The sequence below is a fragment of the Megascapheus bottae genome, chromosome 37 (assembly GCF_031878675.1).
Source record: "Megascapheus bottae isolate mThoBot1 chromosome 37, mThoBot2.hap1, whole genome shotgun sequence".
Classification (NCBI taxonomy): Eukaryota; Metazoa; Chordata; class Mammalia; order Rodentia; family Geomyidae; genus Megascapheus; species Megascapheus bottae.
This window is the reverse complement of record NC_143545.1, coordinates 2,117,078-2,181,175: the sequence shown is the minus strand read 5'-3', so window position 1 is coordinate 2,181,175 and position 64,098 is coordinate 2,117,078. Positions and strand designations below refer to the sequence as shown.

General features: G+C 58.4%; 8 protein-coding genes across 9 annotated transcripts in view; 1 reads left to right on the top strand and 7 right to left on the bottom strand.

Moving 5' to 3' along the window:
• The window catches only part of Atn1 (atrophin 1), an 11,813-nt gene extending 9,027 nt beyond the window's left edge, over positions 1-2,786 (bottom strand). Inside the window, exon 1 of the mRNA XM_090325184.1 lies at positions 2,663-2,786. The gene's annotated coding sequence lies outside the window, so the exon portion shown is untranslated. The remainder of the gene's footprint in view (positions 1-2,662) is intronic.
• Positions 2,787-7,197: 4,411 nt separating this feature from the next.
• On the bottom strand, positions 7,198-14,844 carry Eno2 (enolase 2). Its single transcript, XM_090325106.1, has 12 exons — positions 14,800-14,844; positions 13,797-13,896; positions 13,132-13,227; positions 12,915-12,973; positions 12,275-12,344; positions 11,717-11,850; positions 11,226-11,448; positions 10,070-10,267; positions 9,065-9,266; positions 8,864-8,972; positions 8,342-8,400; positions 7,198-7,932 (listed from the first exon to the last, which is right to left on the bottom strand). Exons 2-12 carry the CDS (start codon positions 13,879-13,881, stop codon positions 7,863-7,865), a joined length of 1,305 nt encoding a protein of 434 aa, XP_090181232.1. The 5' UTR covers positions 13,882-13,896; positions 14,800-14,844; the 3' UTR covers positions 7,198-7,862.
• A 555-nt stretch (positions 14,845-15,399) lies between these two features.
• Positions 15,400-19,691, bottom strand: Lrrc23 (leucine rich repeat containing 23). The gene is made up of 8 exons (XM_090325110.1): positions 19,576-19,691; positions 18,760-18,941; positions 18,358-18,467; positions 17,902-18,155; positions 17,469-17,599; positions 16,541-16,677; positions 15,788-16,073; positions 15,400-15,501 (listed from the first exon to the last, which is right to left on the bottom strand). The coding sequence occupies exons 2-7, from the start codon at positions 18,892-18,894 to the stop codon at positions 15,800-15,802; spliced, it is 1,041 nt and encodes a 346-aa protein (XP_090181236.1). The 5' UTR covers positions 18,895-18,941; positions 19,576-19,691; the 3' UTR covers positions 15,400-15,501; positions 15,788-15,799.
• A 3,367-nt stretch (positions 19,692-23,058) lies between these two features.
• Tpi1 (triosephosphate isomerase 1) lies at positions 23,059-26,558 on the bottom strand. Its single transcript, XM_090325089.1, has 7 exons — positions 26,306-26,558; positions 25,322-25,445; positions 25,142-25,226; positions 24,542-24,674; positions 24,266-24,354; positions 23,887-23,974; positions 23,059-23,590 (listed from the first exon to the last, which is right to left on the bottom strand). Exons 1-7 carry the CDS (start codon positions 26,541-26,543, stop codon positions 23,472-23,474), a joined length of 876 nt encoding a protein of 291 aa, XP_090181215.1. The 5' UTR covers positions 26,544-26,558; the 3' UTR covers positions 23,059-23,471.
• An 853-nt stretch (positions 26,559-27,411) lies between these two features.
• Positions 27,412-42,789, bottom strand: Usp5 (ubiquitin specific peptidase 5). 2 transcript variants are annotated; one of them, XM_090325065.1, is made up of 20 exons: positions 42,609-42,789; positions 38,840-38,965; positions 38,019-38,085; positions 37,722-37,855; positions 37,280-37,425; positions 36,502-36,686; positions 35,486-35,580; positions 34,865-35,058; positions 34,173-34,244; positions 33,635-33,722; positions 33,422-33,547; positions 32,748-32,901; positions 32,482-32,656; positions 31,849-31,937; positions 30,200-30,391; positions 29,477-29,620; positions 29,261-29,406; positions 29,024-29,177; positions 28,849-28,933; positions 27,412-27,840 (listed from the first exon to the last, which is right to left on the bottom strand). In XM_090325065.1, the coding sequence occupies exons 1-20, from the start codon at positions 42,717-42,719 to the stop codon at positions 27,747-27,749; spliced, it is 2,577 nt and encodes an 858-aa protein (XP_090181191.1). In that variant the 5' UTR covers positions 42,720-42,789; the 3' UTR covers positions 27,412-27,746. The 2 variants fall into 2 exon arrangements, with proteins under 2 accessions (XP_090181191.1, XP_090181190.1); XM_090325064.1 differs by having other exon boundaries at positions 30,269-30,391; positions 42,609-42,773.
• A 249-nt stretch (positions 42,790-43,038) lies between these two features.
• On the top strand, positions 43,039-46,962 carry Cdca3 (cell division cycle associated 3). The gene is made up of 6 exons (XM_090325094.1): positions 43,039-43,671; positions 43,817-43,990; positions 44,661-44,790; positions 45,252-45,524; positions 46,123-46,229; positions 46,590-46,962. The coding sequence occupies exons 2-6, from the start codon at positions 43,871-43,873 to the stop codon at positions 46,746-46,748; spliced, it is 789 nt and encodes a 262-aa protein (XP_090181220.1). The 5' UTR covers positions 43,039-43,671; positions 43,817-43,870; the 3' UTR covers positions 46,749-46,962.
• Positions 46,963-47,398: 436 nt separating this feature from the next.
• Positions 47,399-52,842, bottom strand: Gnb3 (G protein subunit beta 3). The gene is made up of 9 exons (XM_090325111.1): positions 52,750-52,842; positions 52,508-52,546; positions 50,009-50,115; positions 49,845-49,908; positions 49,601-49,763; positions 49,328-49,394; positions 49,042-49,243; positions 48,254-48,470; positions 47,399-47,801 (listed from the first exon to the last, which is right to left on the bottom strand). The coding sequence occupies exons 1-9, from the start codon at positions 52,804-52,806 to the stop codon at positions 47,695-47,697; spliced, it is 1,023 nt and encodes a 340-aa protein (XP_090181237.1). The 5' UTR covers positions 52,807-52,842; the 3' UTR covers positions 47,399-47,694.
• A 1,377-nt stretch (positions 52,843-54,219) lies between these two features.
• Positions 54,220-63,859, bottom strand: P3h3 (prolyl 3-hydroxylase 3). Its single transcript, XM_090325102.1, has 15 exons — positions 63,310-63,859; positions 61,327-61,479; positions 60,913-61,126; positions 60,481-60,612; positions 59,825-59,961; positions 59,408-59,497; positions 58,951-59,003; positions 58,129-58,196; positions 57,884-58,008; positions 56,850-56,951; positions 56,188-56,338; positions 55,985-56,102; positions 55,473-55,548; positions 54,924-55,064; positions 54,220-54,833 (listed from the first exon to the last, which is right to left on the bottom strand). The coding sequence occupies exons 1-15, from the start codon at positions 63,835-63,837 to the stop codon at positions 54,657-54,659; spliced, it is 2,265 nt and encodes a 754-aa protein (XP_090181228.1). The 5' UTR covers positions 63,838-63,859; the 3' UTR covers positions 54,220-54,656.
• Between the last annotated feature and the right edge of the window lie 239 nt (positions 63,860-64,098).

Below are 64,098 nucleotides of genomic sequence, written 5' to 3'. Positions count from 1 at the left end.
AGAGTGCTTGCCTAGCACGCACGAAGCCCTGGGTTCGATTCTTCAGTACCGCAGACATAGAAAAAAGCCAGAGGTGGTGCTGCGGCTCAGGTGGTAGAGCTCCAGCCTTGAGAAAGTCCAAGGACAGTGCTCAGGCCCTGAGTTCAAGACCCAGAATGGCAAAAGAAAAAAACAGACATCTACAGGACTTTCTACTACCCCAAAGACCTGAGGACCCGAACTGAAAGCTACCCAACTCCACCGCAAACACAGCCGCCAGCGGCTCGCACGGTGGAGCGCCAGCCTCGAGCAGACAAAGCGAAGCCGTCCTCGCATGCAAGCTCCGGGTTCGAATCCCAGCACCGACACACACGCAAACAAGAAACGAAGGAACAAACAGGAGGCCCGGTGAGTAGCAGCAGACCCAAGTCAAAAAACCTCCCAGCATCCTAGACCCAACCCAGCCTAACCCTAAACCCAGAAGACGCGGGGTGGGGGAGAGAGAGGAGAGGGACGTCCTCAAGGTCAAGGCCAGCGAGAGGCCTGAGGCCAGACCTCAACCAGGTTCTGGAAATCCCAATCCTCCATCCGGGGACCCATCACATCATCTCCTCCGCCACCTCAGGGCCAGGCCAGGGAAGAAGGTCAAAGGTTAGAGAGGGAAGCCTGGGGGTGGGGAGGGTGGGCTGTCTAGAAGAGGATAACCTGGAGGGGGGAGGGGGGAGAAGACGCCATGCAAAGCTGCTGGCCCAGGGCAGGGGCTCCCGCCTGCAATCCTGGCTGAGATCTGGGGATCTGGGATCTGGCTCCAGGGGTGGGGAGGATGGAGGAGAGGATGGAGGGGAGGATGGAGGGGGGGATGGAGGGGAGGATGGAGGAGGGTAGTGGGGGGATGGAGGGGGGATAGAGGGGAGGATGGAGGGGGGATGGAGGGGGATAGTGGAGGGATGGAGGGGGGATAGAGGGGAGGATGGAGGGGGGATGGAGGGGGATAGTGGAGGGATGGAGGGGGGATAGAGGGGAGGATGGAGGGGGGATGGAGGGGGATAGTGGAGGGATGGAGGGGGGATAGAGGGGAGGATGGTGGGGGGATGGAGGGGAGGATGGTGGGGGGATGGAGGGGAGGATGGTGGGGGGTAGTGGGGGGATGGAGGGGGGATAGAGGGGAGGATGGAGGGGAGGATGGTGGGGGGATGGAGGGGAGGATGGTGGGGGGATGGAGGGGAGGATGGTGGGGGATGGAGGGGGGATGGAGGGGAGGGTGGAGGGGGGATGGAGGGGAGGTTGGAGGGGAGAGTGGTGGGGGGATGGAGGGGGGATGGAGGGGGGATAGTGAGGGGGATGGAGGAGGGATGGAGGGGAGGATGGTAGGGGGTTGGAGGGAGGATGGAGGGGGGATAGAGGGGAGGGTGGTGGGGGGATGGAGGGGAGGATGGAGGGGCGATGGAGGGGGGATAGAGGGGAGGATGGTGGGGTGGAGGGGAGGATGGGCTGGAGGATGGTGGGGAGGATGGAGGGGGGATGGAGGGGAGGATGGACTGGAGGATGGTGGGGAGGATGGAGGGGGGATGGAGGGGAGGATGGAGAGGAGGATGGACTGGAGGATGGTGGGGAGGATGGAGGGGTGATGGAGGGGAGGATGGACTGGAGGATGGTGGGGAGGATGGAGGGGGGTGGAGGGGGGATGGAAGGGGGATAGAGGGGAGGATGGTGGGGAGGATGGAGGGGGGATGGAGGGGAGGATGGAGGGGGGTGGAGGGGGGATGGAGGGGAGGATGGAGGGGGATAGAGGGGAGGATGGTGGGGAGGATGGAGGGGGGATGGAGGGGAGGATGGACTGGAGGATGGTGGGGAGGATGGAGGGGGGTGGAGGGGGGATGGAAGGGGGATAGAGGGGAGGATGGAGGGGGATGGAGGGGAGGATGGAGGGGGGATAGAGGGGGGATGGAGGGGAGGATGGACTGGAGGATGGAGGGGGGCTGGAGGGGAGGATGGACTGGAGGATGGTGGGGAGGATGGAGGGGGGATCGAGGGGAGGATGGAGGGGGGATCGAGGGGAGGATGGAGGGGAGGATGGACTGGAGGAAGGTGGGGAGGATGGAGGGAGGCTGGAGGGGAGGATGGAGGGGAGGAGGAGGCCCTGAGGTCAGGCCTGGCCTGGCCACGCGTGTCAGTGCCTGGGGCCCGGGCAGGGAGGGGGCGAGGCCGCCCGGCGAACACCCGGCCGGGGCCGCGGTTCAAGTGGTGGAGCGCCGGCCCCGGGCGAGGGGACAGAGGAGGAGGCGGGGAGGAGCGGCGGGAGGAGGAGGGAGGAGGGGGATCCGCGCCCGGCCGCCCCCGCCCCGGCCGCGGGCACAAAGGGAGGCCGGGGCTCAGGGCCGTCCGGGAGGCCGCGCGGCGCGGCGGGGCGGAGCCGGGGAGGATCGGGAGGGGAAACCGAGGCACAAAGACGCGGCGGCTCCGGGCCGGGACCCCGGGCCTCGCCCGGCCCCGGCGCGCGCTCCGCCCCCCGCGCTCCGCCCCGCGCCGCCCCCGCCCGGGCCTCCGCCGCCGCCGCCGCCGCCCGCAGGCCCGGGCGCCGCGATCGCGGGCGGGAGGGGGCGGGGAGGATCGGGGGGGGATCGGGAGGATCGGGGAGGATCGGGGGGATCGGGGCCCCGCCCGCGCCCCGCGCCGTCCTCACCTGCGGCCCGGCGGGTTCAGGCGCCGCCGCGGCGCCCGCGGGCTCGGCGGCCCCGGAGGCCCCGGAGGGCGATCGCCATGCCCGGCCCGGCTCCGCGCCCGCCGCCGCGCTCCGCCCCGCTCCGCCCCGCTCCGCTCCGCGCCCGCCGCCGCCGCCGCTGCCGCCGCCCGCGCGCCCGGCCGCCCGGCAGCCAACCCGGATCGGACCGGCGCTCCGCGTCCCCGCCCGGGCCTGCGCCCGCCCCGCCGCGCGCCCCTCCTCCTCCCCCTCCGCCCCACTCCTCCCCCCGCCTCCCTCCCTCCGGAGCTCCGCCCCGCGCTCCGCCCCGGCCCAGCGGAGGGAGGGAGGGAGGGAGACGGGCGCGGGGCCCCGAGGGGAGGGAGGGGGAGGAGGAGGAGGAGAGAGGGGGAGGGAAGGGAGGGGGGACCTGTGGAGGAGGGAGGGGGAGGGGGGAGGGGAGGAGGAGAAGTGGGGGAGGGAGGGGAGGAGGGGGAGGGGAGGGGGAGGAGGAGGGAGGGGGAGGGAAGGGAGGAGGGGGAGGGGAGGGGAGGGGGAGGAGGGGGAGGGGGAGGGAGGGGAGACCCAGCACCCAGGCCCCACCGGCTCTGGAGGTGGAGCAGCGCCCCAGGGCGCAGGGGAGCCGGGTACAGGGAGGCAGGAGGGCGCAGGGGGCTCCCAGGGCCAGCACCCTTTCCCCCTGCACCCACACCCCCATTTCCACTGCCAGCCCCACCTGGGTCCAAGCTGACCCCAAATGACCTTCAGACACCACCACAGCCTTGTGGGGTCCCCGCCACCCCCCCACACACACCAGGGCCTTGTGGGGTCCCCTGACACCCCCCACACACACCAGGGCCTTGTGGGGTCCCCTGACACCCCACACACACACCAGGGCCTTGGGGGGTCCCCTGACACCCCACACACACACCAGGGCCTTGGGGGGTCCCCGCCACCCCACACACACACCAGGGCCTGTGGGGTCCCCTGACACCCCACACACACACCAGGGCCTGTGGGGTCCCTGACACCCCACACACACACCAGGGCCTTGGGGGTCCCCGCCACCCCCCACACACACCAGGGCCTTGTGGGGTCCCCGCCACCCCCCCCACACACACACCAGGGCCTTGTGGGGTCCCCGCCACCCCACACACACACCAGGGCCTTGTGGGGTCCCCTGACACCCCACACACAACACCAGGGCCTTGTGGGGTCCCTGCCACCCCACACACACACCAGAGCCTTGTGGGGTCCCCTGACGCCCCCCCCACACACAGGGACCCCCCATTCCGCCTGGGGGGGGGCGCAGGGACCCCTGGCAGCCCCCCCAGCCCCTCGTGGAAGAACCTGGGGTTCGTGTAGCGATGCAAGACATTGTCATCTCACAATGGGACGCCATTCCAGCTAAAGTCTGGGAATGGTCCAGCAGACTCCAGAAGCTTCTGGGAAACTGAGGCAAAGAGTTTCCAGGGCCCAGGAGAGATGGTGGGGGGGGGGAATCTTGAACTCTTTCTCCCAAGTCTGCCCCCCCATCACCATTTGAACCCCAGCTCCACTGCTGTCTTTTTATGTCATTTCTGGTGGCCCCATAGACTCTTCTGCCCAGCCTGGCTTTGAACTGCTGTCCTCCAGCTCCTCAGAGGCTGCGATTCCGGGCAGGAGCTACAGATTGCTTGGGTTGGCTTTTGTTGGGTGTTGATTCCAGAGCCTGGGGAGTTTTCTACGCCCCCCAAAAATAAGACAAAGAGCAACATTTTAAAATATATGGCTAGATATCTTCAATCTAAGTACAAGCCAGCACGGTGGGAGCGTCTCTGGGGCAGGTTCTGCCTTATGTGGGGCTCACACCCCACCGTCACCCCTGGTCCCAGCTCCCTCTTCTGGCCCCAGCGCCACCCCCCCTCCAATCTCTTGGTCTCTAAGCAACGGCACAGAAAGGAAAGAGGAGAGGAGGTTCAGCTAGCTGTAACCCAATCCACACACGAGTACCTGCAGGAAGGGGGGGCTGGGGGAGGGAGGGGAGAGAGGAGGGGGTTCAAGGGAGCTCCAGGCTGGGGGGGGGGGAAGTGGGGTATCAAGGAGCCCAGAATAAACAAGAGCTACAGGGAGAAGTGGGGAGCCCTTAAGGAGACAGGGGTGCCGGAGAGAAGGGAAATAGTGATTTCCACATAGAAAGGAAGGTGTCCAGGGGAGAAATGGTCCAAGAAGGGATTGTTGGGGGGCTTTGGTTTGGGGGTTTTTTGGTTGTTATTTTGTGCCAGTCCTTGGGCTTGAGCCTGGGGCCTGAGCGCCGTCCCTGAGTTTTGTTCACTCAAAGCTGGCGCTCTACCACTCGAGCCACGCCTCCACGTCTGGTTTTTCGCTGCTTGGTTGGAGGTATGAGTCTCCTGGACTTTTCCTGTCTGGAGCTGGCTTCGAACCACGATCCTCAGAGACCTCACCGTCCTGAGTCGCCGGGAGGACAGCTAGGAGCCACCAACGCCCGGACCCTGAAGACTCAGGGGCGGCCGAGGAACTGAAGCAGCGTACGGAGGAGAGCGAGGAGACGGGTGGGCTCCAGAATCTTCTGAGAGACGCAGAGGAAGAGTTGCTCAAGAACCCAACCCTGGTGGTGGTGTCCTGTGTCGCCCTCTAGTGCCTGTCTGTGCCTCCAGCCTGTCTGTCAGCCTGTCTGTCTGTGTGTCTGTCTGCCTGCCTGCCTATCTGCTTGCCTGCCTGCTCATCTGTCTGTCTGTCTGCCTGCCTGCTAGTCTGTCTGTCTGTCTGTCTGCCTGCCTCTCTGTCTGCCTGCCTGTTGCCTGCCTGCTTGTCTGTCTGTCTGCCAGCCTGCCTGTCTATCTGCTTGCCTGCCTGCTCATCTGTCTGCCTGCCTGCTAGTCTGTCTGTCTGCCTGTCTGTTGCCTGCCTGCCTGTCTGTCTGTCTGTCTCTGTCTGTCTGCCTGCCTGCTAGTCTGTCTGTTTGTCTGCCTGCCTGCCTGCCTGTCTGCCTGCCTGTCTGTCTGTCTGTCTGCCTGCCTGCCTGCCTTCCTGCTTGTCTGTCTGCCTGCCTGCCTGTCTATCTGCTTGCCTGCCTGCCTGTCTATCTGCTTGCCTGCCTGTCTGTCTATCTGTCTGCCTGCCTGCCTGCCTGCCTGTCTGCATGCCTGTGTGTCTGCCTGTCTGTGTGTCTGCCTGCCTGTCTGTCTGTGTGTCTGCCTGTCTGCTTGCCTGCCTGCCTGCCTGCCAGTCTGTCTGCCTGCCTGCCTGGCTGCTTGTCTGTCTGTGTGTCTGTCTGTCTGTGTGCCTCCCTGCTAGTCTGTCTGTCTGCCTGCCTGCCTCCCTGCCTGCCTGCCTGTCTGTCTGTCTGCCTGCTTGTATGTCTGTCTGTCTGCCTGCCTACTTGTCTGTCTGTCTGTCTGCCTGCCTGCCTGCCTGTCTATCTGCTTGCCTGCCTGTCTGTCTATCTGCCTGCCTGCCTGCCTGCCTGTCTGCCTGCCTGTCTGTCTGCCTGCCTGCCTGCCTGGCTGTATGTGTGTGTCTGTCTGCCTGCGTGTCTGTCTGTCTGCCGGCCTGCCTGCTTGTCTGTCTGTCTGCCTGCCTGTCTGCCTGCCTGCCTGCCTGCCTGCCTGTGTGTCTGTCTGCCTGTCTGTCTGACCCAGAGTGTCCCCTGGGTTGAGCCACCTCAAACCTCAGTCCCCATAAGCGTTGATGAGTTCTAGAATCTTCTCGAACCTGCTGGCGCCCTCCCACAGTCTAGCTACGCAGGGTCCCCTGAGCTCAGGTCTTGAATCCTGCCTTCGCGGCAGGACTCTGTTTCCCCAGAATCCCCTCCTCCTCGTTCTTCACCCCTCCACACCCCGCTCCATAACCCAGCCAGTTTTGTGGGCGAGGCCTTGCTTCGGGCCCCCTCTAAACACATCCCCCGCCAATACACACACAGTTCCCACACAAGGACTCCTCAACCCGAAGAGTTTTTCTAGCTGGGCATCAGGAGGCTGAAGATTGCGGTTCAAAGCCAACCTGGGACGTAAAGTCCACGAATGAGACTCTTTAATCTCCAATAAAGCCCAACGTGGAGCTGTGGCTCAAGTGGTAGAGCACCCAGTCTTGAGCAATAAAATAAAACGACACAGGCCTTGAGTTCAAGCCCCGAGCCTGGCACAATCGAAAAAGAAGTCTCTACTCACGGGAGCGCTGGAAGGGATCCCCACCACAGCGCCCCACTCGGCCACCTCTTTTTCTTTCTTTTCTTTTCTGCCAGGCCTGGGACTTGAACTCAGGGCCTGGTTTCTGTCCCAACTGGCGCTCTACCACTTGAGCCTTGGCTGTACTTCTGTCATTTTTTGTTTTTTTTTGTTGTTGTTGTTTTGCTGCTTCATGGGAGATCATGAGCTTCATAGATTCTCCTTCCCTGAACTCACTTTGAACCACGATCCTCCTATTTCCACCTCCTGAGTAGCTGGGATTACAGGCAGGCTCAACCACCCTCGATTTGGCCACGCCCCTCCCCAATGCCGTCCACTTTCACCAGGCCCAAGAAACGCCTCAGACCCACGTTGCAGTGATTCAGACTTTAATGGCGGCACTGATCGATTGCCACAGCTGGAGAAAGCAAGGGGGGAGGGTGGGATTTGGGGGGGGTGTCCCCCCCAGACACAGCCCCAACTCTGGACCCACCCAGGTTTCCATCTGGGCCTACCACAGAAGGAATGCTTAAGGCTCTTTCTTTTTTTTTTTTTTTTTCATTACCCTGAACCCCAACTCATGTGAACTGCACCCCTACCTAAATGCATAGTCTCAAAGTCAGGCCCGGGTGTGAGGCCTGAAGGATCATGGGAGGAAAAAAAAATGACAGGCAGGGTGGAGGCATGAGAAATAAATAAATAAATAAATAATAATAATAATAATAATAACAGCTTGCCACCGGCAACTCCAACCCAAGCCCATTTGTGGTTCAGCTACAACATGGTGGAAGACGAGGAGAGGAAGGACTTAAAAAAAAACCACAAAAATGGGGGGCTCAGGCCCACACAGCTCGCTCTGCTGGGGTGGGGGCACCCTCAAACCCACATTCTCATTTCTGGTGTCTCCAGGGAGGGAGGAGAGGAAGGAGCGGGTGGAGGAAAGCCGAGCAGGAGGGATGCGGGTGTGTCAGGGGTTTTGTGGGTGTCCCGGGGCTCGAGGGGTGAGCGAGGAGGAGGCTCCGGGAAGATGGAGGGGTTCACAGCACACTGGGGTTACGGAAATTGTGCCCCGCGAAGCGTGCTTCCCCTCCAAGCTCCTCTTCAATTCTGAGATGAGACGGAAAAGACACGCGTTAAGAGAAAGCCAAGGCTCGGGACTTGAACTCAGGGCCCAGGAAGCTGCCCCTGGGCTTTTCCTCTCAAGGCTGGCGTTCTACCACCTGAGCCACAGCTCCACGTCAGGCTTTCGGGGGCTTCCTTGGAGATCAGAGTCTCCAGCGCTGTTCCGCCTGGACTGGCTCAGAACCACGACCCTCGTGATCTCAGCCTTCAGGCCGGGATTACAGGCGTGCCCTACGAGCACCAGCTTTCTCCGTGATTTGCAGCCCTGCTCTAAGGACTCTGGCTTCCCGAGAAACCTGCTCCTCTCTCGCCATCAGTCACCCCATCTGACAAACCCAGGGGGTCCCTGATCATGGGAAGGGACTGGAGCCCCCACCCACCGAGACCCCCTCACCTCATCAGCTGATTGTACTTGGCCAGGCGTTCCGAGCGGCAGGGGGCACCAGTCTTAATCTGAAATATTCCCAAACCCACGCAGCTTAAGCCGAGAAGCCTCCACCTCCAGAAAGGAAACTCTTCCATCGGCACTGGGATTTGAACTCAGAACTTCTCAGACCACCTTGTTCTACCCCCTGCAGTCACCCCTCCCTCAAACCTTTCATCGTATACTGTATTTATTCGTGCTGGTATGTCTAAATACTGCCATTTCTTTTGTCAGTGGTGGGGCTTGAACTCAGGGCCTTGGGCGCTGTCCCTGAGCTTCCACTCAAGGCTGGCGCTCTACCACTTGAGCCACAGCTCCGCTCCCAGTTTTCTGGTGGTTCACTGGAGATAAAAGTCTCATGGAATTTCCTACCCAGGCTGGCTTTGAACTGCGATCCTCAGATCTCAGCCTCCTGAGCACTCCCCCACCCCCCAAAACCCGGACGTACCAGAAACTGGAAGCGGGCACCCCACAAGGATCACCCCAACTCACCTGGCCTGTGCAGAGTCCCACCACCAGGTCGGCAATGAAGGTGTCCTCAGTTTCCCCTGAGCGGTGGCTCACCATGACGCCCCAGCCGTTCTCCTGCGCCAGCTTGCACCTGCGTCCACACACCGACAATGGACCCAGCCCCTCCCCCTTTCCCTGCCGACGCCCCTCCACCCTCAGTCCCGGCTCCCCAGTGTCACTCACGCCTGAATGGCCTCGGTGACAGAGCCAATCTGGTTGACCTTAAGCAACAGGCAGTTACACGCCTTCTCCTCCACCGCCCGCTCGATGCGCTTAGGGTTGGTGACGGTCAGGTCGTCCCCGACCACCTGGATCCCCCCGTTAGCCGTGAACTTGGACCAGGCTGGCCAGTCGTCCTGGTCAAATGGATCCTCGATGGAAACCACTGTGGAGAGACCACAGAAGGGAGCGGTTACTTGGTCATCTTAGCTATGCCGGAGGCTGAGGGGTGAGGATCGGAGCTTGAGGCCAGGAAAAGTCTATGAGACTCTTAGCTCCCATTCACTTCCAAAAAGTTGGAAATGGAGGGAAGGCCAGTCTTGAGCTCAAAAGATCCAGGGACTGGCCTCATGGTAGAGTGCTGGCCTAGCATCCACAAAGACCGGGGTTCGATTCCACGGTACCACATACATAGAAAAAAGCTGGAAGTGGTGCTGTGGCTCAAGTGGTAGAGCTCCAGCCTTGAGAAAGCCCAAGGACAGTGCTCAGGCCCTGAGTTCAAGACCCAGGACCAGCACACACACAAAAAAAAAAAATTTTAAAAAAAAAAAAGAAAGAAAAAGGACACAAATAAATCAATTAAAATAAACCAGGTGCCGGTGGTTCACGCCTGTCCTCTCAGCTACACAGGAGGCTGAGAGCTGAGGATCACGGTTCAAAACCAGCCTGGGCGGGAAAAGTTCATGAGACTCTCCTCTTCCGTGAACCACCAGAAAACCAGAAATGGAGGTGTGGCTCAAATGGCAGCACGCCAGCCTTGAGCACAAACGCTCAGGGACAGAGCTTAATCCCAGACCTCACACACACACACACACACGATCAAAGGCATCTCACGCGCATCTCACACACGATACACCTTTGCAGTGGCCCTGCCCCCCCCTCCGTCCTCCAGATCCTCCTGAGTCTCCTCTTACCCCACCCCTGACTCAGTTACCCCCAACCCAGCCCCTCCTCTCCCTGGCCTCTCACCCGGGTAATTCCTGACAAAGTCCTGGTAGAGCGCCCCCAGCTGGTCCCCCGTGATATAGCGGGAAGGGTCAGCTGGAGACTTGAAATCCAAGTCGTATTTGCCATCTCGGTAGAATTCGGAAGCTGCCACATCCATGCCAATGACAATGTTCTCCGTGTAGCCGGCTTTGTCGATGGCCTCCTTCACCAGCTCCAGCGCTGGAGATGAGGAGAGAGCCCTGGGTTCGATTCCTCAGTACCACACACACACACACACACACAAAGCCACGAGTGGTGCTGAGGCTCAAGTGGCAGAGCTCTAGCCTTGAGAAAACCCAAGGACAGTGCTCAGGCCCTGAGTTCAAGACCTAGGATTGGCAGGGGGAAAAAAAAATCTTACACAGACTTTCCTGGCTAGGATGGCCTTGAACTGTGATCCTCAGATCTCAGCCTCCTGAGTAGTGTTCGGGCCATAGGTTGTTTTCCATAGCATACCATGTTCTTGTAAGCACCCCTAGCATTCAATAATTGGCCTCCACCGCCCCCCTTTACCTTGAGATAACACTGCATCCAGGAAGCTACAATTCTGTAAATCTGCCTTCAGATATGAGCAGGTCCAGAATCTCTTATCTACTGCTTAGGCAACTGCTGTAATTCCTAGCCTGCCACGAAGAAGCCCTGAGCCCACAAGTCTACCCCATGTTCCTGCCTCCTAACACGGCCTCCTCCCTGCACCCCACAGATGATAAAGCAGTCACTTGAGACAAAGGCAGGCCCTTTTTCCTCCTCCCTGTGAGACAGTGGCCTTCTCAGTGACTTTGCGGGCAATACAACGTCCCTTTGTTCTGTATGACTGTAAGTGTGTGTGTGTCCCTGTGGTTTTTCTGGGTCAGAGCTGACAGCTAGGATTACAGGTGAGAGCCACCAGCGCTCTGATCTCTGTGTGTGTGTGTGTGTGTGTGACAGCCTTGGGACTTGAACTCAGGACCGGGATGCTTTCCCTTGGCTTTATCTCAGCCTCTCGAGTAGCTGAGATGACAGGCCCAGCCCTGAGTTGTTGGGAGTTTGTAAGAATTCAAGGACCCTCTACCCCCCCTACCCGAGGCCCCAGGCAGTGGGGGAACCCCTCTTTAAGTTAACCCGGGATAAGAGACCAGAGGTCTCCAGTGGGCCTCACCTTCACTGTTTTCCAGGATGTTGGGGGCAAAGCCGCCCTCGTCCCCCACGTTGGTGGCATCTTTGCCATACTTGTCTTTGATGACCCCCTTGAGCGTGTGGTATACCTCTGCCCCGAGGCGCATGGCATCCCGGAAGCTCTCAGCACCCACGGGCAGAATCATAAACTCCTGCATAGCCAGTTTGTTCCCAGCGTGGGATCCACCGTTGATCACATTGAAGGCCTGAGAATCCACAGATGGACAGAAAGGTCCCCCCCACCCCTGCCACCCTCTGGACTCTGTCCTGGAGCTTTTTGTGCTCAAGGCTGGCGCTCTACCACTTGAACCACAGCTCCAGTCCCCCTTTTTGATTGATTGATTGATTTGGAGATCTTCCTGGGACTGGCTTGAAGCAGCCATCCTCACACCTCAGCCTCCTTAGGAGCTGGGGTGACAGGCGTGTGCCCCAGAGCCCAGACTCCCATCCACGGACCCTTCCACTGGGGCTCACCGGTACAGGCAGGATGAGATCGGAGTTTCCGGCCAGCTGGGCGATGTGTCTGTAGAGGGGCAGTTCTCGTTCAGCTGCCCCAGCTTTGCACACAGCCAGGGATACCCCCAGGATTGCATTGGCCCCAAACTTGGCTGAGAGAGAGGAGAAAAAAACAAAAAAGTCTCCTCTCCATTCCAACCCTCCTCCATCCATCATCAGTTTTCCCCTGGAAGATCTGGCCAAAGAGAAGAACTGGGGACTTGAACTCAGAGCCTTATGCTGTGACTTGGCTTACGTGCTCCAGGCTAATGCTCTTACCACTTGAACCACAGCTCCATCTCAGGCTTTTGGCTGGCTAACTTGGGCAGAGAAGAGTCTCAGGGACTTCTGTCCCCATCTGGCTTTGAACCCGGATCCTCCCATCTCAGCCTGGATTACAGGCGTGTGCTACCACACTCAGCTCAGTTCCTACCCAGGGTCCAGGGAAGTCACTCAAGAGGAGGCCCCGCCCACTGCAAACCACGCCCACATATCAGGCCACGCCCACCACACCCACTTGGCCCCGCCCCTACTTACATTTGTTCTCTGTCCCGTCTAACTCCAACATCAAATTGTCCAGTTTTTCTTGGTCCACCACCGAAATACCCTGTTGACAGGATTTCCATCACCCAGGGCTGGGCCAGAGACTGCGCTCTAAGGAAGGGGACCCCGTACCCCCAAACACACAGCCTCCCACAGGCTCCTGCAGCAGTGCAATGTCAACTTTGTTTTTCTTTTTGCCATCCTTGGGTGTTTAACTCTGTCCCTGAGCTTTTGTTTTTTGCTCAAGGCTGGTGCTCTACCACTTGAGCCACAGCCCCACTTCTGGCTTTTTTCTGTGTATGTGATACTAAAGAATGGAACCCCGGTCTTCATTCATGCTAGTGAAGCAATCTACCCCTAGGCCATGCCCTGGGCCCCCACTTCTGGCTTTTTAAATGGTCTTTTCTTGGTGATTCATTGGAAAAAAGAGTGTCATGCAGCCTGAGTTGTCTTCCCACTGTGATCCTCAAATCTCACACTCCTGAGTGGCTGGGATTCCAGCTGTTGAGCCTCAGGTACTGGACCAGGACTTGAACTCTCAGAGAGCAAGTGTAACTTAACCATGATTCTTGAAAGAGAAAACTTTCTCCCTCTGTCTTCCTTCCCAAGCCAAAAGACCAAAACAGGTTCTTACTGAGCTAATGAGAGCTGGTGCCAGGGTGGTATTAATATGATCCACGGCTTTCAGGACACCTAGGGAGAGGAAAAAGAATCACTAAGACTAGGCCAGGGCCACGCAGGGTGGGTTCAGAGAGAAAAGGGGAGGAGGGAGAAAAACAGGCCAAGGGAGGGCTGGGCGGGGAGAAGAAGGCTGAGGGATGGCACAGGCTGGCAAAGTGAAAGGTGCCCACCTTTGCCTAAGTATCTCTGTTTATCTCCATCTCTTAACTCCAGGGCTTCGTAGATGCCCGTGGAGGCTCCGCTGGGAACAGCAGCTCGGAACAGACCTGAGAGAAGACGAGGCAGGAGGAAGGTAACACAGACTAGGGCAGTGTCTCCTGGTGCTAGTACTGGGATTTGAACTCAGGACCTGAGCACTATCTTTTGCCTTTTGTTGTTGTCGTTGTTCCTTTTCTTTGCCAGGCTAGTGCTCTACCACTTGAACCACAGTTCCATTGTCCTGCTTTTTGCTGGCTCATTGGAGGTGAGAATCTCAAGGACTTCCTTGCCTCAGCTCTCAAGCCTCCTGAGGAGCTGGGATTGCAGGAGTGCCAGCCGTTCCCCCCCTGTACCACACACAGAGCAGCAGCCCCCTCGCCCAGCCATCTGAGGCACCCCAGGCACGAGTGGGAAGCCATAGACACAAAGCTATGCCAGGCAGCGAACCCCACGCACGGGCATGACAGGCAGAGGCAGGTCGTGTCACACGTACCCTGGCACCCAGACCCACCTCGCCTGGCTCTGCCACCCCAGATCCATCCTTGGTAACCCTGGCCCAGCGCGCCACCCCAATACCCCACCCTACCCCCAACAAGCCAGGCCCGACTCATCAACGCAGGTCCCCGGCGTCCCTCACCCTTGGCGGTGTGCAGGTCCACCTCCACCGTGGGGTTGCCACGGGAGTCCAGGATCTCCCGGGCCCAGATTTTCTGTATGGACATGATGGCTGGGCTCTCCTTGGGAGGAGAGGAGAAATGTCAGAGGCCCGCGGGGCGGGGCCTGGGCGCGGGGCGGGGCCTGCGGGGCGGGGCCTGGGCGCGGGGCGGGGCCTGAGGGCGGTGGGCGGGGCCTGCCGCTGCGGGCCCGCGGGCGGGCGGAGGCGGGGAGCGCCGGCCGCGTTCGGTAGAGGGGCTCCCCCCCCCGAAGGTCAAAGCGGTGAGAAGGGGGGGGAAACACTGCAGTGGGGGCGGGGCACCCCAGGCTGAGCCCGAAGAACGCCGCAGTGAGGAAGGCGGGGCCGCAGGGCCCGGGCCCCCCTCCCCCCAATCCCACCCCGCGACCCAGACGCCCCAAACCCACCCCCCCTCCAGAGTGGACCCGGTCCAGGGCGCCGCCCCCCCACCTGGAGTCGGGGTCCCCCCTCCCCCCCTCCGCGGCGAGGAGAAGTCGGGGAGGGGGGCAGTGCAAGGCCGGAGGGGGGCGCGGGGAGCGATCCGGGGAGAAGGGGGGAGGGGGAGGGGGTCTCCGCTGGGAGGGCTGAGCGCGGGGTGGGGGGCCGGGGGACGAGGTACCGGGGATGGGATGCAGGGGATGGGTTCCGGGTGGGGGCTGAGGATGGGGGCCGGGGATGGAGAACCGGGAGTACCGGGGATGGGGGGCCGGGGTGGGATGCATGGGGGGGATCCGGGGATGGAGGTGTGGGGTGGGATACAGGGGATGGGATACCGGGGTGGGATGCATGGGGGGATCCAGGGATGGGGGTGCGGGGTGGGATGCATGGGGGGGATCCGGGGATGGGGTGCGGGGTGGAGGTCCGGGGTGGGATGTAGGGGATGGGGGGATCCGGGGATGGGGATCCGGGGGTGTGGATCCGGGGCGGGATCCGGGCAGGTGCGCAGCGTCGCGGGCCGGGGCTTCACCTCGGGGCTGCAGACTCGGCCAGTGGCGGCGGCGGCGGCGGCGGCGGCGGCGGCGGCGGCGCTGGGATCCGAGGAGGGGGAGGGGGAGGAGGGAGAGGAGGGGGAGGGGAGGGGCGGAGCCTGCGGCCCGGCGCGCACGTGACCCCAACCCGGTGAGTCAGGAGCTGCCGCACGTAGAGGGGGTGGGGCGGGGACGGAAAAGGGGGGAGAGGAGGAAGAGGGAGGGCGCGCCGCGCCCCGCAGACGCCATCGGACTCACAAGTACCAAAAATGTCTCTTTATTTGAAAACCCAGTGGTCCCTGAGCCCCCCGCCCGCCCCCTCCCTCCCGCTGGCCCCGCCCCTCCCTCCTCCCGCTGGCCACGCCCCTCCCCGCTGGCCACGCCCCTCCCTCCCGATGGCCACGCCCATCCCCACCGCTGACCGTGCCACGCCTCCTGATGGCCCCGCCCCTCCCTCCCGCTGGCCCCGCCCCTCCCTCCTCCCGCTGACCACGCCCCTCCCCGCTGGCCCCGCCCCTCCCTCCCGATGGCCACGCCCATCCCCACCGCTGACCGTGCCACGCCTCCTGATGGCCCCGCCCCTCCCCGCTGCCCCGCCCCTCCCTCCCGCTGGCCCCGCCCCCTCAGGGCCTCCAGCCCAGCCCTGGGCAGTGGACGGTGGTGGCGTCCAGCGCGGGGTCCCCAGCCGGTCCACGGGCGTCCTGGAGGAGAAAGCGCGCGGGTGGAGCCTCTGTGCCTCCCAGCGCCCGCCCGGGCCTCCCATCCCCATCCTCCCTCCCCCGGCCTCCCATCCCTATCCTCCCAACCCCCCCGTGGCTCCTCAGCAGGCAGAGGTCCTGAGGATCCACGGTGCAAAGCCAACCCCGGGCGGCAAAGCTCCCGAGACTCTCCCCGCCCCACACCCCTCAGGGTGCCTTGGTTCCAGAGGTCGAGCGCCAGCCCGGAGCGGGGGGAGGGAGGACAGCGCCCCGGGTGCCCAGTGCCCACCTCCCCGGCCGGCTAGGCCGCGGGCAGCTCCGGGTCCTGCTCGTTGTCCGCCTCGGGCTCGGGCTCCTGCTCCTCCCGCAGCCTCTGGCGGATCTCCTCGGCCTCCGAGCGCTCCTCCTCCTCGTAGAAGTCCTTGTCCAGCCGCTCCAGGTGCGCCACCTGCACCAGGGCCTCCTGCCGGTAGTCCGTCTCGTCCGCGCACGGGTTCTCCATCAGCACCAGGGCGCGCAGCGTGGGCAGCTCCCGCAGCTTGGCCAGCTCCGCCAGGTCCGCCACCGCGTTGCCCCTGCGCGCACGCAGGGCGCCGGCTCACCCCGCGGCCCCGGGCCGGGTCGGGGGCTGCGCCACCCTGCCCGGCCTGCGTGGGGCTTGAGCTCGGGGCCTGAGCGCTGTCCTTGGGCTTCCTCAAGGCTGGAGCTCTACCACTTGAGCCTCAGCACCATTTCTGGCTTTCTTCTATGTCCAAGGAATCGAACCCGGGTCTTTGTGCCTGCTGGGCAAGCACTTTAACCACTAGGCCACACTCCCGGCCCTGGGCGTTTCATTCTAATAGCTGCTTTCAACACAGTGCAAGGCCTGCTAGGTCTTGAGCTAGGAAGGTGTGTGAGAGTCTTGATCCCCTCCCCGGCAGAAAGCTAGTGATCGAGTGCCACCCTTGAGTGAGAAAGCCAAGAGAGAGAAGACAAGGCCCTGGGTTCAAGCCCCCGGTTCCTAGCCGTCAAGCACTGGTCGAAGCTAGGAATAAGCACGTACCTCAAGTTGAGGTACTGCAGCGATTTCATCTGTTTGGAGAAGCCACTCAGAGTGCTTATCTGATTGTCTCGAAGATGGAGTGTGGTGAGGCTGCTCAGATTCTCCAGTCCCTCTACCTTCTTCAGCATGTTCTGAGCCTGGAGGGGGAGACACGGACGGGATGAGTGGAGACAGAGGAAGGAGGAATGGAAGAGAACCAGCCGGGCGCTGCTGCTCCTACTTAGAATCCCAGCTCTTCCGAGGCTGAGAGCACAGTTCAAAGCCAGCCTGGGCAAGGAAGAAAGCCCATCCTACTCTTTATCTCCCATAAATGACAGAAACAGCCGGAAATGGGGCTGTGGCTCAAGTGCGCTAAGCCTGGAGCACAGAGAGGCTCACGGACAGTGCTCGGGCCCTGGGTTCAAGTCCTGACCAGGAAAAAGAAAAAAGAAAAGGAAAAACAAGTCCAGTGAGAGTTTAAGGTCCTGAGTTCCAGCCCTAATCCCCGGCGAGTAAGTGTACACACACACACACACACACACACACACACACACACACACACGCTGAAGCCAGGGTCATGAGAAAGAGGAGGGGGAGACATGCATGTGCACTGATCTGGTGATTCTGGGGCTTGAACTCCCGTCCTGGCTCTTTATCCCTGAGCTTTTTCACTCCCACTTGAGCCACAGGCGCCACTTCTGGCTTTTTATTTCTGCTTCTGATCCCAGTCTCCCTGTCTTTCCTGCCCAGGCTGGCTTTGAACTGCCATCCTCAGATCTCATCAGCTTTCTGAGTAGTTGACACAATAGGCTGGGACGGCTGTTTGAATCTCGAATCTCCAATCCTTCGGGTCTTATCTCATTGTCACCGTGGTAATGTCAGCAGCAGAGGTTTCTAGAACCCAGACAGGGTCCAATCCCCACACCACCTGGCCAGACCAACAACCTACCAGGAAAAGATTCTTCAGCTTGGGTAGGTCAATTCCAATCGTGCTTTCTAGCTGGTTCCCCCGAAGTTCCAGGGTGTGCAGATTGCTCAACTTTTGTGGGTCCAGACCCATCACCTGGCGAATTTGGTTCCCTTGGGAGATGGAGGATAAGAAGCATGAAGCCTTCAGCTCCGGTGGTTATGCCTTGAATCCCAGTAACACAGGAGGCTGAGACTTGAGGACCTCCGTTCAAAGCCAGCCCCGGACAGGAAAGCCTGTGAGACTCTTTTCTCTAGAATGAACCACCAGAAACAAAAGTGGTGCTGTGGCTCTACTGGTAGAGGGCTAGCCTTGAGCCAAAGAAGCTCAAGGACAGTGCTCAGGCCCTGAGTTCAAATCCCAGGACTGGCAAAAGGAAGGAAGGAGGGAGATGGAAGAGGGGAAGGGGAGGGACCTTTGAGGTCCAGGCTGCCCAAGCGAGGGTGGGCGATGCCCTCGGTGTCTGTGATCTGGTTGTAGGCGAAGCTGGCCGTCTGCAGGTAGGGCAGCTCGGTGAGACGGGCACTGCGCAGCTGGTTGTTGTCGGCCTTGAGCCACAGCAGGTGAGTGAGCGCGTTGAGCGGGGACAGGTCGACCAGATGGTTCTCCGAGATGTCCACGTAGCGCAGGTGGATGTAGGAACGTAGCAGGTTAATATCCGTCAGGTCCCTGGGGGAAGGCGGAGGGAGAAAGAGCCGGCTTGGGGACTCGAACCCGGCACCCACTGGCCTGAGTATTCTCCCAGCTCCTCAGGAGAGGCTTAGATGTGAGGATCAAGGTGCAAAGCCCACAAGCAAGCCCATGAGAGAAAGCAGATGAGGAGAGCTTCAAAGTTCCCCCCCAATCCTCCTCTGAACCCCCAGATACGCACCTGTCTTTCACCTCCAGCTTAACGTAAGCGTGAGCCAGTCCACTGCCCGTCTTACACAGCAAAGAGAGGCCTTCCTTCATCAAGGCCTCCGTCAGAGGAGTCGGAACCCACTAGAACAGGAGGTTGCATGAGAAGCCACCCCTCTCCCCGCCCACCGTCAGTCCATTCAGTTTGCTTTTGTGCCAGTCCCGGGACTCGAACTCAGGGCCTGGGCGCTGTCCCTGAGCTGCTCCTTCTTTGTGTGTGTGTGGCTTACTGGACTTCCTGTCTGGGATGGTTCTGACCTGTGATCCTCAGATCTCAGCCTGCTGAGGAGCTGGGATGACAGGCATGAAACAGCCCCCCTCCCCCCTCAGCACCCCGGCCATTGGGGGAGGGGGACGTCCCTTCCCAGGGTCTTACTTCCTCGGAGAACTCTTCACTCTCCTTCTTCAAGTCCTCAGATTCGTCCTCCTCCGTCTCCTTCTCATCATCATCTTTCTCCAGATCATCCTGGTCGGCCTCAAAGTCTTCCAGATCATCGTCTTCGTCGGACATGTTTGTCCCCAAGGGAAAGTTCTGGAGCCCGAGTCAACTCAGTCCTCCTGAGAAAGATGATCTTGGTTTCCATCACCGCTCAGATCCTTCCCTTCCACCGTGCCTGACCTCAGGAAGTCTCTTCCGACTTCCAACTTCTACTTCCTTTTCGGGTGTGCCAGTCCTAGGACTTGAACCCAGAGCCCGGGTGCTCTCCCTGGACCTTTTTGCTCAAGGCTGGCGCTCTACCTCCTGACCTCCCACTTCCAGCTGATTTTTTTTTTGGGGGGCATGGAGTCTCATGGACTTTCCTGCCTGGGTTGGCTTCGAACATCCGTCCTCAGATGGCAGACTTCTGAGGAGCTGGGATGCCGAGGCGGGCGGGCACCACTGTGGCCTGGCACTCTACCTTCTCACTTTCCATCAAGGACCCCTCTTCTTTTAGGGTGCTTTCTCCGGCCTCCAGCCTTTTCTAGGGATCTGCAACTCTGGGTCCTGAAACCCACACACTGCCTTCTGAAGCCAACCCCCTCCTTCACTCTCCTCTACCACTACTTCTTCCTCCTCCTCCTCCTCATCCTCCTCCTCATCCTCCTCCTCCACATCACACCCCTACCACCTTCATGCTGCCTCTGCATCCTGGCTTGGGCCCCATTTCCCTGACTTCCCCCCCTCCCCCCTGGGTGGGAGACATGAGCCCACCCAGTCCCCACGTTGCACAGAAGTGGGGGGGAGGAGGGCTGGAGACCCCAGTGGAGCAGAATCGGGGCGGCCCTGGTCCTCAGGGGGATTTGCAAGCGATCTGGGACACTGGTGTGTGGTTGCCATGGCAACGGGGGCGGGGCCCCGGCTCCAGGCTGCTTGCGTAGCCTGCGTCAGTTAACTGTGCGTACCCAACCCCGCGTCCAGGTGGGTGGATCCATCGTTGCCTGGTTACCAGCCCAGGAACCCGGATGTGCGTGGTCCCTAAAAGGGCCGGAGCGTCGCCTTAACTGTCGGCGGACATAAATTAGTGGGCGGGGCCTGCTCCAGGGCTGGAATGCGGGGCCGGGAACCCCGGAAAGTCTCCGCGGAAAGGCTCAGGCCGGCCAGCCCAGCTTCCTCCAGCGGGCTGAGGCCTGAGGAGCCTGGTTGGAAGCCAGCCAGCCCTGGGGAAGGAAAGTGAGACGCCCTTGTCGCCAGTGAACCACCATAGAAGCTTGGAAGTCGAGCTGTGGCTCAAGTGGTAGCGCCCTAGCCTCCGAGTTCGAGTCCCAGGGCCAGCACAGAAGCAAAATAAAATAGAGAAAAAAAACCATGGTGTGCGGAGAGAGCAGGTGGTTCTCCCGGCAGGCGGTGCTGGGGGAGGCGGGAGCCTGGATCTCCTCCTGGAAGCTGTGGGGAGCCTGGGCTTCCATTCTGGATCCAGTTGGCCGAGGCTGAACCTGCACTGGTTCATGAGATCCGCACAGCCCACGTCCTCCCCCTTTCCCCTCCCCCGGGGCTGGGCCAGCTGGGATGGACTGCAAGTCCAGAGTTATGCTTCATGAGAAAACACGAGTCCAAAAGGCCAACGGGAAAGGAATTCCAAAGAAATCTAAAGCTGGCTGGACAGGTGAGTCACACCTGTGTCATCCATCCCGGCTACTCGAGGCTGAGAGCCGAGGATCCAGGTTCAAAGCCAGCCTGGGTATGAGAAGCTCGTGCAGGGACAGCGCACGGCCACACGAGGGCGCCCTAGAGCCGCTGGGATCTAGGGAGGCTCCGCCCACATGCGTGACCACGTATTTCCCCCCTCCCTCCCCGGCACAGCGTACTCAGCGTGGGCTGCCCCGCCCTCCAGCATCCAGACACTTGTACGTGAAATGCAAATAGACGTCTTGGAGGGGGCGGAGTCTCCGGCTGAGCTCGGTGGGCGTGGTCACCCTGTGGGCGTGGCCGTGAACCTCAGGCCCCTGGAGCCTCAGGTCTGTTGGAGAAGTACTCTGTGGCCATTTCCTAGGGGTGTGTGTGTGTGTGTGTGTGTGAGTGTGAGTCTGTGTGTACCAGTTTTGTGGCTTGAACTCAGGACCTGCACACTGTTTCTTAGCTTCTATTTTTTTTTTTTTTTGCTACTCTTGGGCCTTGAACTCAGGGCCTGGGCACTGACTGTCCTTGAGCTTTTGTGATCAAGATTAGTTGAGCCACAGTTCCACCTCAGGCTTTTTTTTGTTGTGGTGAGTGTGTCTCCCAGACTCAGTGGGGCATGGTGGCTCACACCTGCAGACCTAGCTACTCAGAAGGCTGAGGTCTGAGGATCAACGTTCAAAGCCAGCCCAGGCACTAAAGATCAAAGATCATGAGACTCTTATCTCCAGTTAATCACCAGAAAACGGGAGTGGCACTGTGGTTCAAGGGGTAGGGCAGTAGCCTTAAACTGGAGAGCTCAGGGACAGTGTCCAGGCCGGAGTTCAAGCTCTATGACTGACCAAAAAAAAAAAAAAAGTCTCACAGACTTAGCAGTGCTTGGCTTCAGATTGTAACCCCAAATCTCAGCCTCCTGAGTAGCAGGATTACAGGCAGCATGCAGGCTTTTTTTTGGGGGGGGGGAGATACATGTGTATGCACGTGTGTGTGTATATACAGCCTGCACACCCACCCACCCTGCCTAAGCAATAAGTACACACTCGTGATCTCTGACTTAACAGAGGTCTTGCTCCAGAGGTCCAGGTAAGTGAAGAAACTTCCCCAAGGTCAAAGGCATAGAGTCCTGGGGTGGACTGGTTCCTGTTCTGGCAAACTGTCTCTGCAGAATTCAGAACTCAGGAAGTATCACTGGCACAACAGCCTGCGTGTGCCCTGTGAAACCTGCCCGGTGCTGTTTCACCTGCAGTTTTTCATCTCTACAAACCCCTGGCATCCTGTCATTGTTTCCCTTTCATAGGAAAGGAAATAAACGTAGAGAACTTTGGCCACCCAAGATCACATGGCTAACGGATGGCTGATTAGTAGCATAGCTTTACTCAAAACCATCCTTTTTTTTGGGGGGGGGGGTGGGTGCTAGTTGCACATGCGCTCATGCAGGCAATTCTAGCTGCTCTTGAAGCTGAGATTTGAGGATCATGCTTCAAAATCTCAAAATCTCAATCAGCCTGGGTGGGAAAGTTTGTGAAGCTCTGAAGTCTAATTAATCCACATATATATATATATATATATATATATATATATATATATGTCCCCAAAGTGAAATGAAATTACCTCTCCTCCCTCCCCCCAAAAAAAGCCAGAAGTGGAGCTGTGGTTCAAGTGGTAGAGTACCAGCCTGGAGCACAAAAGCTTAGAGACCCCCAGGTCTGGGGTCCCTCTCGATCACCACACCCACAGAGGATGTGTCCTGTTCAGGCCTCTCCCCAGGATGGGTGTGGTCTGAGGGGGGGGAAAGCGTGTCCTCCCTCTGCCTTCCCTGGCAGCAGGTTTCTCAGGCTGAGGTCCTATACCTCGCCCCCGCCCCCCCAGCCAGATCTCCAGTTGTCAGAGAGGCTGCTGGGGTTCTAGGCGATGGTTTGGAGGGCACCTACCCAGGGCCAGCCTTGTGTGGATTCAAGGCCTGGACCCTTTGGTGGTTTGGGATGGAAATTGTTGGGCCAGAGGAGGGGAGAGGATGAGGGAAGAGGTCGTCATCTAACCAGGCCAGGATCCCTGCTCGGTGCCTGTAATCCCAGCCACTGCAGAGGCTGAGAACTGAGGATGGCACTGTGCAAAGCCAGCTCCGACAGGTGAAAGGGTGTGAGAATCTGATCTCCAGTTACCCAGCAAAAAAAAGGCACAAGTGGATCTGTGGCTCCAACTGGTAGAAGCGCCAGCCTTGAGCTGAAGAGCTCAGAGACAGCGCCCAGGCCCTGAGTTCAAGCCCCCAAAGAGAAGTCATCAAAGGCTGTACCAGGACTCAGAATCCAGATCCTCTTGATTTCCCCCCACAACACACACACACACACACCTCCATTCTCCCTCTGGCAAATTCCAGGTGGAGCGAAAGAGAGGAAACAGGATTGAAGGGTGAGGCTAGAGAGGCCCCAGGGCTTGTGTTCTTCCCTCAGGCCTTTGATTCCTGGTGGAATCAGGCCATTTTCCTGTCTTCCCCAGCCTAGCTCAGGCCCTTAACGTTTTCAATCCAGGGTCAGGAGGCTGAGATCTTGAGTTTGAAGGAGAAAACAGGAAACGAACGCGTAAGATCTAATGCCAGGTATTTTATTTCATACGGGGCGATGGATGCTCACAGGATGACACACGCATGCGCACTGTGGGAGGTCTTAGATTCCCTGGTGCCTCAGGGGACCAGGAGAGAGTGGTTTCCACCTCTGCCCTTCCCTGGGCCTGAGGATGGGGTGGGGTGGGGGAATCACCCAGCAGGCTTCACTCGGCCAAGGAGGAGCCATGTCGGTGCCACGTCTAGCTTGGTTCTAAACAAGGTGGTAAAGCGACTGGGCTGGTCCCACCGCGCTCAGAGAGGACCATTGGCCAAGGGGCCACAGAAAGGGGTGGGTGGATGACGTCACCAGAAGCTCGGGCAAAGGTGGGAGCTGCGCCTTGGGGCTCTTTAGAGCAGGGCCTGGCTCCAGGGCCGCCAGGGGCATTGATGCTTATTGTCTGGCCTTGATGATATCCACGAATTCAGGCTTGAGGGAAGCGCCACCCACCAGGAAGCCGTCCACATCGGGCTGGCAGGCCAGCTCTTTGCAGGTGGCACCTGTGACGGAGCCTGGGACAAGGGGACAGAGAGCGAGGGGCTTGGCCAGGGCCAGAGAACAGGATGGGATGGGCGTGGCTTAGGCAAGAATGGGAGTGGCTTATCAGGGATGATCACGGATTGGTCAGGGTGGGCGCGGCCCAGCCAGATGGGCATGGCTTCATAAGAAGTCTTTAGTAGGCGTGGCTTACCAGGGATGCTCACGGATTGGTCGGGGAGGGCGTGGCTTGGCTGGGGTGGGTGGAGCTTAGGCAGGGCAGGGAGCCAGGCACTCCATTCTCCCCTCGGTGGATTCCAAACCCACTCACCTCCGTAAATGATGCGTGTGTTCTGGGCCACGGCCTCCGAGACGTGGCACTTGAGCCATTCCCGGAGCTTCTGGTGCACTTCCTGGGCCTAGAACAACAAGAGAGACTAAGGCCCTGTCGGAATCACAACAGGAAAACCACCGTCACCTGTTCCTCTGGTTTCCAGGCAAGAGGCTTAGAGCCTGGACTGGAAATGGCCCAGATGCAGGGTGGGCAGTCCCTGTCTCTCTTGTAGGCTAGGAAGCTTCCTGTTTGCCTGCCTGTGGGTTTTTTCCCCACCTTCGGTGCCTGTCCTGGGCTCTGAGTTCAAGTCCCGTCAAGGCTGGCACACAAGCCACACTTCTTGCTGGACCTGGAGGCAGAGCTCCTGGGGTGTTACCTGTTGAGGGGTGGCTGTCTTGCCGGTACCAATGGCCCACACAGGCTCGTAAGCCAGAACCACCTTACTCCAGCAGTCCTTCACGTTATCTGCAAGAGGAAGATGACAGATGCCAGGGCGGGGACCTGCTGCCCCCTGGTGGCCCACGCAGGACCCACAGGTGTCCATTCAGGGGCTGGGGACTTGGGGATTTCGGAGGCCCCCCTCCCCACTTCCTCTGTGTTTCTGTAGCCCAGGCATGGCCAGACTCGGTGGTACCCCCCTTTCCATGAATACCTGCGATGACCTTGGTCTGTTCAAACACGACCTTCTCCGTGATGCCAGCTTCCCTCTCATCTAGCTTCTCCCCAATGCAGGCAATCACCCCCAGGCCTTCTGACAGGGCGTGGGCCACTTTCTGCCCAATCAGCTGTGGAGGAGGAACAGATTTGGTGACACAGCTCTCTTGGAATAAAGCATTTTCCTCTCTCTCTCTTTGTGCCTGACCTGGATGCTGTCCCTGAGTTGGTTTTTTTTTTTTGTTCCTTTTTCTGATGTTAGGCTAGCTTTTTTCTTCTTTTATTCTTGTGGGTCGTGAAGGCTTGAACTTGGCCTAGGCCCTGTCCCTGAGCTCTTCAGCTCAAGGCTACCACCCTACCCCTGGGCCTGGGTGTTGTCTTTGAGCTCTTCAGCTCAAACATACCGCCCTACCCTGGAGCCAAGCCTCACTTCCTATTTTCTAATGGTTCATTGGAGATAAAGAGTCTCAGGTCCTTTTGTGCCCTGGCTGGTTTTGAACCTTGATCCTCAGATCTCAGCCTCCTGGGCTGTGGGCACTCTAGGTGTGAGCACGAATGCCCAGCAAGCATCTCTGGCCTCCTCCTCCTCCTCACTCACCTCATCCGATTCCCCGAAGACATGCCTTCTCTCCGAGTGGCCCAGGACCACCCACGTGGCCCCACAATCTTTGATCATGCCAGGGCTAAAGGAAGACAAGTAAACCAGGGTTCAGCACAGAAGGGGAAGGGGTGTGAAGACACCCCCTGCAGCCAGCCACCCCACCTGCCTCTGTCTCACCTGATCTCCCCAGTGAAGGCGCCATTTGTCACTTTATAGCAGTTCTGGGCCGCCACAGCAATCTTGGGATTCAACTTCTCCCTGACGAAGTCGAGGTAGGCCGTGGGGGGGGCACACACCACCTCTGAGGAGGAAAGGGGGGGCTTCCATTGCCATCGGAGCCCCCTAACACGATGACCTCTGACTGCTTTCTAGCCTAGGCGCCTGGGAAAGGCCCCCTCACCCGGCCCTGGCCCTCACCCTGCCCTCTGCACTTTGTCAAGTGCCAGGGCTCCAGTTTCCCGGGGCTATTCTGGGCACGGGCAGCTCCTAGACTCAGCATTCCTCGGGGGCCAGGGAGTCGTTTTTCTTTTCTTAAATAAGCAATGTCTACGTTCCCAGGCCCGCAAGGATTTTTAGGAAAAAATAAAAGTGAGGGGGGGGAACCAAGTCGTGAGATCTGTGCGTGGGGTCTCTGGGAGGGGGGTCAATGGCTGGACCCCCTCCCCCTCCCTCCCCCCCCCCAATGAGAGCCAGGGTTCCGGGCTCCGGGTCGGAGCTGAGATCACAGAGGCCTGGGCTCCCCTGGCTCCAGAGTTCGATCCCCGTCCTCCAGGGTTTCAGGCCTCTCGGGGGGCCGGCGGGGGCCCCCAGGAGACCCCCAGGCTGCCGGGGAAGGAGGCCGGGCGGCCCGCGGGGAGGGGCGGGCGGGCTACGTGCGGCGGCGCACGGCGGCGGCCGCGCGGCCCGGCTTCTCCCCCGCGCCCTCGGGGGGGGGGGGGGGGGCTGGGGCCCGGCTCCCCGCTCGAGCTCTGGGGGGGCTGCGGTGGAGAGGCCATCCCCACGCTTCGGGGGTCGCAGCGGGACCCTCCCTCGTGCCGGGGATCCCCGAGGCGGGGCGCGCCGGTTCCCCGATCCCCCGATCCCGGCCCCGGTCCCCCGATCTCGGCCCCGGCCCCCCGATCCCGGCCCCGGCCCCCCCGATCCCGGCCCCCCGCCGCGCACCGGTGTCGGCGGGCAGCGCGGCCGCGTTCAGCGTGGCGATCAGCTCCCCCAGCGCCTTCTTGCGCCCGTTCATCTTCCAGTTGCCCCCGACGAAGAACTTCCTGCACGAGGGCGCCATGCCGGCGGCCGGCGGGGGCTGCGTCCGCGGGTGAAGGTCAGCGGATGCGCGCGGCGGCGAGCACGGCCCGCTCATATAGAGCGCGGCGAAGCGGAGCTCCGCCCTCTCGGAGCCCGCCATGCCGCCCGCCCCGGCCCGCCCCCGGCCCGCCCCGGCTCCGCCCCGGCCCTGCCCTCCCGGCTCCGCCCGCTTTCCCCGCGGAGCCGGCCTCCCACCGCCTCGACCCGCCCCGGCCCGCCCCGGCCGCGGAGTTCTGGCGTTCCGTCTCCTAGCAACGCCCTGGAAGGGCGGGGCCGGCGGGGACCAGCGAGGGGGCGGGGCCGGGGCCAGCGCTGGTACAGCGGGAGGGGCGGGGCCAGGTGGAGGAGGGTGGAGGTGGAGATAGGGATGAGGTAGGGAGGGGAGGGGACGGGAGGGGGGGCAGGAGCCCCTCCCCAGCAGTCCTTCTAGGAAGGGGACCTCACCCCCATGGCGGCACGGGTGGGCGCGGCCCTTCCTCCCCCCTCTTCCCCCCCCTCGCCCCCGATCGGTGTCCAGGCCAGGTGAGAACTCGTGCCCCGGGGCCGCAGGGGTTTGAACCCGGGGCAGACCGAGCTGCAGCTCTGCTCCAGGCCGGCGCTGCCCCGCTTGAGCGTCGTGGCGGCCGGTCCAGGCCGTCTTTGGCCCCATCCTCCGATCTCGGCTGGTAGCCGGGGGACAGGCTGACCCCGCCCCGGTCTCTGCACGGGGCCCCTCCAGTCCTGGCAGATCCCAAACACGACGGCTGACAGGCTCGGCACTGATTCACACCGTGTATTTTGGCATTTTCCAGAGAACAGGGAAGAAACAAGACGCGGAAGGGAAGGAGGGGGGACACTGAGGCAGGAGGGCAAAGGGGGGGGTCCCGTGCCCCTCCGGGCCCGCCACGCGCGCGCGCACACACACTGGGAAGGGAGGCACAGCTTCCCTCTTCCGGAAGAGGGCGCGCCAAGCCCCGCCCCCGCCCCGCCCCCACGGCCGAGGCCCCGCCCCGGGGCGGGGCCTCGGAAACAAAAACGGGTGGAGGCGGGGAGGGGAAGCAAGCCAGCCGCCCGCAGACAGGGGGTCCCACAGACAGGCGTCGGGCCCCTGCAGGCCCCCTCCTGGTCCCCCAAGTCTATCAGGGGCCCTCCTCTTTGCTTGGCCAGTCTCCCATGGCCTCCAGCTTCTTCCCAGCTGCTGGGGGCAGGAAGAAAGGGGAGACGGGGCGGGGGGGGGGCCAAAGTCCTCCCCTCGGTCCTCCCGCCCCCTCCTCCCCCGCGGGGTGTGACCCCTGAGCCTGCTCGGCCAGGGGCGAGGGCGGCTCTAGGTGGTCACGCGCTGGTAGAAGTAGATGTAGCCCAGATCCTTGGGCGGCTTCTCGGAGGCGCACACTTTCTGGTCGTTGTAGATCACCCACCTGGAGGAGGGGGGTCACAGGGTGAGGCCCGCCCCCGTGAAGAAGAGGGGGACACAGGGATGAGCCACCCTTAGCCTGGACCCCCAGACGTCCAGCCCAGTGGATGGAGGGGGGGGGGTCTGAAGGCCTCGCCTGGTCACAGGGCCAGCTCTAATCCTTGACTCGATTTATCCCACAATCATCCCTGCAAGAAAAACCGCTGCCCGACGTGGGGTCCCAGTAAAGCCTGGGACTTGAACTCTCCAGGCCTAAGCACTGAGGCTGATTTCTTTTGTTCAAGGTTAGTGCTCTACCACTTGAGCCGCAGCTCCACTGGAGAGACGACATCTCTTGGACTTGCCTGCCTGGCTGGCTTCCACCTGGGATCCTCAGATCTCAGCCTGGTGAGTAGGCAGGATCCCAGGTGGGGCTGCCACGCTGGGCCAGCCACGGGGACAGAGCATGGCGCCTGCCAGTTCATTTACACCAGCAGGCGGCCAGGCCGGCCCAGCCCCCGGCTGTGCTCTGCCTGCCTAGCAGACAGGACAAAGGTCACGAGGCCTGCCGTGCTCTCTTTGCTTCCCCATCCTCAGCTGCCCTTTGCTTTCTGTGTGTGCCCATCCTGGCATTGAACTCGGGTCTTTTTTGGTCTCTTGCTCTTTTTTGGGGGGGGGGGCTTGAACTCAGAGCCTGGGCACTGTCCTTGACCTGGAACCTAACAGACACTTTTTGCTCAAGGCTCGGGCTCTGCCACGTGAGCCACAGCACCACCTCTGGCTTTTTCTGCGTCTGTGGTTCCAGGGCCTGGTGCAGGCTAGGCGGGAACACGACCACTGGGCCATGCTCCCGCCCGTGCCCACCTTGAGCCACACCTCCACCTGAGGCTTTTTTGGGGGGATTCACTGGAGGGACGTCTCTTAAGACTTCTGTCCGGCTGGCTTTCGGCCAGGATCCTCAGCCCTCACGACGGGCCCTGCCCGCCCCCTCCCATGCCCGTGCGCACGCGCGGGGCGCTGTGCCCGTCCTCACCTGCCGTCCTTCTTGATGTGGCAGACGTAGTGGCCGCACATGGTGGACGTGCCCATGTGGCTGATGAAAGCGAAAAGCTGATACTCTGGAGGGAGGGAGGGGGCGGATGAGCACTGGAGCGGCCATGGGGGGCAGCTTGGGGGGGATCCCCTGCCCCGACCCCTGGGCCACTCACTTCCGGGCCCATCCCGGACTTTGGGCCCCACGGGGACAGACTCGGAGATGGAGTCGGCGGCCGAGCGGCCCTCGGAGATGTCCATGGCGGCCTCGGCGTCCAGGTCATCGATGTGGCTGAAGATCCAGTCCACGGCCCGCTCTAAACTGTTGTTCTGGAAGAGGAGGCGACCTGCCTGGGTCCCGGGGAGCGCGGGGGTGGAGGGGGGTGGGGAGGGGGAACACCCTGAGCCCCTACCGTGGCCCGCAGCGCCTTCAGGGCCTGGTCCCGCGAGAAGCCCATGGACACGATGGTGCCCACGCAGTCCTCGGGCGGCGGCTCGGCCGGCGTGCTCGTGGAACCCGGGCCGCTGGAGCCCGGCAGGACCAGGGGGTTGGCGAAATCTGCCGAGGAGGGCGAGGTGTCAGCGTCGGGAGGGGGTGCGGCGGGGGGACCCCCAGAGCCGGGGCCTACCTGGATCGTCCATGTGCGACATGACCCAGTTCATGGCGGCCTCGGCACCGCTGTTGCCGGTGTAGTAGACGGCCTTGCGGCAGGCGTCCATGGGAAAGCCCATCTCCACGAGCTGGACGACCACAGACTCGTCTAGCATGGGCGCTGCGGGGGGACAGGGGGACAGGGGCGGTCAGGGCTCCCCATTCCCATTGCTTCCTCTCCCCCACGCATGCCAGGCCCCCAGCACCCCCACTCCGTGCATAATTTCCCCCCTCCCCCCGCATCGACTGGCACTTGTTCTAGAAGGCTGTGGGCTTCCTGTCCAGCCTCGCAGATCGCGCCCCATTTCTGGGTCCACTGAGACCCACACGCCTGCTGACCCCCCCTCCTAGCTCGGGAGGCTGAGAGGCGAGGACTGAGCAGGAAAGTGCACAAAGCTCTCATCTGCAGTGAACCAGCACAAGGCTCAAATGGTGACACCATCAGCCTTGAGGGAAAAAAGCTAAGAGACCCCGAAACCCAGGCCTTGAGTTCGTCTCAGGAATGGCGGCAAGAAAAAAAGAAAGAAGCAAAAGATGAGGCTCTGAGCAGTGCACAGGCGTCCCCAGGGCCCTGAAAAGGCGGGCGGAGGAAATGGGAGAGGGAGGACAGCAGAGACACGAAGGACAGGGCTGGGGGAGGCGAGGCGGAGCCCCCCACCCCGGCAGCAGAGGGAGACAGGCAGGAAGAAGAGTCACTAACATGTCGGAGAGGAGAAGTGAGGGGAGCAGAAGGAATCTTCGTCTTCGTTGCCATAGAAACCAAGGCTACCTTTGGGCTCATCCGGGGTGACGAGGGGCGGGGCGATGTCGGGCAGCTCCTCCTCCCCGGGCTGAAGCCCTGTGCCCCTCAACTGGGAGATGTCCAGCTCCTCGGGCATCTCGATGGACACGTCTGCAATGGGGAGGGGTGGGGTCACCGGGTCACAGCCGCAGGCAGCTCCCCGAGGCCTGGGGGGGGGGCCTGGCTTCTGCCTGTCACCCCAGCTACGCAGGAGGCTGAGATCTGAGGATCATGGTTTGAAAGTGGCCAGGGCAGGAAAGTGACTCCCCTCCCCAATTCAGCAGCACCAGGCTGGAAGGAGAGGTTGAACTCAAATGGTAGAAAGCCATCCTTGAGCGAAAAAGCCAAGTGTTCAAGCCCCAGGATTGGCAGAAACAAAAGATTTGTATTTAGTTACATAATTTAAATGTATTTATTAAGTGTCGTTATACATTATTATGCCTATAAATTTAACTTATTAAATTATATTCATTAACATTTTAAATATATATTTATCTAGGAGCCAAGAGACTTGGACTCTAGACCTGGGTCGGGGGAGGGCACATGAATCACCTCCCTTATATAAAAAAATACAAATCACTTGCTCTTAAATGACAGCCAGCTCAGCTGTAAGATCTACCAGAATGGTTTCAAGACTATCCAATGAAAATACCAGCTGGGCTGGGAAGCTACTCGGGAGGCTGAGATCTGACAATCACAGTTCGAAGCCAGTCCAGGCAGGTAAGCTATTAATTAGGCCAGCCTCACCTATACAGATAGACCCGGGTTCCAAAAAATAAACATCACTACCCCGAGCCACCTTTACCAATGATTAAAAATAAAGGGTGACATTGTAAAAAGGAATTGTACTCATTATATGACTTATGGAATGGTTAAACCCTCCTTACAACACCTTAGTAACACAATCGTATTAAAAAATCAGTAATCCTAGCTACTTAAGAGGCTGAGATCTAAGGATTGAAGTTCAAAGCCAGCCTGGGCACTAAAGTCTGTGAGATTCTTATCTCCAGTTAACCACCAGAAAACCAGAAGTGGGGCTATGACTCAAGGGGTAAGGGGGTAGTCTTGAGCTGAAGAGCTCAGGGGCAGCGCCCAGGCCAGAGTTCAAGCCCTATCACTGACCAAAAAAAAAAAAAAAAATCAGTTTCAGCTATAAATCACAACTACAAAATCAAAGACACTTTCAATAGTTTCAGTGTTTTGTCAACTAGACACATCTGCAACTAAGGCAGTTTTTCCATCTTTCAGAGAAAAAGCCTGAAAGCCCCTGTAGACAGGTACTCAGGCTCCACTTTTTTCTTTTTCCTGGTGGGTCGTGGGGCTTGAACTCTGGGCCTGGGCGCTGTCCCTGAGCTCTTCAGCTCAAGGCCACCACCCTAACCATTTAGCCCCAGCACCACTTTGGTTTTCTGGTGGTTAACTGGAGATAGGAGTCTCATGGGCTTTCTTGCCTGGGCTGGCTTTGAACTATGACCCTCAGAGCTCAGCACCCTGAGTAGCCAGGATTACAGGCATGAGCCCTGCCTTTCCTTCTAGCATCTTCTCTGCCCTCAGCACAACTGCCATACCGAGTTTCTTGGGCACCCAGTCCAAGCCGAAGGTGAATTTCTTGATTTGGATGACCAGGTAGTCAGGGAAGGAGGCGAACCGCGTAGTCCTGGGAGGAGAGCAAACGCTGGAACCATACACTGCCAGGCACCGGCTCTCAAAGTGCCTGCCCTACCCCATCCCCCTCCTCCCTCCTTGGGCTGTTATCAGGCCCTGAAGAGGAGCTTTGGAAGCCAGAAAGAAGGCACCAGAAGCACTGGGCTGGGGGCCACACCCCAGTCTGCCAGGGGCCATGTCAGGAGCCCAGCTCTAATCCTACCCAGCAGGGACAGGAGGGGAGACCCTAACCCACAAGGACAGGAAAGGAAATTCTAACCAATCAGGACGGGAGTCTTAGAGACCCTAACCAATCGGGATGGGAACTGTGGAGACCCTAACCAATCAGGACAGGAGTTGTGGAGACCCTAACCAATCAGGACAGGAGTTGTGGAGACCCTAACCAATCAGGACAGGAGTTGTGGAGACCCTAACCAATCAGGACAGGAGTTGTGGAGACCCTAACCAATCAGGACGGGTGTCCTGGAGACCCTAACCAGCCAGGGCGGTGGGGAGAGGCAGAGCTAGCTGACAGGTGGGGGACAGGGAGCACCTACTTGACGGCGACAGACTTGGCCTGCAGGGCTGTGCTCCAGAAGTCGTCCACCTGCTCGGGGGAGCTGTAGGCCTCCAGGCAGGAGCTGAAGGGTACCTGGGCCCGAACCAGCTCCGGCAGGGGCGTCTTCTCCTCCTCCGCCTGCCGCTTCTTCTCCTCATATTCCAGAAGCTCCTCTGGTGAGAAAGATGGGGGGGGGTGCTCTTAGGGAGGGCGCCCCTCCTCCCCTCCTAGACCGGCCTGGCCCTGGCCCGGTGAGCCGCCCACCTTTGTTGAGGGCTGCGTCCGTGGGCACGGGCAGCTGCATGATATAGTCCACGCGCTGGGTGTACTTGACCTTCTCCGTGGCCAGACACTTGATCTTCTCCTCCGCCAGGAAGCGGAACACTTCGTTGGGGTTCTCCGAGCTCCGGCAATTCCTCTATGAGAAAGCGGGAGGCTGGGGAGGTCTGGGCCAGCCGGGAGAAGGGGACCCACACACCAGGCCGTGGAGGGGGCGGGGGTCCTCTACAGCGTGGCTTAAACTCACTCTCTCCAGTGCTAGCTCAGCCTGCTTGCTCACTACTGGTGTTCTACCACTTGAGCCACACCTCCCGTGTAGCTTTTTGCTGCAGATGGAATCGCAAGGACTTTTCTTCCCAGGATGGCTATGAAGTGCAAATTTCCAGGGCCAGGCCTCAACTTCTGGAGTAGCAAGGGTTATAGCTTTTGTTTTGGCCAGTCTTGAACTCGGGGCCTGGGCACCATCCCTGAGCTTATGTGCTCAAAGCTGGGGTTCTACCACTTGAACCACAGCTCTACCTCCAGCTCTTCTGTAGTTACTTGGAGACAAAGACTCGCCTGCCTGGGCCAACTTTGAACTTGGATCTTCAGCTCTCAGCCTCCTGCCAAGCTGCCAACACCCACTCACAAGGGCAGGCGTGGGGCAGCGCCACCCTCACCTCCACCATGTTGATAAGGTGCAGGAAGAACTCCTGGGCGTCCTGCTGTCGGTTGGTGGAGAACTCGGGGTGTCCCTTGCCAATGAGTGCCTTGAACATTCGTGGGGCAATGCCATCTTGGAGTTCCTGGGCCAGAGGAGGACAGGATGGGCCAGGGGATCTAGGGTGTCACCCTGCCCAGTGGTCACAGAGGAAGGAAGGTTCCAGACTCACCTTTTGTTCTGCGACCTGTTCTCCATCACCCGACTCTGGCGCTGGCTTGGAATATTCACCCGAGAGGAGCCCGTGGCCCAGCTTGGCCCTGCAGCGACGGCAAGAGACCCGCTGAGCTCATTCCATGAGGGACCCTGACCGCGTCCACCTCCCCCTTCCCCAGCTCAACCCTGCCTTCCGGGGGCTCCTAAGCCAGGCCTCTCCATCTTGCTTAGCTTTTTCGCTCTAGTTCTCGAGCCGCACCTCCACGCTTCAGCATTTTGCTGGTTCACTGTGAACAATCTCCTGGATTTGTCTGGCCTCAAACTGTGATCCCCCAGATCTCAGCCTCCCGAACGGCAAGGATTACAGGCACAAGCCACCAGCCCCCACCAGCTCAACCTGGTTCATGTTTCTCCTTAGTCCACTCCCCTAGGGTCCCTTACAGGAACCCAGACCCAAGCAACAGCACACACAGAGCTCACAACTGTCTGGGTTCAGTGGTGTTCCCCTCAGGTCCCACAGAGAACGGAGGCCTCTGTACACAAGCTCTACCTACACTTGGGTGCTGAAGTCCTGGGTGGGGTCGGTTGGGGCATTCTGGAAAATCTTCTCCAACTTGTCCACATACCTAAAGGACAAAGGAAAGAAGTGGAGAGTGCAGAGGGAGACGGGAAAAATGGACACTAATACCGAAAATGGCAGTAAGTCCCCTTCTTTCCAATAATCTGTCCACCTTCTCTTGTCAGCCACGCTCTTCTCGGCCTTCTGAGCATTACCGTGAGAATAAGGATTAAGAGTCTGGGCTGGGAACATGGCCTAGTGGTAGAGAGTTTTCCTAGCATGCATGAAGCTCTGGGTTCGATTCCTCAATAGCACAGACACAGAAAAAGCCTGAAGTGGTGCTGTGGCTCAAGTGGCAGAATGCTAGGCTTGAGCAAAAGAATCTCAGAGACAGCGACTGCGCCCTGAGTTCAAGCCCCAGAGTTGGCAAAAGGTGTGTGTGGGGAGGGGGAGTGTCTAATTTTTCATGTCAGTCTCCAAGTGATTTGTGTGTGTGTGTGTGTGAAGGTCCTGGGGTTGAAACTCAGGGCCTAGATGCTGTCTCTGAGCCTTTTTCTTCACAAGGCTCTACCACTTGAACCACAGCTCAATTGACTTTTTGCTGCTTCACTGGAGATAAGAATCTCGCGGGCTTTTCTCCCTGGGCAGCCGGGACCTCGGGGAGGAGCGGGAGGGGGGAGCACTCACTTTCTCTGGAAGTCAGGGATACTGAAGAGCACCTGGACCACAGAGTTGAGGTAGCAGCTGTTTCCCAGGTTCTGGATCCCTGTGTACCCAGGCCCAAAGAGGGGCTTGAGGGACACCCCCGACTCCTGGATCAGCTCCCACTCCCCAACACGCTGGTTCATGTCTATCTCCAGCTCCGTCATTGTCTTGTCCGTCTGCAAGGAGGGGGTGGGGAGAGGTTTCACGCCGGGCCAGAGATCCAGCCTTTGTGTTCTGTGGAGAGGCCAGACCCGGGGCTTGAACTTGGGCCCTGGAGCTGTTCCCCAATTTTTGTGCTCTAGGGGAATTACTCTTCCAACTGGAGCTCCACTTCCAGCTTTTTGGAGATTCGTTAGAAATGAGAGTCTCATGAACTTGCCTGCCCTGGCTGGCTTTGAACTACGATCCTCAGATCTCAGCCTCTTGAGGAACTGGGATGCTAGAAACTTCCTGGCCTGCCAGCCAGTCCTTCTAGGACATCGGGCCGTGGGACTCAGAACCACCTGCCTTACTCACACAGGAACTAGCAGGCTGAGTCCTGAGCTGGATTCACTGATGGCTGCAGGACGGAGGCCCTGGAAGGGGCGGGGGCGGCGCACTCACCTTCTGCATCTTCAACATGTCGATGCCAAAATGTGCCAGGTGCTCAGCCAGGCTGGGGTCGAGAACCATGTCGTCCTCCTCGTACGAGTACACGTCTAAGAGGAAGCAGACGCAGGGTCAGGGATGCGTCTGGGGTCACCCATCCTGCAGCCCGCCCAGAGGGGACCTTGGGAGGGACAGGAAAGCCTCACACCATGACCCATTGTCCTGGGCTAACACAATGCACCATGTAATGAATTAGCTGTATGAAGAGTATTCATGCAGCTACAACTGTATTGTGGTAACTGCCTATGGTAATTAATAGAAGCACAATATAGAAATAATATGTCAACATCACTCAGATCACAAGTTCTCCTAGAAGTTGCTGTCTAATATGAGATAAGGGATGAGGCAGCCAGGCGCTGGTGGCTTCTGCCTGTCACCTTAGCTACTCAGGAGGCTGGGATCTGAAGAGTGTGGTTCAAAGCCAGAGGAGGCAGGCAAAGTCTCTGAGCCTCTTATCTCTGGCGAATCACCAGAAAACCGGATGTGGGGCTGTGCTCTCACTGATAGAATGTTAATGCCCTGAATTCAAGGCCTATGACTGACAAACATTTTTTAAAAAGGGGTGAGGGTTGCAATTAATGCCCACTCAGAATCTACCCCGGTAGAATCTGCACTAGCAAGGTATCAGTGGGGCCGCCAGAAGGCGTGATCCCGAGCTGGTAATAGTTACAGCTCCTCTAGGAGGGGGATTAGCCCTCGGGGAGAGGTGGTACTGAAGATTTATCCACTCAGGAGGCTGACAGCTCAAGATGGAGGCTCAAAGCCAGCGCAGCAGGACTAATCTGAGACCCTTATGTGCAGAGAAATGGCTCCAAGTGGAAGAGCCTTGAGCAAACAAGCTGCGAGGGCGAGGCCCTGAGTTCAAGTCCCGGTACCAGCCCACAGGAATTCCGTCGTAACTCCATTTCTACCAGGCAGCCGCAGTCACGGCACCGGGCGCTGTGCGGGCCTGGCGGAATGGAGGGCAGTACCGGCTCCGTCGGGCGTGATGGTGCCCAGCTTGACGGCCAGGGGGTAGCCGGTCTCCCGGTAGTGCTCCACGGCGTGGTTGTTGCCCCCGCTGCCGTCGAAGTAGCGCCGGCCGCAGAGGATGGAGCCGTCGGTCAGGTTGAGCCACAGGTTCTCGCGCATCTCGCACTTGGCGCACTTCCAGCCGCTGGCCGGGGAGGGAGGACGTGAACGAGCGGGGAGGGGGACCCCGGGCGCCCCCCCTCCCCTCCGAGTGTCCCCAGATCCACTCATCTCCCTCACACCCTTTAGAAGGGCGGCCACTGTGCCCTGGCCCAGGAGGCTGCCCGGAAGTGGAGGTTGATTTAGGGAAGGGGGTTGCCCGGAAGTGGAGGTTGCATTGGGGAGGGGGGCTTCCCGGAAGTGGAGGTTGCATGGGGAGGGGGATACCCGGAAATGGAGGCTGCATTAGGGAAGGGGGCTGCCCGGAAGTGGAGGCTGCATGGGGAGGGGGGCTGCACCGGAAGTGGAGGCTGCATTAGGAAAGGGGGCTTCCCGGAAGCGGAGGCTGCATTACGGAAGGAGGCAGACCGGAAGTGGAGGCTGCATGGGGAGGGGGGCTGCCCGGAAGCGGAGGCTGCATTACAGAAGGAGGCAGACCAGAAGTGGAGGCTGCATGGGGAGGGGGGCTGCCCGGAAGTGGAGGCTGCATTACAGAAGGAGGCAGACCGGAAGTGGAGGTTGCTTTAGGGAAGGGGGCTGCCCGGAAGCGGAGGCTGCACGGGGAGGGCCAGGCCTCACCACGGCGGGATCCGAGACGGGTTGTCCAGCTGCTTGAGGTTGAAGGCGTGCTTGGACACCTGCCGGACTTCCCCGTCCCAGGCCTGAACCTCCTGCTTCCGGGAGGCAGAGTCGGCGGAAAGCAGTGCCTCCACCGCACTGGTCACCTGCGGCAGGGAAGCCGAGGGTCAGACGGCGGAGGCTCCCCCCCTGCTCTCCCCACCCACGGGGCTCCAGCCTGGAGGCTGACCTGAGGATCATGGTTCGAATCCAGCCGGGGCAGGAAAAGTCTCGGGGCTCTCCAAATAGCCAGCAAAAAGCCAGCAGTGGAGCCATGGCTCAAAAAGTAGTAGAATAACACCAAGAACAGGAAAAAGCACAGGGACAACCTCTAGGCCGACTTCAAGCCCCAGGACCAGCACCAGAAACAAAAGCCCCTCCTGGGAGGTCAGGACACTCATACCCGATCTCTCACGATGTCCGGGAGGCCTCCCAGCCCATCCCGGGCAATCTCCAGGTAATCTGGCAAAATGACAATCTTCACATCCTCATCATATTCAAACTTCTCCTCCGAGAGGTCGAACCCACCTTCAATGCCTGGTGGGAGGGAGCAGCGGAGGAGGTGGGTAGACCCAGGTCAGTGTCTCTGATTCAACCCATCCTCCCCCTACAGCCGCCAGGACCACTGATCCTGTTTAGGGCTTTCCCAGCAACCCAGAGCACCCAGGCCAGCCCGGGGGAGACGACTCCCGATGCTCACCGATGGCCAGCCGGGTGGGTTTCTTCCGTGGCGGGTCACCAGTTCCGGAAGTGTTCTCCTCTTCTTTCTGCAAGGAACAGGCAGGGCAGGGTCAGCCACACAGCATGGACAGGGCACAGCATGGGTGGTCACTAAAACAGTTCTGGGCCATGTCTGCATGACACAAAATAAGGTAAAAGAGCCAGGTGTACCAGCTGAGATCTGAGGATCATGGTTTAAAGCTGGCCTGGGCAGAAAAGTCCATGAGATTCTTAGCTCCAATGAACCAGCAAAAAGCTGGAAGTGGATGGCCAAGTGTCAGCTAAAAACAAGGAAGTTCAAGAATGAATAATGCTTGTGCCCTGAGTTCAAGGCCCAGAGAGAGAGACAGGTTGAGACCAGAAGATTGTGGTTCAAAGCCAGCTCAGGCAAGAAAGTTTATGAGACCAGAAAAAGCTGGAAGTGACGCTATGGCCTGAGTTCAAGCTCCAGGACTGGGAAAAGAAAAAGAGCTGAATGCGGTGGCTCATGCCTATAATCCTAGCTACTCAGGAGGCTGAGATCTGAGAATTGCAGTTCAAAGCCAGCCTGGGCAGAAAAGTCCCTGAGACTCGACTCTCCAATGAACCACTAGAAAACCAGAAGTGGCACTGTGACTCCAGGGGTGGGTCGGTAGCCTTGTGAGCTGAAGAGCTCAGGGCCAAGCACCAAGGCCAAGAGTTCAAGCCCCACAACTGACAATAATAAATAAAAATAAAAGAGACCAGAGGGGGTCAGACTCAAAGTGGACAGCCAGATCACTGGGTGTGGACGAAGCCAGCTCTTCCCCAGCCCGGGCCTACCGCACGCCGAGTCCGTCGGAGGTGCAGATAGACGCGTTGGCCTGTCTTATTGAAATGTCTCTCCACATACTGCTTGCTGAAGCCCAGGAACGTGTTCATGCAGATATAAAGGCCGCCATCGGACTCCTGTAGTGCAGGAAATAAGGGAGGGAAGAGGAGGAACAGGATGAAACCCAGAACAGTAGGGAAATGGAACAATCTGGAATCAGACACAGCTGGTTCTCCAAAAGAATGTTCTTGTTCTCAATACAGCATGGCCTCACCTAACTCAAGTAGCCTTTGGGGACCTGCCTTGTACATGGCTGAGATTCTCTGTCATTTCCTTAAGACTCTGAAAACATTCTCCATCAACATTCTTTTTCCTTCTTAAGGTGGACTTTGGGGACCACAGATACATAGGGGCCAAGTGATTCAGAAAATAAATGGGATACAATAACATACACTTCCAGGATCAGGAATGACACCCAGTCAAAACAGACCTGAATGTCACACACTCTTCTCAAATCTGGGAGTCCAAAGATAAGTCCTATCTAATCTCTAATGTTCAGAGAGCCTGCCTGCTGAGTTTCTCAGGAAGCTGAGACCTGAAGGTTACAGTTTGAGGCCAGCCAGGGCAAGAAAGTCTATGAGACTAAAAAGCCAGAAGTGGAGCTGTGGCTCAAGTGGCAGCCTTCCCCAAAAAAGAAAAAAAAAAAATTCTGAAGAACACCGAAGCACTGAGTTCAAGGCCCAGGATTGGCATATGCACACGCGTGCCCGCACACGCGCGCGCGCACACACACACACACACACACACACACACACAATTTGACTTCTAGGAAGCAATGTTGTTAGGAACCAGTCTGATGACGTCAGACGCATTTGTGGATGTGTATCAGTACTGGTCTTGAACTCACTTTTTTTTTCATATATTTTTTAATTGTAATTAATAGAAAGGTTACATGATATTTGCCAGATATATGGTGCATTAATTCCCATACATTGATACCCTTTCACATGAACTCACTCTTGTTTGGCTTTTTCACTCACAGCTAGTATTCCAGTTCTAGCTTTTTGATGGTTAACTGCAGATAGAGTCTCCTGGATGTGTCTGTGTGGGCAGGCTTTGAATTGAAACTCTCAGATCTCAGGCTCCTGAGTAACTAAGATTACAGACCTGAACCATCAACATCTAGCTAAGGCTTGATTTTTTTTTTCCTCCCCAGTCTTGAACTCTGGGCCTGGGCACTAATCCTAAGAGCTTTTGTGCTCAAAGCTAGCGCTCTACCACCTGAGCCACAGCTCTACTTCCAGCTTTTGGTTGGTTAATTGGAGATCAGTCTCTCACAGACTTTCCTGCTCAAGAAAGTCATGGCTTTGAGCCATGATCCTCAGATCTCAGCTTCCTGCGGATAGGGCAGGGTGGCAGATATGAGCTAGCGGCACCTGGCAAGTCCAGCATTTTAAATCCACCAGGAACCCAAATGGCCTCTCTGCTCAGTGAACTCCCACCTATCTTAGTACTATGACTTTTTAGAATAATCTGGAAAACATTTGCTGAGATGGCTGGCACACATACAATCCAAGAACAGGGAAAGGTCAAGCACCCACTGGGAATCAGCTGAACAGGGGAAGATGGCTCTGGGTAAAAGCTGCCTTTGTAACAGTGACATAACCAGTAGGGGAGGGGAATGGAGACAGTACTTTTGACCTGTCATCCATGGCTTTGAGCAACTGGCATTCTCTGCCTGGAATCAAAGCCTTAGTGGCCTTGAAATTTTCTCTGCTGTGATATTAAAAATAGAGCATTGTGCAAAGCACTTCTTGGCCCAATCGATTGCTCTGTGAATCTCCCTGGAAGAGTGTCCTGCTGCAGTTGTTAGTGAACAAATAGAGCAGTTCTTGCAAGGAGGTCAGCTAACCTCTTTTTCCCATGAACTCCATTTCAAGATAAGCAAAGATGCTGTGTGTGTGTGGGGGGGGGATGGTTAGTAAAGCAAGGAGGCTAGAAAAAGAAAGGAAAGAAAGGAGGCTAGTATCAGAAAGTTACAGAACTTCTTGGCTAGGAGCTAATGGCTCACGCTTTCACCTTAGCTACTCAAGAGGCTGAGATGTGAGGATCAAGATTTAAAAAGAAAAAAAAAATCCCAGGCAGGGAAGTCAGTGAAAATCTTATCTCTGATTAACCAGCAAAAAGCCAGATGTTCAGGGGTGGCCTAAATGGAAGAGCAGCAGCTATGAGTTCAATGACCAGTATGGGCACACACAAAACTAATCATATATAGATAGAGAGATAGAGATAGATATAGATGTGCCAGTTATTAATGAGAGGGGATATAAGTGGACCCAGAAAAACCCACTTATCTAGTGTTTGCTGGTTCACACCTGTAATCTACCCACTCCAAGATCTGACAAACATGGTGTGAAGCCAGATCTAGGCGGAAGGGTCTGTAACGTTGAATTCACCAGCAAAAAGCTGATGTAAAGGGGGTGACTCAAAGTGCTAGAACACCAGCCATGTGCAGAAAAGGCTAAGGGGGGGGGCGCGGGGAGGAGCAATATGAGGCTCAGATTTCAAGCCTCAGGACTTGCAAAATTAAATAAAATTTAAAAAAAATTGCACAGGTCCTCTTTTACCTCTGCCAAAAAACAAACAAACAAACACAAACACACAAAAAAACCCAGACTGGGCGCATGGCCTGGGGTTCCTCGGATGGAAGCCCAGCAAGACCACAAATGACAAGTGAATCCGAGGCCCCCTACAACCGGGCAGCTGAAAAGAACTCAGCGCTTGGTTGGTGAGGCGCCCGTGAGAAGACTTTCCACTCTGACTTGCAGTTTTTCCAGGCGGCGGTGAGCTGGTCTGGGCAGGGCCCGGGGCTGGGAGGGAGGGGTGGGGAGGGTGGGGGGGGCGGGGGGCGGGTCTCCCAACCCCAGCCCTCCCAGTGCAGGCCTGGTTTCGGGGTGTCACTGGGGAGGCAGGATGCCCGCAGCGGAGTCGGCGGGGACGGGGGGAGCACAGAGTCGGGTGGGGAATGGGATGGGGTGGTGGCTTTTGTCTAGGAGCCTCACCAGCCTCAAATAATAATCAAATCAAATCAAATGCCTCCAGGGATCGATACTTCCCCCTCGCTCTCCCCAACCTTGATGGACGGGGTGGAGGGGGGGAAGAGGAGGGCACCACCACCGTCCACTTCTCCAGGGGGGGCGACCCCTCCCCGCCCCCCTGCCCATCTCAGCCAGGGGCGGACGCCCTCCAACTCCATCTTCCCCTCCACCCCCCCATCCAGTCTCGTCCACACCCCACTTCCAGACCACGAGCTGCCCCTCCTGAATCCATCATTTCCCCCCCCCCCCCGCCCACCACCCCGCACCAACCCCCTCATTCCGTCCACGCCAGACTACAAAACCCGGGGAGCCGTGCGCGGCGGGCAAAGCCACCTTCCCTGGGGTGAGGGGGGGGGACAGGAGGGGTCCCTGGGGGATGTAGTTCGCCAGCGAGGCGGCCAACCTTGATTTAGAATGGCAAGGAGGGCGTCGGGGGACTACAATCCCCACAATGCGCCGCGACGTTCGAGCGGGCGCGGCGGGGCGCGGAGACTTCCGGGAGAGCAAGTCTCACGCCAAGTCCGGGCTCCTGAAAAGCAACGGAGCCAAGGAACGTGAGAGACTACCAGTCCCAAGATGCATAGCGAGGAGGCGGTGGCCCAAGCCTTGCAGGCCCCGGCAGAATGACCAGGGCGATGGAAGGAAGTCGTGGTCGCGCCGCGGGCATGGGGAATGGGCTTACCGGCGTGTCGAAAGAAAAGGCGCACTCGTCTTTGTGGACCCGGTCTCCAGCCTTGGGGACCCGGATCGTCGGTAATACTGACAGCAGCGCCTCCTCACTCAGCTCCGCCATGACACCGGCAGCAGCTTCTCCACTCACACGGCGGATCCCACCGTTCCCAGTCCCCCTCCCACCCCTGCTCTCCTGTCCAATCAGCGCTGCCGGCTCGGCGCGTGCGCACAAGGCAAGACGCGCGAGAATGGCGGTTGGACGTAGCCTACGGACCGACGCTCCGCCTCCAGCTCCAGCCTTACTCTTGGCTACCACCAATGAGAAGCGCTGCGGGTGTGATTGACGGCCGTAAGGACCAATCAGACTCCTACGAGGCAAGCGCGCACGTAGAGTGGCCCGGTGGGGTCGGAGTTGCGGGTGCGGGGGACCCCGACACGCCCCCCCTGCCCCCGCTTAGTCTCTTCACGTGACCGTGGTGTAAAACCTCCGGGTTCTGGAAACTTTACTAGAGCCTCGTCCAATTGGATAACAACCCAAGCACAAACGAGGTTCTCGGTATTTGGAAAGGCGCTATCCGACGGGGCGGGGCTTGGAGGGGGAGGGATTGAATGATTGACAACGCCGTCGACCAATAGGCGTCACCACCTCGCCCTTCGGGAAAACCCTCAGAACTCCGCCTCCAGTCGGATTTGGGCACGGAAGCGTGACACTTCACGATCCTATTTTGCTTAATACAAATCGTTGGGGCTGGACACCGGAGGTCTCCAAAGCGAAGGCCGGCACTCTCCGAAAAGCTCCCGCACGCAGGGTGGGACGAAAGTCCTCCATTGCTCACCGACCGGCGGCGTCACCGCCAGCTGCGGCCTAAACGCCCCGCCTCCGCTCATGATTGACATCCGTCTCGGTCCAATGGCATCCGGCGTCGGGGAGGCGGGTCTTCATCGTGGGGGAGCCAATGAGAGCTGGCGTCGGGATCAGCCAATAAGAGGAGAGCAGGGGCGTGGCGGGAAGTTTGAAACTCGGACTCTGGGAGTTGAGGCTCGAGCTCGGTGCGATCTCCGGGGCGGCCCCGGTAAGTGAATGGCTAGGTTAGAAAGTCCGGCAGACCCAGGAAGAGCTGCCTGAGACATCGTTACGAGTCCTTCACCCCTGCAGGAGCCTCTGGCACTGGGGCTGCGGAGGCTGGAAAGGTGACTCTCCCGTGTGACCTCCCACAGGCTCGCCGTCGTCGACACAGACCGGGCCCTCGCCCTACCCCGCCCCTCGTGGACATGGGCTCAGCCAAGAGTGTCCCGGTGACCCCAGCGCGGCCTCCGCCCGTCAACAAACATCTGGCCCAAGTAGCGGATCCCCGATCGCCCAGTGCTGGCATCCAACGCACGCCCATCCAGGTGCCCCGGGCCGGGCTGGGAAGGCCGGAGGCTGGCTGCGTCCGTGGGTTCTGTGTGCGAGTGTGTGTGTCGGTACTGAGACATAAATTCAGGCCTGGACACTAAGCTTGATTGATTGATTGATTGATTGGTCGGTCGCTTGTGGGGCCTGAGCTCTTTTGCTCAAGGCTGACACTCACGCACCATTTCCGGCTTTCTAGTGGTTCTTTGGAGATAAGAGTCTCCTGGGCTTTCCAGCACTGGCTGGCTTTGAACTCCGATCCTCAGATCTCAGCTTCCTAAGTAGCTGAGATAACAGGGGTGAGCCACCTAGCGCCTGGCTCTAAGCGTTTTGGACTTCAAGGTTGGCGCATTACCACTTGAACCACCCAGCGCCCACTTCTGGCTTTTTGGCTGGTTCATTGGAGATAGGAACTTTTTGGCTTTGTCCGCTGAGTGGCTTCTCACCTGAGCCTCGTGAGTGGCTAGAGCACAGGTGTGAGCCAAATGAATATGGGTGGATTTTAGAGCATGATTCAGAGTGTGTGTGCGCGCGCATGCGCGCACACACACACACACAGAGCCTTATTTTCTGCCTGGGATTTTCTGAATGCGTGAGATCCTTAGCAGTCCCCAGTGGACTCTAGGGTGAAGGGGGTGGGGGCAAACCTCTGGCTTTGTGACCCTGCAGGTGGAGAACTCCCCACAGCCAAGCCTCCCATCAAGAGAGCAGCTGGCAGACCCCAAGCAAGTGCAGGACCCCGATCCTCGTTCTCCCACCCTGGGCATTGCCCGGACTCCGATGAAGACAAGCGGTGTAGGTAAGGCCCAAGGGATGCTAATGAGGCTGTCACCTACATACTATTTATGTGTGTTGTGGGGGGGTGGGTATTTATGTGTGCATGCATGCGTGTGTGCACGTATACCAGGGTTTGAACTCTAGGACTACACTCTGTCCCTGAGCTCTTCAGCTCAAGGCTGGCGCCACTTGAGCCACAGTGCCACTTTCAGCTTTTATTTAATCCTTATTTGGAGATGAGAATTCCTAGCGCTCAGCTGGGTTCCGTGGCTCAAGCTTGTCATCCTAGCTACTCAGGAGGCCGAGATCTGAGGATCACAGTTCAAAGCCAGCCCGGGCAGGAAAGTCCACGAGTCTCTCGTCTCTAATTAACCACTAGAAAATCAGAAGTGGGGCTATGGCTCTAGGGGTAGGGCCCTGAGTTCAAGCCCTAGTACTTTAAAAATTTCAAAGTCATTTCTTCATTTCTCTCTTCTCCTTTAGATCCTGAGAGTCCCCTGATGAAACAGCTGAGTGACATCTTTGAGGCTGAAGCCCCCAATCCAGATCCTCTCCCAGAGCCTCCATCCTGCGAACCGGACTCCCCTCTGAATGCTCAGATATCTCTAGCAGACCAAGTGGCCTCTTGGACCCAAGCTGAGCACCCCTCTAAACAAGACTTTCCCAGAGAAGAGGTAAAACAGCCCGTAGCAATGCCTGCGGACAGCCACAGCTCAGACAAGCCTGCCAGAGACCACGAGATGCCCCAGGCTTCAGGTACAAAAAGCAAAGGGTCCCTATGACTGGATATCCAGTCCATGGGTCACAGAGAGAGGCATAAATAGCAAGTCTCTATGTTTTTTTTGATGCCTGTACTAGGGCTTGAACTCACAGCCTAGATGCCGTCTTTTTTCTTTGTTTGGCTCAAGGTTAGCGCTCTACCGCATGAGTCACAGCTCTTCCAGCTTTTTCTGGTGGTTTATTAGAGATGAGACCCCCATTCGATTCCTCCGTACCACATACACAGAAAAAGCCAGAAGTGGTGCTGTGGCTCAAGTGGGAAAGCGCTAGCCTTGAGAAAACCCAAGGACAATACCCAGGCCCTGAGTTCAAGCCCCAAGACCAACAAATACAATAAAAGATTGACACTTTACCACTTAAGCCATACCTCCACTTCCAGTTTTTTTTTTTTTTTTTTGCCAATTAACTGGAGATAAGAGTCTCAAGGACTTTCCTGCCCAGGCTGGCTTTGAACCGCGATCCTCAGATCTCGGCCTCCTGAACAGCTAGGAGGACAGGCGTGAGCTCCAGTAGCTCTCGGCTCTAAATCGCTAATATTGAGTCCTTTCTTGATTAAAACCGTTCCCTGTTCTAGGTTCTAAGCGCAATAGACGGAAGCCAAACAAGAAGGTTTTAGGAAGGCCACCCCTCACCATCCTGCGAGATGACAACTCCCCTGGGACCCTGGCGTCATCCCGACAGGTATAGAGAAACAGGAGAAGCTTCTAGTGAGATATCCAACAGGGAGGGGGCGGGGGGAGGTGTTTGATCCAGTTTCTCTCTGATCTACACAACACCCAGCTCATATACTGCTTTTTTGATTTTGTGGTAGGGCTGGGATTTGAACTCAAGGCCTGGGCGCTGTCCTTGAGCTTCTTTCGCTTAAGGCTAGTGCTCAACCACTTGAGCCACAGTGCCACTTCCGGTTTTCTGGTGGTTCACTGGAAATGAGAGTCTCCCGGACTTTCGTGTTTTGGGCTGGCTTTGAACCTCAGTCCTCAGATCTCAGCCCCCTGAGTAGCTGGGGTGACAGACGTGAGTCACCTATACCGCCTTTTGCAGGCTAAACGGCCTTCCCCCTTAATCGAGAATGTTAAGGAAATAAAGGAAGCAGCCATTGTTGCACCGAACGGACGACCTCTGAAAACTGGAGGACGAGTGTGGGATCAGAGCCGGGAACACGACAAAGAGAATCAGCATTTTGCCTTGGTGGAGAGCTAGGCGTTGCCTGATGCCTGTACCTGTGCCACATAGCGTTTAGTGATTTTTTTTTTTCTTCCCTGCATCATTTTCACCTCTTCCTGGCTGAAGGAAGGCTTGTTTGTCTTTGATTCCTCATTGACTACCGGCTCTGGGACTTGGTGTTTTGTTTTTTTCTCAGATTATCTTTGTGTCTTCTGTGTTTCTTGTATATTAAAGGAAGAGACTTATTTTACTTTGTATTTTAACTTTGGGGGTGGGACTGAGACTTGAACTCAGGGCCTGGGCACTATCCCTGAGCTTCTTTTGCTCAAAGCCGGGGTGCTCTACCACTTGAGCCACAGCGCCACCTCTGGCTTTTGCGGGGGAGGTGATTCATTGGCGATAAGAGACTTTTTGTGCGTGGGCTGGTCTTGAACCCTGATCCTCCGATTTCAGCCTCCTGAGTAGCTGGGATGCCAGGCGGGAGCCACCACACCCGGCTGGAACTCACTTTTGACCCGGTTCAGCTCAGCCTCTAGACCTGCCGTTCTTCCTTCACCTCTCTCTCTGCCATCTTCCTCCCTTTCACCCCCACCTTCGCCCCAGGGTTTTTTGGGGGAACAGGAAAACAAGAATCCACATGTCAGAAGTACCAGCGTGCTACATTTTATTGACAAGGAAAAAGGAGGACCACGGTTCTGGAGGTTGAGCCATATTCAGGAGTCTAGACAAAGGCTGTGACTCAGGAGAGTTGCTTGGGGGCTAAGACTTTCACCCGGAAGAGGGGGCACTGTCCTGGCTTTGAAGGAAGAGGCTAGGAGGCTGGGAAATGGAGGCCAGGAAGGAAAAAGTCCGTTTTTATCCTCACATCCAAGATGGCTTCTTCCTGTCCCTCAAAGAAAGAAGCTTGGTGCATTTCTCTCCTTGTGTATAGGAATCCCAAAGAGATGGCTTCCTGGACTTCAAAGTCTTCCCTCCGACGTGCTCAGTTCCAGATTTTGAGGAAGCTGTCCCAGGACCCAGTGGCAACAGCCATCCCGTCACCTGTGACCCCCAGACAACTGACTCTGTTGTCATGGCCAGACAGGACACCTGAGGAAGGAAGGAAGAAGTCAGCCCATCTGCCTGGCTCCATTTGGGGGTCTATACTGTGGTTTGGGGCCCTCAGCACTAAAGGCCACCGAGGGCCTGAGAGGACCTTCTCTTTGCAGCCAATTTGCCTGTCCCAAGTTTGATGCCAGGCCAGTGGTTCAAGCCTGTCATCCTAGCTACTCAAGAGGCTGAGATCTGAGGATCATTGCTCCTAGCCAGTGCAGGCAGGAAAGTCCATGAGACTCTTATCTCCCGTGAACCAGCAAAAAGCTGGAGTGGAGTTGTGGCTCAAGTGGTAGAGGACCCACCTTGAGCAGAAAAGCTCAGGGACAGAGACAGAGCCCAGGTCCTAAGTTCAAGCCTCGGGACTAGCACACACATATACACGGCAATCAGAGGGTTCCCCTAAAGAAAACTGGTAAAATGGGGGGGAAGCGGGAGGGGCCCTTTACCGACACGTTCACACTTCATGGAATCCCACACGTTACAGTTGAAGTCGTCATAACCCGCAAAGAGCAGGCGGCCACTGAGTGAGAAGGCCACAGACGTGATTCCACAGATGATGCTTTCGTGGGCATATGTGATCAGCTCCTGGTCGGCTCGCAGGTCAAACAGACGGCAGGAAGCATCATCAGAACCGGTGCAGATGGCCTCTCCACTGGGAAAGAACTGAGGTCCAGGGAGTGGGGGGGGGGTCAGGGCTGAAACCTGGGGGTTTCAACTCCTCTCCCCATCCCCAGCTTTACATAGGGGCCGCTTGCCTGCAGCTCCCCCACCTCCAGTCCCTACTTTTTTTTTTTGGTAGGGGGTTTTGAACTCACGGCCTGAGCACTGTCTCTTGAGCATTTTCATTCCAGGCTGGCGCTCTACCACTTGAACCACAGCACCACTTGTGGTTTTCTGGTGACTCCTTGGAGATCAGAGTCTCATGGATTTTCTGGCCCAGCTGGTTTTGAACCACGATCCTCAGATCTCAGTCTCCTGATTAACTGAGTGAGGTACCAGGGCCCAGTTTTCGAGACTCTTACCATCGATGAACCACCAAGAAAAGCACGAGTGGTGCTGTGGCTCAAGGGGTAGAGCGCCAGCCTCGAGCACCAAAACTCAGGGACAGCGCCCAGGCCCTGAGTTCAAGTCCAGGGACCAGCACAGAGACAGACACATACACATACACAGGACTAGGGTTGAGTGGGAGGAGGGGGCAGTGTGTGGGTTTTGGGGTGATCTCTGTGGCACTAACACAGATGGCGTTGATGTCCGACTCGTGGCCGGTGAAGGTCTGGCGACATGTCCCCTCTCGCACATCCCACAGTTTGGCGGTGGCATCGCAGGCCCCCGAAATGAAGAGTTTGTAGTCAGGGGACACGGCCAGGCTCATGCAGTCCCCCGTGTGCCCCAAAAACACCGTCTTCTGCTGTCCTGTCTCGATGTCCCACAGCGCACTGCATGTTGAGAGGGAGGGTGTGAGGAGAAAACCACCCCGGGTGTCACCTCCCTGTCCTGACACCCCAACTTTCAGCCCTTACCAGGTGGTATCCCCAGAGCTGGTGACGATATTGTTGTCATCGAGGAAGCGACAGCAGGACAGATAACCTAGAAAGACAGCGTCCTGGGATTTGAACTCAGGGCTGGCGTGGTAATACGGACATCTGGCTTATTATTCTGCAGGCTCATGGGAAATAAGAGTGTCCCAGGCTTTCCTGCCCGGCCTGCCTTCCCATCGCCATGTTCCCTCCTTCCTGGGTCTCCGGAGTGGCCAGCTGGGATGGCAGGTGGGCGGGCGCAACGGGGCCTCTCACCTGTGTGAGCAGACAGCTCCCTGCTGACCTTGACGGTGCCCTCTCGGGACTTGAGGTTATAAATGGAGCACATGTTGTCCAGACCCCCACAGGCCACAAAGTTCCCAGATGGGGCGTAGGCACAGGTCATGACCCAGGATGAACGCAGGGGGATGGCGTGGACCTGCAGAGGGAGTCGAGGCTAGCTCTTGGGTGGACCGGCAGGGAGTGGGGGGAGGGGCAGGGGGGCGGGCAGAGCTGGCACCTTGTTAGTGGTATACGTGTCCCAGACAATCAGCTTCCCATCCTGGGATGCACTTACAAGCAGCCTGTTGGAGGGGGGAAGAGAGCACCCCGTGTCACCCCCCTACACCCCATCCAGTCTCTCCTCCCCACCCCCCTCCCTTCTAGACCCTGCTCCAGCCTCACTTAGAGTCGGTGGCCCAGTGCATGGCGTAGATTTTGGCCAGGTGTCCTCGGAGTGTCCTCCGGGTTCGCATCTGGATCCGGCCAACCACCTCCAGGCCGGACACCAGCTGTGGAGAAAATGGGGTGTCACAGGTCTGGGGACCAGCCCCCTACTATCTCCTGGGGTGACTTAGATGCCTGGATAGCCCAAGACAGATCATTCAGTGGTACAGAGACCCGCACATGCTCCTTTTAGGTATTTCCTGGGTCAAGGTCAGGTTGACCTTGGACTTGAGGACAGAGGCGTGCACTTGGCTTTCTCAGGCACTTGCTTCTTTTTTTCTTTTTCTTTTTGTGCCAATCCTGGGGCTTGAACTCAGGGCCTGGGTGCTGTCCCTGAGCTTTTTCACTTGTGCCACTTGTAGTTTTCTGGTGCTTCATTTGGAGATGAGAATCTCATGGACTTTCCTGCCCAGGCTGGCTTTGAACCGGAATCCTCAGATCTCAGCCTCTTGAGGAGCTGACAGGCGTGAGCACAGGCTCTTGGCTGCTTTGCCGTACCTTAGCAGGGTCCACACTCTCTGGGTGCCCAGAGCAGCCCCATAATTCCAGCCTGTACCCCTCAACTAACAGGCCTCTTGAGATAGGCGGGGCTTCTTGATTAGCCATTACTTGATTTGTTCTCTTGGGTAAATTATTAATCTTTAAATGTGCCATGATCACAGCATCTACACCTGTCCTGAAAATTACTCAGATAATTATATACATTTATACAGACAGCCTGTAATTATATTCATATTAGAATTAAATTAGATGGATTACCGGTATTATTTTGATTATATAAGTTTTGCTATAATTTTTTTTTCAATCAGTACCAGGTATTGAGCTCAAGGCCTCACATTTTGGTCAGCTCATTTTGCTGTGGCGGCACTCTACCACTTGAACCACGCTTCCTGCCCAGCTTTTTGCTGGCTCAGTGGGAGATGGAGTCTTGAGGACTTGACTACCTGGATCTTTATCAGTGTTTAACTTCCTGAGTACCTAGGATTACAGGCTCGAGTTGTCACCCAGTTTAACTCATATGAACATATTTAACCCAGGCTAAGATGCAACCCATGAATCTAGGAAACATTATTGTGTAATCAACAAGAGAGACAAAAAAGATCCCCATACCGATGGCTTACACCTGTAAGCCCAGCGACTCAGGAGGCTGAGATCAAAGCCAACCCAGGCAAGAAAGATCATGAGACTTCTTGCATCCAATAAAACCACAACTACTACTAAAAAAATGAACCAAACAAAAAAAACAGGAGTGGTGCTGTGGCTCAAATAGTAGAGCCTTAGCCTTGTGCAAAAGAAGCTCAGAAGCTGGGTATGGTGGCAAACACCTGTCATCCTAGCTACTCAGGAGGCTGAGATCTGAGGATCCAGGTTCAAAACCAGCCCAGGTACTAAAGAACCTGAGACTCTTTATCTCCAATTAACCTCTAGAAAATGGGTAATGGGGCTTGGCTCAAGGGTAGAGTGGTAGCCTTGAGCTGAAGAGCTCAGGGACAGCGTCCAGGCCGAGATCAAGCCCCATGACCCACAAAAAAAAAAGCTCAGAGGCTCAGAGACAGTGCCCAACCATGAGTTTAATATAATAAAAAAGGCTAAGAGTGTGACCTAGTAGTAGAGTGCTTGCCTAGCATTCATGAAACCCTGGGTTTGATACCTCAGTATCACATACACAGAAAACGCTGGAAGGGGTCCTCTGGCTTAAGTGGTAAATTGCTAGCCCTGAGAAAGCCAAGGACAGTGCCCAGACCCTGAGTTCAAGCCCGGAACTAGAAAAAAAGAAAAAAAAAAAAAAAAGGGAAGCGGGGCTGGGAGTTTGGCCTAGTGGTTAAAGTGCTTGCCTAGCATGCATGAAGACCCGGGTTCGATTCCTCGGTACCACATACATAGAAAAAAGCTGGAAGTGGTGCTGAGGCTCAAGTGGTAGAGCTCTAGCCTTGAGAAAATCCAAGGACAGTGCTCAGGCCCTGAGTTCAAGCCCAGGACTGGCAAAAAAAAAAAGGGAAGGAACAAACTACAAATTATAATTGTAAACCATTATCCACTGACAGATACACCTTGATTTCAGAGACAAATAAATGTACACGGTGCTGGTGGCTCACGCCTGTAATCCTAGCTTTCCCAGGAGGCTGCAACTTGGAAAAACTTAGCTCAAAGCCAACCAGGCTTATTCTCCAATCCACCAACAAAATACTGGACCAGAGGCATGGCTCAAGTGGTAGAGCACCAGCCATGAGCAATCAAGACACAAGGGCCCATGCTTTTTCCCTCCTCCCCCAGTGTCTTGTCCAGAAGGGAGGGAGGCCTCTTGTTTCATGAGTCATCGCAGAAAGGATCTATCTTCCCAGATTCCCCATGAGTTAATATTTGCTGAATGAATTCCTTCTTGTCTTCCTTCTTCTCACACCCTGCCTGGGGGGGGGAGGATCGGGAAGGAGGGGGAGAGGAGAAAGGGGGACTCACCTCCGCTAGGGTGCTATCTGCGCAGGCTTTCCTGGCTTCCTGTGGGGGAAGGAAGACCTTGGGGGGTCTACAACAGTGGTTTGGGGGGTCCGCCTGTGTCTCACCTTCAGATTCCCCAGTCACTTCAAGGTCAAAGGAGCAGGAGCCCCTCCCTCCCATCTCCTCCCCCCCCACCAGGCCTTCTCCCCTGATGGCCTCAGATCTGTTTTCTGGGTGTGGGTTGGGGAAGTTTGGAGAGTTACTGAGATCTGTTTCTTGAGCTGCTCTGCTTCCTGCCTCAGCTGCTCCATCTCCCCCATGGTGGACGGGTCGAGAGGTGTCTTTGGCTCCTGCTGGAAACATGGTATGCATTGCTTCCTTTGCTTTGTGCCAGTCCTAGGGTTTGAACTCAGGGCCTAGGCACTGGTCCTAAGCTTTTGTGTTCAAGGCTGGTGCTCTACCACTTGAACCACAACTCCACCCCTGGCTTTTTGCCTCACCGACTTTCCTGCCCCTGCTGGCCTCCGACTTTGATTCTCAGATCTCAGATCTCTTACAAGCCAGGTTTCTGTCCTTCACATCCCTTCCCACCGGGGTAAATAGGGGGATGGCAGTATTGGGGGGCTCTGTCCCAGGCATCTACCCCAGCCCTGAGCCCTCCCCTCACCCTGGGACCCCAAGGCAGAGCCGAGGTCCGGCTCCCTCTTACTTGGCCTCTGGCTGGATTTCTCCCAGATTTTCCAGCTGCAATTCCTGGGTGCCTGTTTGTGGGTACAGCTGCAATCCTTGGCTCTGCTACTCAGGGAACTGGTCAGGCCCTGGGGGAGGTAGAGGCGGGAGGGGGGTGCCCCACACTCAACAGCCACACCCCATGTTAAGCAAATGAAATCAGCTGGTAGGGGTGAGGAGGGGAGCGCCCAGCCTTGGGGAAGGGTATGAGCAGGCTGGGGAGGGGGAAGCCCCCACAATTGGCAGAGATCAGAGCATCAAGCTAAGCCGGGGAGGATTAAAGCTTGGGGTTGGGGAGATGGCAGAGGAGCAGAGGATCCGGGAGGGGCCCCCAGTGGCTCCCATCCCCCTCCTCTCTGCTACCCGGGGCCTTCAACTCTGCTCAGGAACCAGGACCAGGTCAGGGCGGGGAGGGGGTAGGTAAATAGGTGTTGTCCATACCCCAAATTGGGGCCCCTCCTTGGGTGGGGGGGCGGGGAGGTGAGAAGGGCTGAAAACCCAAGAGGGTACAGCCAGGGGGGCGGTGAGGGGGGGGAGAGATGGGATTAGAAGAGACAGAATTGGATAATCCTTCTACCAACCTTAACCAGCTGCCCGCCCCCTGGAAGGCTCATCCTGGATGTGGGGGGGGGGGAGGGAAAACTAGGGAGGGAAAGGTGGAACCCAGAGAGAAACTGGGCACCCCCCCCCCCGGTTTTGAGCAGAGAAAGGATTACAAAGGAACCCAGCTCAGTTTTGTTCCCAGGAGCTTGAACACAGAAACCCCCAAAGAGGTCAAGGCAAGCCCAATTGAGGGGAGAGGTGGCTTAAGAGAGGCTCAAGAAGTAGTTATGGGGTGTGCCATGGCTGGGGGGGGGGGTGTCTTAGTCTCCTTTGCATGAAGGAACAGGTGGCTGAGATTTCCCTGACAAATCACACAGTCAAGTGACTCTCTGCCCCTCGGGGGACCAAAGGACACCTGTCCCCTCCCAGAGCAAGCCACAGGATGCATGACACCCCGCACAGAGGTTCCTTGCGTCTTTATTGCATAGATTGGCAGACAGAATAGGTGCAGGGACTGGGGCTTGAACTCAGGGCCTGAGCACTGTTCCCCGAGTCTTGCTCTAACACTTGAACCACATCTCCCTGTGGGTGCCTTTATTCTTTCTTTCTTTTTGCCGGTTCACTGTAGATACAAATAAAAAAGTCTCCAGGACTTTCCTGCCCAGGCTGGCCTCCAACCACGACCCTCAGATGTCAGCCTCCTGAGTGGCTGGGATGGCGGAACTCCTGGGCGTCTCTGGCTGGAAACCTCCAGCCTCTTTCCTTGGGGGGCACTGTGTCCTGTCTGTCCTAGATCTGGAGGTCTGTGGAGGGGCCAGAGTGCACTGGCTGGATGCTTCTCAGGGGTCCTTTTTCCGGGTCGAGGGGCCCAGGTGCCCCCCTAAGCTGGCTCGGCCTCTCACAGCTCCTCCCGGAGCCTGGCTGGCTCCGCATTCTTTTCTTGCATGCGCTGAAGCTGGTGGCTGGGAGGTTCTGGAAAAGGGTCTCTGCCAGGTGTCTCCTCTCCCTCCTCCCCTTCCTCCTCCTCTTCTTCCTCCTCTGGCTCCTGCAGCAATTCTTTGGCTTCCGTCCACTCCTGAGGGCGAAGGAGAATCTGACCTACGCCCCTGCACACCCCCCTCCGCCTGCTCCAACTTCCCACCGTCCTCCCCTCCCTTCTCCTCACCTGCTCTCGGTGCTCTGCAGCCCATGTGTGCCACAGGGCCAGGGCACAGCGCCGGCCGCGGGTCACAGCCCACACCCCGTGGGGATTGTCCCCACCAGAGCTGAAAGCCACCAGGCGACCACAGCGAGGACGAACCTGAGCCTTGGGGTGAGGGCAGGGACGCCAGGGTCAGCGATCAAGGCTGGCGTTTCCACTGTGTGTGTGTGTGTGTGTGTGTGTGTGTGTACACATGCGTGTGCCAGGCCTGGGGCTTGAACTCAGGGCCTGGGCGCTGTCTCTGAGTTCTTTTATTCTTTCAAGACTGGTGCTCTACCACTTGAGCCACAGATGCACGTCTAGCTTTTTGGTGGAGTCTCACAGATGTTTCCTGCCCGGGCTGGCTTTGAACCGTGATCCTCAGATCTCAGCCTCCTGAGTAGCTGGGAAGACAGGCTTCTTTATTTATTTATTTAGCCTCTGGAGGTGTTTTGAATTCTGACTGCACCCCTGAGCCCTCCTGTCACCTCCTCCACCCCCCCACTCCACATCCCTCCGCACCCCCAGTCCTACCGTGACCGTCAGGGCATCTGGCTGTGTGAAGAACAGATCTCCCCCTTTAAAGTCATCGTTGAGGTACAAAAGGCCACTGCAGAGAAAACAGGCAGCATGAGCCGGGTGCTGCAGCGCACGCCTGTAAACCCAGCTATGCCGAAGGCTGAGCTGGGAAGACCCAGGTTCCAAGCCAGCCTGGGTTGGAAATTCTGGGAGGCTCTCTTATCTGCAAGGAACCATGAAAAAGCCAGAAGTGGGCCGGGAGTATGGCCTAGTGATCAGAGTGCTGGCCTAGCACGCAGGAAGCCCTGGGTTCGATTCCTTAGTACCACAGACATAGAAAAAGCAGGAAGTGGTGCTGTGGCTCAAGTGGTAGAGCGCTAGCTTTGAGAAAACCCAAGGACAGTGCTCAGGCCCTGAGTTCAAGACCCAGGACAGGCACCAAATAATAATAATAATAATAATAATAATAATAATAATAATAGCAGCTCTGGCCTGCTGCCTGGCCAGGCCCGGCAGGCACCACTCACCTGTAGTCCCGATAGGTATAGGCTGGGGGTTCCGGCCAGCAGTCCCCGGTGTCGGGGTCCAGGACACAGTTGTCGGCGTGGACGGGGTGACTCAGGTCCATGCGCTGATCTTGCTCTCCTAGGAGGCAACATGGGGTGAGGGTGTGGTGGGGAGGACGGAATCAGGGAGGGGGGGACGGGATGGGGAGGGGGGTCCCCGTTACCTTCCACAGCACTGCGGCACACCAGATGGGTGAAGGAGAGGTGCAGGGGGCGATCGGGAGAGAAGTAGGCCTGCGTCACAGTCCTGGCACGCTCGCCAGCCTCCAGCAAGAGCTTGGCGCCCTGGGTACTCACGGTCCCAGCCCGGGCCAACTGAGGCAGGGCAGAAGGCAGGGAATGGGTCCCGGCCCCAGCCCCCATCTTGTCTTTTGTGCTGGTCCCGGGGCTTGAACATAAGGCCTGGACGCTGTCCCGGAATTCTTTTTGCTCAAGGCTGGTGCTCTACCACTTGAACCACGGCTCCACTTCCGGCTTTTTGGCAATTCATAGGAAATTCAGAATCTCACGGATTTCCCAGCCTGGGCTAACTTCCCATTGTGATCCTCAGATCTCAGCCTTCTGAGCAGCTGGGGTGACAGGCGGGAGCTACTGTGCTGATCAACCCATCCGCCATCAACCCAGCTATCCTTCCCCTCCTCTGTGACAAAACTGAGGGCGCCAGGTCAGTCACCCCCTTTCCTTCTCCAATCTGGATGGAACCCCAGCATTCTCAGTCTCCCCACAGGAGCCCAAGCTTTGAAGCCATAGCCTTCAGCACGCTTTCTCCCCCATTCCCAGGTCCCAAGCCAAACCTGGGTGTGGTTGGGGGGGGTCCCCTTCTCACCTGCGCTGCCTTAAGCACCGTGAGCCCCTCGAAATACTCATGGGGCGTGTGTGGGGAACGGCGGCCACGGTAGCCAGATCTGGCTCCAGCTCCAGCTGCATCCTAGACAGACAGGAAGTTCACCCTAGTATCACTCTCTCAGTCTACTTTACTGACAAGATCCCCCCTTCACCCCACTTTGCCTGTTCCAGAAGGGTCTGGAAGTTTCCCTCGACTTCCTCATGTGTGTGTCAGTCCTAGGGCTTGAACTCAAGGTCTGGGCACTGTCCCTGAGCTTTCTCCACTCGAAGCTGGGTGCTCTACCACTTGAACCACAGTTCCACTTCTGGCTTTTTTTTTTTGCTGGTTCCTTGGAGATAAAGAGTCTCGCAGACTGTTCTGACCAGACTGGTTTTGAACCACGATCCTCCTACCTCAGCCTCCTGAGTAGCTAGGATGCCAGGCGTGAGCCACCTACCTGGCTAAACTACCTTTCTTTTTGGACAGTGTTTCCGGCTTCCCTCCCTGTCTTCCCATTGAATTTCTGCAGACAGCCGCTAGAGGGCGCGAAAGCCCCAATTCTGCTCACATCTGTCTGGGCCAGGCCCAGCTCTGATGGCTGTTTAGTGACTCAGGCCTCGGGCCTCCCTCCTCCTGCCTCCCTCCTCCTGCCTCCGCTTCCCGAGTAGCTGGGATTACACACCTTTCTACCTGGCTAAGGCTGGTGCAGGAGCTAGGCATGATGGGTCATCTCTGTAAAGCCCAGCTTCTCGGGAGAATGAGATGGGAGGGTGGGAGTTCAAAGCCACCCTGGGCAGAAAGCTCCATGAAATGCTTATTTCCAATGAACCATCCAAAAGGCTGGAAGTTGAGGTGTGGCTCAAGTGGTAGAGTGCCATCCTCGAGTGGAAGGCCCCGAGTTCAAGCCCCAGGCCTTCATGTTCACAGGCCAGAACATGAAGATCTACTCCAAGAGCAAGAAGGGGGGAGGTCTAGCAATCCAGACCCCGGAGCCCCGATGAGCCAGCAGGACCCGCAGCCCAGCCCCCCCTTGCCTTGGCCAGCTGCAGGAGCACCCCACATTCGGCTGGGGTGAGCAGCCCGTCCAGCACGGCTCGCTCGGAGCCGTTCAGCTGCCCGGCGTCCTGGGTGAGCGTCACCCCCTCCAGCAGCAGGACCTCTGTGGGGAGACGGGCATTGGGCCCTGAGAGGCCCCAGGGGCCATGCCAGCCACAGCTGCCCCCCACCATCCATCACCGCCTGCCCTCCCTCCCTCCCTCCCTCCTACCCACAAACGCACCCTTCCAGTCCCCCACAGACGCCGGCGGAGGTGGTTCTACATCCCAGGGCCTCTTCTCTTGGTCCTCTCTCAGGGGGCAGGGCAGACTCTTAGTGGAGGTCCCAGCATGCCTCTGTCCTCCCCCTCCCAGCATGCCTCTGTCCTCCCCCTCCCAGCATGCCTCTGTCCTCCCCCTCCCAGCATGCCTCTGTCCTCCCCCTCCCAGCATGCCTCTGTCCTCCCCCTCCCAGCATGCCTCTGTCTTCCCCTTCCCAGCATGCCTCTGTCCTCCCCCTCCCAGCATGCCTCTGTCTTTCCCTTCCCAGCATGCCTCTGTCCTCCCCCTCCCAGCATGCCTCTGTCTTTCCCTTCCCAGCATGCCTCTGTTTTCCCCCATTCAGCATGTTTGTCCTCCCCATCCCAGCATGCCTCTCTCCTTCCCCATCCCAGCATGCCTCTCTTCTTCCCCATCCCAGCATGCCTCTCTCCTTCCCCATCCCAGCATGCCTCTTTCCTCCCTTCCCAGCATGCCTCTCTTCTCCTAATCCCAGTATGCCTCTGTCCTCCCCCCCAACATTCTTCTCTCCTCCCCTCCCAGCATGCCCTGTCCTCCCTTTCTTCCCAGCATGCCCTGTCCTCCCTTTCTTCCCAGCATGCCCTGTCCTCCCTTTCTTCCCAGCATGCCCTGTCCTCCCTTTCTTTCTTCCCAGCATGCCCTGTCCTCCCTTTCTTCCCAGCATGCCCTGTCCTCCCTTTCTTCCCAGCATGCCCTGTCCTCCCTTTCTTCCCAGCATGCCTCTCTCCTCAGCCCACACCAAGCCCCTGGCCCAGGGCCCCTCCTACCTGAGCTTCTCTCTCAGCGCCTCAGGGATAAAGGCTGCCGGGGTCCAGGGATCCTGGGACCATCAGGGAAAATGTGACCAGGGGCCTGGAATCGTGGCCTAGTGGTAGAGAACTCGCCTCGCACGCACCAAGCCCTGGGTTCGATTCCTCAGGACCACAGACACAGAAAAAGCCAGACGTGGTGCTGAGACTCAAGGGGTCGAGCACGCGCCTTGAGAAAGCCCAAGGTCAGTGCCCAGGCCCTGAGTTCAAGACCCAGGACGACACACACACAGCATTCCCAGTAATCTTTTTGCTCGTTAATTGGAGATGGATTTTTCTTTAATGAACATTTCCGCCTGAGGGGAACCTCAGACCATGATCCCCCCATGTCAGCCTCCTGCATCGAGAATTAAGTGTTCCCTCTCCCTGGGCAGCTGGGAGGGTGGCTCGATGGGGCAGCGTGGCAGTTACTCACAGGGTCCTTGAAGGTGGCCCCAAGGTGTTCCATGGCGTAGTACAGCTGCCTCTTCTCCCCCAGGGACCGAAGGACAAAGTGTTGGATGTCCTGAGCAGTCAGAGAAGTGGGGTTCGGTGGGGGGGGGACAAAGAGAAAGTAGGCCCCAGGTTGCAGATCATTAAAAATTAATAATAAGCATCATAATAAAGCCAGATACGGATGGCTCCGGCCTGTAATCCTAACTACTCAGGAGGCTGAGATCCGAGAAGGAGGCTTTCCAGTCAACCCAGGCAGGAAAATCCATTAGACACGGGTTTGAAACCAACCTGGGCCAATCAATCATCAGGAAACCGGAAGTGGGCGTCGCTTAGAACTAGGTCTGCCCCCGAGGGATTAGGAGAGAATCATGGGATTATGGGAGGATTCCATGGTTACCTCTCTGGGGCCCAGGCCAGGTCTGGGCTCCCCCAGCTGGGCTTGGTACTGGCTCAGAGCCTGTTTAGCAGCCTCGTCATCCGGGTAGAAGAGAAGAACACTCAAGACATTTTCCACGGCCTGAGACAGATTTCCCACTGGAGACAGACAAGAGGGGGACATGGTGCCAGGGCATCCTCTCTGAAAAGACTCTAACTGCTGCCAATGCTGTAGTACCAGGAGGCTGAGATCTGAGGGTTGAGGCTCAAAGCCAGCCCAGGTAGTAAAGTCTATGAGACTCATATCTCCATTGAACCAGCAAAAAGCCAGACGGGGGGACTGGCTCAAGTGGTCGAGCACCAGCCTTGAGCAGAAAAGCTACCCAAGAATGTGAAGCCCTGAGTTCAAGGCCCAGTACTGGCATACACACGCGTGCACGCACACACACACACAGACGCACACACACACACAGACACACACACACACACAGAATTCAAAGGTCCTGTGGTCCCTTTCTGAGCTTTTCACAACGGTGTTAAAGAAAGGAAATGCAAATACTTTTCCTGAAGTGATGGTTTCCAGAGTCCATGGCCGGATGGGAAGGAGAAAGAGACAAGATTCAAGATACAATCACTCTGACGCCAGTCCTTCTCGGTATCTACCCATCCCCAACTGACCCTGAGCGTAGGCCTCGTGCAGCCGCCTTAGCTGGTTAGGAAGGAAGTTGGGGACCGGGTGGCTGCGACCAGGGCGGGTGGCTGTCTCTGCCACACAGCGCTGGCGACACTGCAGGACCCGGATCCAGTGCCCTGCAAAACACAGGCAAACCTATCAGCTGTTCACGTCTGCAATCCCAGCCACTGAAGAGGCTGGGATCTGAGGATCACAGTTCAAAGCCAGCCCAGGAAGGAAAAGTCCACGAGCCGTTTATCTCCAAAGAACCACCAAAAAGCTAGCAGTAGAGCTGTGGCTCAAGTGGTAACGCGCCAGCCTTGAGTAAAAATAAATAAAAGCTCAGGGACAGGGCCTGGGCCTGGAGTTCAAGTCCCAGGACAGACACATACAAAAACAAAAAGGGCTTGGGGCTGGGTGCTGTGCCAGTCCCTCACCTGCAATGGCTTCGTAGAGACCCCCGTGGCTCCCGGCCCCTTCTTCATCTCCCCTCTTCTCCTCTTCTTCTTCCTCCTGTTCTTCAGGCCCCTCGCAGTCAGCTCGGCAGGTCTCCATTTGAGTCAGGGTCTCCTGCAAGGCCTCCTCCAATCTGGGCAGTGCCAGCCTGGCTTCCTGGCGTTCCATCAGCTCCAGGCTGGCGTCATAGGCTGCCTGTGGAAGGAGGGCCAGGAGGGAGGCATGGGAGACCCGGGGGAGGGTGCTGAATGAGGCCAGGAGCTAGGAAGGAGAAGCGTAGCGCCCGCCTGGAATCCCAGCTCCTCCGTAGGAGGCTGAGATGTGAGGACCCAGGAAGAAAGGATCGATTTTGTCTGGGTCTAGGCTGGGGATGGGGTGATCCTGGGGGGTCTCACCCAGTGCAGGGGCGTCTCCAGGTCCCGAAAACTCTGGGGCCGAATCCCAGACATTCGTCTGTACTTGGCCATGTCTTCTCTCATCTGCAAGTGGTTTGGGTTTGCTACAAGGAAGGTGTGGGCTGCCGCCGCTGCCAGATCTAACTTCTTCAGCTGAGGACCAAGAAAACGGGGTGTCAGGCCCCAGCCACACACCCCGAATCCCTTCCAATGCTCAGCCAGGCTCTAATGATCACTCCTGCAACCTCAGCTGCTCAGGAAGCTGGGATCTGAGCATCGCACCTCAAAGCCAGCCCAGCCCAGACACATCGCCCGGGGAGACTCTCATCAACAAGGAACCAGCAAGAAGCCGGAGTGGTGGCGTGGCTCAAGGAGTAAAGCACCGGGCTTGAAGAAATAAAATAGCTCATCTGCAGGACTAACGGGACAACAAGAGCTGGAAGGAATCTGACACGCCAGGAAAGGAGGGTGTATACACTTTTGGGGGGGGGCTCAGGAAGTGGAGAGGTGGGGAGACAAGCAACAGGGCTCTAGGACCCAGAGTTTACCCGCCTGTTTGTAGCCACGTAGCCAGCACCAGAGCCAGAGCTGGCAGCCAAGGCCTGCCGAGGCTCCAGAGACTCACCTCAGGGGATGGGGGTCCCCTAGGCTGCCTGGGGAACCCCTAGAAGAGAAGCTCCCCCTCCTCACACCCCCTACCCCGAACACCGAAGCCAGATTCCTTTGGTGGGATTCGATCCCCTCCCCCCAGACTGTGCTTTGGGCTGCCAGACAGGAAGGGGGGGCAGCTGGTACCGAGGTGCCATAAAAGCCACCAAGGCCAGGTGTGTGTGCTGGGCTCCCGCCTGAGGACGGGGGCGGGGAGGCTGGAAGCCAGAGGTGGAGCTGTGGCTCCAGGGGCAGAGCACCAGCCTGGAGGGGAGAGAGCCGGGGCAGTGCCCAGGCCTCGAGTTCGAGTCCCGGGACCAGCACACACATCTACACCAACAGTAGGCCCACTGCGGGCAGCCGCAGGACTCTGGGTTTGGGGGACTCCCTCCCTGATCCCAGCTGGAGGCAGACCCCAGTGGGGTGGGTTTGGGGGACCCCATCCCAGCTGGAGACAGCCCGGGTTTGGGGGATCTCACCCTGGCTGGAGATGGCCCGGGTTTGGGGGACCCCCTCCCCATCCCAACTGGAGACAGTCCGGGTTTGAGGGACCCCATCCCAGCTGAAGATGGACCGGGTTTGGGAGACCCCTCCCCACCCCAGCTGGATGTGCCCCGGGTTTGGGGACCCCTCCTGGGGTCCCCAGGTTTGGGGGACACCCTCGGCACCCCAGGTTTGGGGGACCCCCTCCCCACCCTGGGTTTGGGGGACCCCGGCTGGACGGATCCCGGGTTTGGGGCACCCCCTCCTCGGACCCCCGCGTTTGGGGACCCCCTCCCCACCCTCCAGGGTTTTGGGGACCCCCGCCCCACCCCAGGGTTTGGGGACCCCCCTCCCCACCTCCAGGTTTTGGGGACCCCCGCCCTACCCTCAGGGTTTGGGGGACCCCCGCCCCACCCCAGGTTTTGGGGACCCCCGCCCCACCCCCCAGGTGTTGGGGACCCCCGCCCCACCCCCATGTTTTGGGGGACCCCCGCCCCACCCCAGGTTTTGGGGACCCCCGCCCCACCCCCGGGTTTGGGGCACCCCCTCCTCGGCCCCCCGGGTTTGGGGGACTCCCCCACCTCCAGGGTTTGGGGGACCCCCGCCCCACCCCAGGGTTTGGGGACCCCCGCCCCACCTCCAGGTTTTGGGGACCCCCTCCCCACCCCCAGGTTTTGGGGACCCCCGCCCCACCTCCAGGTTTTGGGGACCCCCTCCCCACCCCCAGGTTTTGGGGACCCCCTCCCCACCCCAGGTTTTGGGGACCCCCGCCCCACCCGGGTGTTGGGGGACCCCCGCCCCACCCCATGTTTTGGGGACCCCCGCCCCACCCGGTGTGGGGACCCCGCCCACCTGGAAGTAGGCGCGCTGCAGGTAGTTGTAGGGCTGGCGGCGGCGGAAGGCGTCGCGCACGGCGCGGCCCAGGCGCATCCGCGCGGCGGCCCCGGGGCCCAGCGCGCGCCGGGCGCAGCGGCCCAGGCACTCGGCGCGGCGCAGCGCGGCCCGGAGCAGCGCGGGCTCCCAGGCCTCCGCGCCGGCCCCGGCCCCGGCCCCGGCCCCGGCCCCGGCCGCCCCGCAGCGCGCCCCGGCCCCGGCCCCGGCCGCCCCGCAGCGCGCCCCGCACGCCCCGCGCGCCCGCCCCGCCGCCGCCCGGCTCCGCAGCGCCTCCCGCAGCAGCGCCACCGCCCGCGCCCAGGCGCCCGCCGCGTAGGCGCGCAGCCCCTCGGCGTAGAGCAGGTCCGGGGGCTGCGGGGCCGCCCCGGGGCGCAGCGCCGCCAGGCCCGGGGGCTCGGCCGGCTCCGCGCGCGCCGGACCCGGGCCCGGGCCCAGCAGCAGCAGCAGCAGCAGAGGCGGCAGCAGCCGGGGCCGCAGCCCCAGCATGGTGTCCTGGGGAGGAGGACGAGGAGAGACGGGGAGCCGCGGGGAGAAGGGAGGAGCGGAGGGGGGGGAGGAAGGGAGAAGGGGGGAGGAGAAGAGGGGAGGGGAAAGAGAGAGAGAAAGAAGAGGGGAGGGAAGAGAAGAGGGGAGGGGAGAGGAAGAAGAGGGGAGGGGAGAGGGGAGGGGAGAGGAAATTCAAGGCCAGAGACCAGAGGGGACCCAGGCCCCAAAGTAAGGAAAGCTCATGAGAGAGCTGAGGGCCAA

What these genes read in the sequence shown, in the direction of transcription:
- Cdca3 (XM_090325094.1), top strand. Translation starts at nt 43,871, where the DNA reads ATGGGCTCAGCCAAGAGTGTCCCGGTGACCCCAGCGCGGCCTCCGCCC. An exon ending in TCCAACGCACGCCCATCCAG is followed by an intron (nt 43,991 to 44,660) that starts GTGCCCCGGGCC and finishes GTGACCCTGCAG; the next exon opens with GTGGAGAACTCCCCACAGCC. An exon ending in CCCTGGCGTCATCCCGACAG is followed by an intron (nt 46,230 to 46,589) that starts GTATAGAGAAAC and finishes CGCCTTTTGCAG; the next exon opens with GCTAAACGGCCTTCCCCCTT.
- Lrrc23 (XM_090325110.1), bottom strand. Translation starts at nt 18,894, where the DNA reads ATGTCCGACGAAGACGATGATCTGGAAGACTTTGAGGCCGACCAGGAT. An exon ending in GGGCAGCCTGGACCTCAAAG is followed by an intron (nt 17,600 to 17,901) that starts GTCCCTCCCCTT and finishes CCATCTCCCAAG; the next exon opens with GGAACCAAATTCGCCAGGTG. An exon ending in CTGCAGTACCTCAACTTGAG is followed by an intron (nt 16,074 to 16,540) that starts GTACGTGCTTAT and finishes GCGTGCGCGCAG; the next exon opens with GGGCAACGCGGTGGCGGACC.
- Usp5 (XM_090325065.1), bottom strand. Translation starts at nt 42,719, where the DNA reads ATGGCGGAGCTGAGTGAGGAGGCGCTGCTGTCAGTATTACCGACGATC. An exon ending in ACCTTATCAACATGGTGGAG is followed by an intron (nt 32,902 to 33,421) that starts GTGAGGGTGGCG and finishes GCTTTCTCATAG; the next exon opens with AGGAATTGCCGGAGCTCGGA. An exon ending in CACATCAAGAAGGACGGCAG is followed by an intron (nt 27,841 to 28,848) that starts GTGAGGACGGGC and finishes CCCCTCCTCCAG; the next exon opens with GTGGGTGATCTACAACGACC.
- Tpi1 (XM_090325089.1), bottom strand. Translation starts at nt 26,543, where the DNA reads ATGGCGGGCTCCGAGAGGGCGGAGCTCCGCTTCGCCGCGCTCTATATG. An exon ending in AGACAGCCACCCCTCAACAG is followed by an intron (nt 23,975 to 24,265) that starts GTAACACCCCAG and finishes TTGTTGTTCTAG; the next exon opens with GCCCAGGAAGTGCACCAGAA. An exon ending in CACACGCATCATTTACGGAG is followed by an intron (nt 23,591 to 23,886) that starts GTGAGTGGGTTT and finishes CCCTTGTCCCAG; the next exon opens with GCTCCGTCACAGGTGCCACC.
- P3h3 (XM_090325102.1), bottom strand. Translation starts at nt 63,837, where the DNA reads ATGCTGGGGCTGCGGCCCCGGCTGCTGCCGCCTCTGCTGCTGCTGCTG. An exon ending in GCACGAGGCCTACGCTCAGG is followed by an intron (nt 59,962 to 60,480) that starts GTCAGTTGGGGA and finishes GTCTGTCTCCAG; the next exon opens with TGGGAAATCTGTCTCAGGCC. An exon ending in TATACCTATCGGGACTACAG is followed by an intron (nt 55,549 to 55,984) that starts GTGAGTGGTGCC and finishes TTTTCTCTGCAG; the next exon opens with TGGCCTTTTGTACCTCAACG.
- Eno2 (XM_090325106.1), bottom strand. Translation starts at nt 13,881, where the DNA reads ATGTCCATACAGAAAATCTGGGCCCGGGAGATCCTGGACTCCCGTGGC. An exon ending in ACAGAGATACTTAGGCAAAG is followed by an intron (nt 12,974 to 13,131) that starts GTGGGCACCTTT and finishes TCCTCTCCCTAG; the next exon opens with GTGTCCTGAAAGCCGTGGAT. An exon ending in CATCCTGGAAAACAGTGAAG is followed by an intron (nt 10,268 to 11,225) that starts GTGAGGCCCACT and finishes CCTCATCTCCAG; the next exon opens with CGCTGGAGCTGGTGAAGGAG.
- Gnb3 (XM_090325111.1), bottom strand. Translation starts at nt 52,806, where the DNA reads ATGGGGGAGATGGAGCAGCTGAGGCAGGAAGCAGAGCAGCTCAAGAAA. An exon ending in CAGATAGCACCCTAGCGGAG is followed by an intron (nt 50,116 to 52,507) that starts GTGAGTCCCCCT and finishes TTTTCTCCACAG; the next exon opens with CTGGTGTCCGGCCTGGAGGT. An exon ending in CACTGGGCCACCGACTCTAA is followed by an intron (nt 49,909 to 50,008) that starts GTGAGGCTGGAG and finishes CCCCTCCAACAG; the next exon opens with GCTGCTTGTAAGTGCATCCC.